General features: G+C 39.8%; 3 protein-coding genes, 2 long non-coding RNA genes and 1 pseudogene across 5 annotated transcripts; 4 read left to right on the top strand and 2 right to left on the bottom strand.

Annotated features, from left to right (window-relative positions):
* Nucleotides 1–5,279: 5,279 nt before the first annotated feature.
* LOC122042808 (ATP sulfurylase 1, chloroplastic-like) lies at nucleotides 5,280–8,612 on the top strand. The gene is made up of 5 exons (XM_042603121.1): nucleotides 5,280–5,917; nucleotides 7,261–7,666; nucleotides 7,764–8,024; nucleotides 8,096–8,182; nucleotides 8,270–8,612. The coding sequence occupies exons 1-5, from the start codon at nucleotides 5,385–5,387 to the stop codon at nucleotides 8,405–8,407; spliced, it is 1,425 nt and encodes a 474-aa protein (XP_042459055.1). The 5' UTR covers nucleotides 5,280–5,384; the 3' UTR covers nucleotides 8,408–8,612.
* Nucleotides 8,613–9,590: 978 nt separating this feature from the next.
* Nucleotides 9,591–10,385, bottom strand: LOC122044149. The gene has a single exon (XM_042604685.1). It carries the CDS (start codon nucleotides 10,383–10,385, stop codon nucleotides 9,591–9,593), a length of 795 nt encoding a protein of 264 aa, XP_042460619.1.
* Nucleotides 10,386–53,262: 42,877 nt separating this feature from the next.
* Nucleotides 53,263–53,442, top strand: LOC122044501 (annotated as a pseudogene).
* Nucleotides 53,443–59,511: 6,069 nt separating this feature from the next.
* On the top strand, nucleotides 59,512–61,269 carry LOC122040177. The gene is made up of 4 exons (XR_006128534.1): nucleotides 59,512–59,900; nucleotides 60,324–60,384; nucleotides 60,847–60,931; nucleotides 61,016–61,269. It is a non-coding gene; the product is annotated as an uncharacterized LOC122040177 (long non-coding RNA).
* An 834-nt stretch (nucleotides 61,270–62,103) lies between these two features.
* LOC122040176 lies at nucleotides 62,104–63,402 on the bottom strand. The gene is made up of 2 exons (XR_006128533.1): nucleotides 62,925–63,402; nucleotides 62,104–62,390 (listed from the first exon to the last, which is right to left on the bottom strand). It is a non-coding gene; the product is annotated as an uncharacterized LOC122040176 (long non-coding RNA).
* Nucleotides 63,403–64,193: 791 nt separating this feature from the next.
* On the top strand, nucleotides 64,194–67,267 carry LOC122044148 (zinc finger MYM-type protein 1-like). Its single transcript, XM_042604684.1, has 5 exons — nucleotides 64,194–64,253; nucleotides 64,359–64,433; nucleotides 64,776–65,019; nucleotides 65,233–66,608; nucleotides 66,707–67,267. The coding sequence occupies exons 1-5, from the start codon at nucleotides 64,194–64,196 to the stop codon at nucleotides 67,265–67,267; spliced, it is 2,316 nt and encodes a 771-aa protein (XP_042460618.1).
* Nucleotides 67,268–72,089: the final 4,822 nt, after the last annotated feature.

Here is a 72,089-nt window from a genome sequence, read left to right as displayed (position 1 = left end):
GAAGGCGCCTTCAATAGTCGTTAGCTGAAGATAAAGTTTTATCTTCAGCGGATAAAACTTATCTTATTGAATGTGCCTTGGACCATCTTGAAGGCACCTCCGAACAATAGATAAGTTTTTTCAGAGGCTATAAAAAGACTTTTGGAAATAGGAATTGAACAATAACTGAACTACAAATCCTGTATTCATTTTCCTAGTCTTTTATAAGCTTAAAAGTGTATAGGAGGCTATTTCGTCTTCAGCAAAGGAGTATTTTCTAGTGGAGTTTTGTTCAACGCCTTTGATTAACAATTACCTAGGTTGTAACTAAATAAATATACTATCCTCTTACTTTCCTTCTTTAATTATTCAGTTTTATTATTGTTTAATCGTGCTATTCTAATCAAAGATCGAGAAAGGGTTTGAATTTTATTTTGTAGGTAATTCACCCTGCTCTTGTCGGCCTCTGTTGCACCAACAATTGATATCAAAGGCCAACCGCCTCAGAAGGACTAACAGCCGATTGAAGCAACAAGACGATGATCGGACCAAGTATCTACCTGCTGAAGTTCGAGGGGGAGTTCACCATATGAAAAAAAGTGAATGGAGATATTTTTTAAAACCGACTTTGAAGTTTTATTAATAATCAAATACGATTTTGTAGCTCCAAAAGATCAAAAAGACTAAGAAAAAGAAGAGTATCTTTGGACAAAGAAAGAGCAAACGGACTTTGTGGCGAATAGACGAGCCAAATTCTACCTGCTAAGTGTGCTGTCATCTCAAGAAATCTGCAGGATCAACGCCTATGAATCAGCAAAGGAACTTTGAAAAATGTTCCTGGAACTACACGAAAGAATATCAGAAGCAAAGCTCGCGAGATGGGACCTTCTCCGAAACCAACTAACGAACTTCCAGCTGAAAGTAGAAGAGTCAGTAGCGCAACTGCATGCCAAACTAAAGCAGTTGATTACCGGACTCACACATCTCGAAGAAAAGGTAACAAACCAAGATTCTCTAAAGTATGCATTGAATGTTTTTCCGAGGACATCTGAATGGTCCTCAATAATCGACTCCTACCATATTTCTAAAGATCTAGTGGTAAGTACATTAGAAAGTTTATTTTCCACTTTAGAATTTTAGGAATTTAGATATGTAGAATTAAGGAAAGAGCTGAGTCATAATATTACCCTAAAAGCAAAAATGGACGACCCAGACTTCGAAGCGTCAATTGATGAAGATGAAGCAACGTTAATGGTAAGAAAGTTTAGTAAATTTATTAAAACTAATAAATTTAACAAGCCACAGACGAAAAAGCACTTTCGGAGCAAAACGAATGTGTGATGCTATAATTGCCAAGAAGAATACCACATCAAGGATGACTATCCTAAACTGAAGAAGAAGGAGAAAGACAAGGGCAGAAGACCAACAAAATAGAAGCACAAGAACTTGAAGGCGACATAGGACGAATCATCGTCATTAGAATCGGAACTAGAAGAGCACGCCGTATTAGTCCTGATGGCAGCCCATTAGAGAGACGCTGAAAGTTTCTCAGAAATGAGCATCGACGAAGAGGGATGTATATCAAAAGAAAACAGTGACGAAAGGGGAGCATCAAACCACAAGGTAAGTAAGGTACATGCGTTACCTCATGAAAAATCGTTTCAATTTATTAAAATGCTTTCCAAGAATATAGTAAAATTAGAAAAAGAAAATGTTAAGTTAAAGTTAAGCTTAGCAAATTCTTTCCTTTTTAGACATATATTATAACCTCAAACTGGAAAATGAAAAACTAAAAGCACACATAGATAAAATGGAAAATGATGCATGCTGAATTCACATCATTTTTGAAAAATTTTAAAATTAATTGGTACATTAGAAATCATAAGGGATTAATAAGGAAATTTTTTAGAAATTATGTATCACTAAAATTTCTAACGAATTAAGTAGGGAGGAATCTATATTGGATTCCGAAATCCTTTTTAGATTAAATTCCTTATTTTATTAATTTATTAGGGTAGAAATTATTTGTCTTAGAAAAATATTTTTTGAATAATCTTTTATTTAAATTTTTTGTTCAAGATTTCTAGACTAATAGGACAGTAGTATTTCTGTTGAGTTTTTTTTTAAAAATTTTATGATATAAAATAAAATTTTTATGGATTATTTTTTGAGAAGTTAATTTTTAATATTAAAAATTTAAGAAAAATAGAAATATGAAAACTTTGATTTTTATACTGTTAAATAATTATTTTATATATCCAGGAAAATTAGTAAAATTTTTAGAATTGAAAATATATTTTGAAGGACTTATGTTTAAAAACTAGGTTGCTCTACTTAAATATATTATTCCTATTAGATTAAATAATATATTTTTTGTATTTTTTTTACTGATGTAACTTATTTTATTTAAGTGCGATAATTTTTTTTAAGATGTTTCAAAACTGAAAAATAATTGTTAAATTTTTTTTTGTCAAAGTTGAAAACTAATTAGTAAAAATAGAATATTTTAAAAATTATTTCTAAAAAATATTAATCTGTTGGTAATTCTTGTTATATATTCTTATAAAAATTTTAAAAATTTTCTAATTATTTATTTTATTTTTTTCCTATTTTTTATGTGATCAAAAAGGGAGAAATAAGTATAAGTTCGGAGAGATAGGATAATTAAAAATTTATCCCTATGCTTATTTGTAAAATTATTGGTGTTATTACAAATTTTCTTCACTTAATTACTTATTTTATTATGTTTTTATTTAACCCTAACTTTAACTTGGGTTAATGCACATCAAAAAGGGAAAGATTTTAAGTATCCTGTGGTAGTTTGGATATGGTCAACTAAGTTAAGTTAGGTCATGTTTGTGTTTGATGCTTTGTGTTTAAGTGTCCATAAACTTAGGAGCACAAGAAGTCGAGCCGAAGACGCAGCTAGCTAGAAGAATGACACGAGAAGTGAGTCAATGAACTTGATGTATTCGAGGGACATAATGCTGTGGAAGAGTACACAGGTGTACGAGAAGGACGTACACGACGTTCGAGAGACGAGAAGCCAGGAGGAAGTCTGCTCGAGGAGAAGGTCAGAAGTATATTCAGGTGAGTTCAACTCTGGTTAATCGGAACATCACCTATGCGAATAAGATCAGTTTAGAAGCTGATCTGCCTCATGGAAGGCCCCTCCAAGAGGCTTGGAGGCGCCCTTGCGCCTTCGTATAGAAGGTTGATATACTTCATAGAAGGTGCCTTTAATAGCCGTAGCCGAAGATAAATTTTTTATCTTCAGTGGATAAAATTTATATTATTGGAGGCGTCTCCGAGCAACGGATAGATTTTTCCAGGAGTTATAAGAAGACTTCTGGAGCTAGGAATTGAACAACAATTGAACTATAAATTCTGTATTCATTTTCCTAGTCTTTTGTAAGTTTATAAGTATGTAAGAGGCTACTCTGTCTTCAGCAAAGGAATACTTTCTAGTGGAGTTTTGTTCAACGCCTTAAATTAACAACCACCTACGTTGTAACCAAGTAAATATACTATCCTCTTATTTTTTTTTTCTTTTAATTGTTTTGTTTTATTATTGTTTAATTTAATTGTGCTAATCTAATCATGTCAAAGATCGAGAAAGGCTTTGAATTTTATTTTGTAGGTAATTTACCTCCGTCTTATCGGCCTCCATTGTATCAACAAGGTCCATTGAGTAACATGGTTGACATCCACGAGTAATATGGTTAAGTCCAGTCGAATAATATGGTTAAGTTTTGCCGAGCAACATAGTTAAGTCCTACTAAGCAATATGATTAAGTCCCGCCGAGCAACTTGGTTAAGTCCTATCGAGTAATATGGATAAGATCAAGTAACACGTATGAGATCCACCGAGCAATATGATTAAGATCTACAAAGCAATTCTTTTAATTCCTTTCTCCTAATACGTGGCGATCAATAAATAGAGAAGTGAGTAGTGTATCACCAGTAGAGGTAATTCTTTTCTATTAAGTTTTCCTTTTTCTTCTTCCTCCTCTCTCTCTTTGATTGGTCACTGACTTGAACATCTTATGTTATCTCTAAGGGTGTTAGATCTTATGGGTGGTGATCTTGTCCGAAAATTGGGAAGAAGGTTAGCTAGAGATGTGACTCCTCTGTTGATCTTGCGAAGACTCTACTCTATCTGCAATACTAGAAACGTCAGTACCAGGCCAGGGGAGGGGTCTCTGACGTTGGCTCTCCGACGCTCAAGTTAGTCACCGGAACAGTAGAAGAAGGTGGAGCAACAGTGAAAACACAAGCGTGAATAATGCATAGCACATCCCTCTGCCGGTGCATGAACTCCTTTTATATAGTGCCACAGTAGGCGACGTGCACGCTCCTCAAGGTGTGGACACGTTTTTCCAATCGTCATATGAAGGACATGTCAGAAAAATGTCTTTGACACCATATCTTAACAAGGTATGTAAATCCCTGACATAACCGTAGAAACTTTCATCGTACGATTTGTCTGTTGACCATGTCATGTTGTCAGCGGCATTATTTCTGAAAGGGATATTATGAGATATGGGAGAGGCTCCATTGTTCGGCTGAGCGGGGTAGCTGTTCTGCCGAGACTTCCTGCCCGGTCAATCTCAGCTGTGCTTCTTTGTTACAGTTTGGTTCAACCGATTGTCTCTAACTTGACTGAACATGAGCTCCGGTCGATCCAGTACTCGCTTGATCAGTGCGTCATCTAATGTTCTCTCTATATGACCCGTCGCGGAGAGCGATCTATTCGCTAAACTTCTTGGCTGATTGGACTCTTCAAGCCCAATCGACATTTGAAGTTGATCTTCGTTCGATTCATTTTTGATGAGCACATTGATTTCTTAGGATTGATCATGTTGACTTTGACTTTTATGTCGACTGTTATCTTCATCCTTGACTGACACTTGATAAATCTTTTTTTATCATCGCATCATGTGGAGAAGTCGACTCAATTTTCTGAAGAGGAGCATGAGCCGACGGAAAAAAGAGATCATCTATGATGCAACCATCTAACTTATTTGATTTTGACCAAAGTCAACATTATATCTAAGCGTCAACAGAGGAACCATCGAAGAAGCATCAAAGAATAATCCAAAGCAAAATAAAATAACAATAAATAAATAGAAAAATACAAAAAGCAGGGAAAGCATTCGAAATCAAATTGATAACATGAAATTGCGCTTCCCTTGCCACATTCAACCGATGAATCTAGACTTAAATTTGTCCAGGATCATCCCGCCGACCCCCTCCACTAACTGCTCCACTATTTCATTTTAAACTATAAATAACACAGAAGATTAGACGCATCATTCCACCCCCAAATCCAAATCCAAATCCAAATCCAAGAACAAAAGGGGCATAAAAATCCGATTTTTATCGCCTTATTTTTTCCCTCCTCCATGGCTTCCATGGCTGCAGCCTTCGTCGTCAAATCCCTAACCCCCGCCTCAAATCCTGCCCACAATCTCATCCACCCGCCGCTCCTCCCAGGCAGCCTCCATATCCGCCGCCGCCTTCAGACGACCGCCGCCGCCCCCCTCCGCGCCACCTTCGCCCCCGCCACCGCATCATGCAGCTTGATCGAGCCGGACGGAGGGAGGCTGGTCGACCTGGTCGCGCCCGAGGGGCCGGCGCGGGACGCGCTCCGCCGGGAGGCGGCGCGGTGCCCGCAGATCAGGCTGTCGCGGATCGACCTGGAGTGGGTGCATGTGCTCAGCGAAGGGTGGGCGAGCCCCCTCGGCGGCTTCATGAGGGAAGCCGAGTTCCTCCAAACACTTCATTTTAATTGTCTCCGCCTCGGAGACGGCTCCGTCGTCAACATGTCGGTCCCGATCGTGCTGGCCATCGACGACGCGCAGAAAAGGGCCATTGGCGACCGGCGCAGGGTCGCGCTTGTCGATGCGCGGGACAGGCCTGTCGCCATCTTGAGCGAGTGAGTTCAACCTAATAACATCCTTCATTTGCTATATTTATTAGATTTATTTTGTCTTGTTCTGAACCGTAAAACGCATTTTTGTTCTTGATATTGGTAATCGCTCGATGATTAATTGCTACTAGTTGCTCGATGATTATTGGTAATTAAATTGCCACTCTGATATTTAATTAATCTGTTCTTGGAATTGAAAATAACTGTGCATGGTTCAATTAATGAATCGGGTAACACTAAACCAATAGATCACTGAAAGTTTCTTGCCTCTAGTTTACGTGTTCATGTGACTTTTTCTGGTCCTTTTGATTTCTGCAAAATCTAGAAAATTTAGTAATGCAGCAGTTGTTTCAGTTTGCTGTGTAACTATCCAGGTTCATCTTTGTTGATCATTTTGTCTGTGGTGCACTCGACTTTGCTATAGGTCAGCTCCAATGTTCCATAGTATAGATATGCTGACTAAAATGGTGTACTCATGGCCTTGTTATAGGTCAACTCTATAGTGTCCATAAGTTGACTAAAACAGAGACTCGTATTAGAGGAAACATGCTTTCGTTCATGTTTTAAAGGTTTATGATTAGGAAAGTACTTAGGATTTTGTGAAGATTTTTTTTTTTATCATGTTGTACTAGGCTAACTCTATATTATAGATCTTTTCTACAACATTTTCTAACCATGAGTTGATTTCTAGAGCTACATGTCTTTTACAGTTTCTTCTTAACTTAATGTTACTGAGGGGACTCTCCCGCCTCCTTCGTTTCATAAAAATACCCTAAATTATAGATTCATGTTGTAACATTTCTGACCTCGTGTTATTTGTGGACGTTGATGCATGATCCTTTGTAGTTTTCCATTAACTTAACATTAATATCTCTGTTTCCAAAGAATCTTAACTTATCATCACAAAAATGCATACTTATCTGAATTGCAATCTCAATTATGAGAATGCATTCACTCAAGGAGATTTTTGAATTTCTAGTCTTATTCAAAATTCGCTATGCAAATACCTTAGAAATCTTCAGCTTGTGAATGGCTAGCAACAATATGATGTTATCTAGATGACAGAAACTACTACCCATTTTCAGACTTCAAGCTTTGTTTCTAGGCTTCTTTATGTGTAACACTTCACAATTTTCTTAGCCGTGTATTTTCACCCTATTCAGCTAAATTTCAAAACATTTGGCATGTCTAGTGATGTTCTCATGTGAAATGATTCTTGTTGGTCCTCTGATAGATACATTTGTTGAGCATTGTGTTCTAACACACATCATGTACAGAGGAGAATAAACACTGTGAAGTTTACACCACTTTGGAATTTTGGGACCTTATTTTTTTGTCTTCTCATTTAGCATCGAAATCTACAAACATAACAAAGAAGAACGAATCGCGAGAACATGGGGTACCACAGCTCCTGGGCTGCCGTACGTCCAGGAAGCTATAGCAAAAGCTGGAAATTGGCTAATTGGTGGAGACTTGGAGGTTATGGAACGTATCAAGTATAACGATGGTCTTGATCAATATCGGCTATCACCTGGTGAACTCCGTGCAGAATTTGCTCGACGCAACGCAGATGCAGTATTTGCTTTCCAGCTGCGTAACCCTGTACACAATGGCCATGCCTTGCTCATGACCGACACTCGTAGACGCCTTCTTGAAATGGGCTATAAAAACCCTGTCCTCTTGCTTCATCCTCTGGGAGGCTACACAAAAGCAGATGATGTGCCACTTAGTTGGAGAATGAAGCAACATGAGAAGGTTAATTGATACTACACAACTTATGATATCGTTGATTATATTGTGTTAAGTTTGTCTGTTTTTTGCTCATATTCCTTTATGTTTTTTTCCTCTATAGGTTCTTGAGGATGGCGTGCTTAACCCGGAAACAACAGTGGTTGCTATATTCCCTTCTCCTATGCACTATGCTGGCCCAACTGAAGTTCAGTGGCATGCAAAATCTCGCATAAATGCCGGTGCAAATTTCTACATTGTTGGTCGAGATCCAGCAGGTATGAGTCATCCCGTGGAGAAGAGGGACCTTTATGATGCCGATCACGGGAAGAAAGTCCTAAGTATGGCTCCAGGTCTTCAAAAGCTAAACATTCTGCCATTCAAGGTATTTCACAGCGGAATTCAGAAATGTTGCGAAGATTACTTCTAAATCTTTTGCTCTCGATATGAATTCAGGTGGCGGCCTATGACAAAACACAGAAAAAAATGGCTTTCTTTGATCCATCAAGACCTGATGATTTCCTCTTCATATCTGGCACAAAGGTAAAAAAAAAAAATCAAACAAACAATTTGCTCGATATCATCTCCTACGCTACGGAATCATTACTAATGCCTCAAATTTGTCCATAGATGCGAACTCTCGCCAAGAACAGAGAGAACCCACCAGATGGTTTCATGTGCCCAGGCGGATGGAAAGTCTTAGTTGACTACTATGACAGTGTGGCTCCGCCCGAAGCCAACAAGCTGCGTGAGCCTGTTCCAGCCTGAACTGTTCCGCACGCGATGAACAATGGATTCTGAAACTGCTGTGTAAAATTTGTGGCTTGATTCCTCGTGTGCCAGACAATGAAGAAACTCAATGAAGCTCAGTGTGTTGTGCTATGTAATTTAGAAACTTGTAAACTTGTGTGCTAGGGTGGAGTATGATGACAATAAAACTATGTGCAGACAATGCCTGTTGTCAGATTTATCATATGCCCTTTAATTGCTTCGGCCTTATTTTATTTTATTTTATTTTTTTGTGTGAGAACATCCATTTGGCGATTCAATTTTAAACTAGTTAGTTTATTGAGTTACTCGAAAACGGAAAATTGAAGAGGATGGATCCGAAAAGAAGGCGCCAAACAGAAGGGCTGTTACGTCGGCACGCAGACAGCTGGCGACAGGTAGTTAGCAGCCCGAGCTGTTTCGATTAATAGGCAGAGCGCTAGTGTTAGGCTTACTTTCCAAGTTACACGTCACCTTGACTAATTGGCGATCCATATCCTGAATACCACAACCATTTCACCATCTTCATCCAAGTGGTGCTTGCTGGATAACACTCACTCCTTTTACTTTCGTATTTTTTCTCTTTCTTTATTTTTCTTTTTCTTTTCTGTGTTTTGGAGTCTTCGTATGTGTCCTTATCCCGTCACTTTTCCACTTTGTTTTCACCTCAATCTTCTCGCTAATTTCTGCTTTTCTAGACTTTTAGTCGAGTGTCAAGGCAAAATGCATCGAGCACCAATAATAAACCCCACAAAGCTTGGGGGCATGGGTTTGATCATGAACTCTTCACTTTCCAAAGATTCCAAGCTGTCTTGAGATTGAAAATAATATCCAAAACTGATAATTTAAAGTTCTATTGGTAATGTGTCGATCAAATTTAAATTCTAGAGTAAACTGGCAGATTCACAACGCCTACATTATAGTACGCTTGCCAAAATCTCTTTGAGGCGTCGAGCATCATCATAGAAAGGTGCAAAGCAACCTTAAAGATGGAGTCAATAGATAAGTCGACAGAGATTGCAATTATAGCTACCATTACTCACGCCACATCGATTACCAAGCACAAAACTAAAACAAAAACAGCAATCGCAACTCCTCCAGTCCAACTTTATCATCACAATTCACAACCAAGATTTTTTTTTTTTTAAGAAGAAAAAGGGTAGTAAAAAAAAGGCGGAATTAGTTAAAAAGGATGATGAGTTTTTGTAATGGAGTTCATATTAGCAAAGAAAGCAAGTAATTCTTGCCTGTTTGGAAGGACACATTTCCGGCTGCCGGCGTCGCCGTCTTTCCTGAAGTATATCCGGTGAGCGGTGACCATATCGACATCGGTGACCTTAGCGCCCTCCTTCTCTGCCTCCACCGGATCAGGGTTTCCCTTCTCCTTTCGCTTCGCGAGGAACACGAACCTCTCCTTCCTGTCGCTGTGGCTCCGCCCGACCACCAGGTCCCGGATCCGCCACCTGAGGGAGGAGGATCCGGCGGATCGGCTCTTTCTGCAGTGCGAAGACCCCGGACTCTTCGCCACCGACCTCGGCGCCCACACGCAGTAGCTTCCTGGCGGGATCCCCTCGAGTTCATGGGACAACTCCGCCTCCCGCTCTTCTATCAGGAGGCGGCCTAGGGTTCCCCGCGACGCCGGAGCCGGCCCGGTCGAGGGGGAGAAAAGGAGGGCTCGATCGAACACGGGGTAGATGGGGCGGATGAATCCGTTGGAAAAGATCTCGTCGGCGGTGACGTCCGGGGCGGCGTCGGAGTCCTCGACCACGAAGGAAAACTCCAAATCCCCGTCGTCCTCATCTGACTTATCGCTGCCATCGACGTCGACAGAAGTCGGTTGTTGTTGTTGTTTCGAGGAAGGACGGACGCCACCAAAGTCGGTTGCGGGCAGGACGCTCTCCTCCTCATCCTCCTCCGGCGAAGGCGTAGCTAGGGTTCCGCCACGTCTCTCGTCTTCTCCTTCGCCGTCTCCGTCCATCGTCTCTCTTCCAGGAGAGGAAGGAGTGAAGAGAACTAGAGAAGACAAGCGGCGGCGTTAATAAAGGCGGAAGCTCCCCGATTCGCTTCGGGCTCTGCTTCGACGCGGGTTCCGTCACGCGCAAACGGAGTGGCTGGAAGACACATAATACCCACAGGTCCACGTGTCTCAACGCCGAGCTGACACGTTGCTTCCCTAGAATAGTAGGCGACGGTAGCCTCATCGAAAAAAGTAAACGTAATTTCAATTTACTCTTTATGTTTTCATTGTATTTCATTTATAACCTCATCCGTGTATTTTGATTAAATTAAAGGGCATTTAAGGCAAAACCTTATAATTAAAAAAAGAATTAATCTATTGTTAAAATTATGAAAATATCAGAAGAAGACGACCAACACCATAGACTTTACCAAATTGATTTAACACTTTTATGATCGATAATTGTGGAAAAGTTCTCAGACAACTGTGTTTGCCCCTTTTCATTTGGTTGATGACTTGACAAATCAACTTTCTTTAGACAATTCTAAACTAGTCCGCTAGTGTCAAAATAGTCTTCTTTCTTTCTACTAGACTCCAACTTATAAAATAAATTATTTTAATTTGAAATTTGCACATGTTAATAAATTTAGATTTATTATTCAGTGGAGTTTAGATTGAACTCGCATCTCGCGTTGTTAATAGAATGTTTGCATTGGATGGATACACATTAGTATATGCCTATGAATGAGCTTGATCGATCGAGTTGGATTGACCTACAAAATCCTAGTAGGAATAAGACTCATGCTTGGAGTCCTTTTCAAGTTCTTAGAAAAGCAATCGATTTTTGACTAATTTCTTAAAATCTTCAAAATTGCACGTCAAAAGTGATGATTAAGTGATTAAGAAGGTTATTATTATTTTTATTATGTAGGCAAAAAAATCCAAATGGGACGTGATTGGTGACTTTAATGTTTCAATCTTATACAATAAATGAAGCTGCCAACTTGTTGGACGGCCGGCAGTCAAGGAACAACTCTCGCGGTATAATTCTTGGTATATATATATATATATATATATATATATATATATAACAGTATAAATAAGGATGTAATAGACTTTTAAATCATTTATTTTGCTGGATTCGCTTTTAAATTTGGTATGATAGTTTTAATAAAAAAGTATTATAATACAATGTCATTTGACTACTTTTATAATAAAAAATTATTATCATACTATTTTAGTCATTTCACTAATAATCTTAATCGACATCATCTTGTATTTGATCTCAATCATCGATATCATTCTGGATTTGACCTCATCACCGACACCATCTCCGATTCAACCTCCGTCATCGATCTCAGTCATCAATTTTGTCTATCCTTAGGGTTACCCAACATCAACCTCACCTCCTTATTCGTACTTGGATCAGACCCACATCTTATGTCGTCCATAGAAAACATGGGGAGGTATTTGACTGGAACAAATTGCAATTGTTTAGTGGGATATATATGCCAAGACTTTGCATGCGTTGCTTAACACTAGAAGAATTATTAACAACCGTGACTCCGTTGAAGAGAGAAACCGCGACAAAGTAGTGGTCGTGACAAAAGAAAACATCAATCAACTGGTCTCCAAGATGGTGCAAGAAGTGCTACAACGACACTCGTTCCTACAATTGCCACCAGTGGGAGACCCTCCTTCCTTAGCAGCTGTGCTCCCTGTTGGTTAATCCTAGGAAAACGTACCGATTCCACTGTACAAAAATTTTTGTACAAGTGTCGAATCTTTCCTTAAATAACCTATTGTGTTCTTTAGAAGTTAAATTAGGAATCGCAGACGGAACTTAACATCATTGATTCCAAATTTAACTTATCTGTTCTTAATGGTTTAGATTTGAATCGCAAGCGGAACTTAATACTATTGATTCAAATCTACCTAGATTATTAATTCCATAAATATTAATTTCCAAAATTGACTTCCAGGACTGCATGGCGAGGCACATGGCCTTCTTGGATATGGGAGCAACCACCACCGCCTAGGCAAAGCCTTTTAAGGAAAGTTAATATTTATTTACTTAAATAACTCTAGGTTAACCAAAAGGAACAATCGAAACACAAGTTCGAATAAGAAGAAAACACAAACTCGAAAAACTATTTCGAAAAACTAGATCTAATTGTCTCTTGTATTTAGAATTCTTACAAAGAGAAAAACTAGCATGATGCGGAAAATAATTGCTAATTATACCTTCTCTTTGTATGCTAATGACCTCGAGATCTTCTGCCGTATTCCTCACCTTGCCTTGGACGTCGTGTGGGCGACGATCTTCCAAGATGAACACCACCCAAAAGAGCTTCTCCTCTTCTTCTAAAATCCGGCCACCACCACCAAGGAGAGAGAGCAAAAGGGAAAAGAGAAGGGAGAGAAAAGAGGGTCGACCACTTGAGATCTCCAAGCCAAAGAATAAGAGTTGTGTCTCATGAAGCCCCTTTACCCCTTCTTTTATATTACTTGCCCAAGGCAAATAAGGAAATATTTTCCTTTTTTTTTTTTTTTTTCCTTTTCTTTCCTCTTGATTGAATCAATCACCAATCAATGGTTGTGATCAATCCTATTTGGTTTAGGATTGGGATTGGTTTAATCCTATTGGCCGGCCCTTGCTTGGGCACCAAGCAAGGTGGCCGGCCACAATTAAAAGGAAAGGAAAAATAAATTTTTTTTTTTTAAAAAAATTTACAAGAAGAAATCCTTTTATAAAATTTACAAACTCTCTTTCCTAAAGTATGAGTTAAAAAAGAAAAGTTTCTAAAAATTAAAACCATGTTTTAAAATTTAAAAACTCTCTTATAAAATTTCCTTTTTTAACATGATGATAGAAAATTTTAATTTTAAAATTTATCTCCCTTTTTCTTAAACTATGAGGATGGTTAAAAAAGGAAAGTTTTAAAACTTTAAAAACCCTCTATTAAAACATGTGGTCAAATTCAAATAAGGAAAAATTTGAAAATTAAAAACTCTCTTTTAAAACTTATAGTTTTCTATAAAGAGAAGATTTTTAAAAAATTCAAAACAACCCTCCTTGTTTGAATATTGTGGCCGGCCCCTTCATGCTTGGTCACCAAGCAAAGGGCCGACCCCTATAGAAGAGGTTGTGGCCGGCCCTTGCTTGGTCACCAAGCATTGGACCGACCCACTTCTTGGACACCAAGAAGAGACTTACATTTGGATGGACTTGAGGCTATAATGAGGCTACGACAGGGACCTAGAGGAGAAATTGGTTTTGGCCTTTCGATGAGCTTGAGTATCCCGTGCTCGCCCCGAACACACAACTCAAGTTCATCGATAATAACTCATTCCACTAGAGAGTTATTACCGCACTACCGCACCAATCCCAAATTACATTATGGGCTCCTTCTTATCATGAGTGTGTTAGTCTCCCTGTGTTTAAGATTACGAATGTCCACTAATTAAGTTACTGACAACTCACTTAATTAATATCTAGCTCCAAGAGTAGTACCACTCAACTTCATTGTCATGTCGGACTAGGTCCACCTGCAGGGTTTAACATGACAATCCTTATGAGCTCCTCTTGGGGACATTCTCAACCCAGATAACTAGTACACAGATTCCTTCTATAATCAACAACACACACTATAAGTAATATCATTTCCCAACTTATCGGGCATATTGATTTATCGAGCTAAACCTCACCCTTTCATAAATCAAAGAAATAAATATTAAATATATGTGCTTGTTATTATATTAGGATTAAGAGTACACACTTCCATAATAACTCAGGTTTAGTTCTTTTACTAAGTCAGTACAAAAAGAACTTACCTAAATGATCCTACTCAATATACTTAAAGTGTATCAGTGTAATTTATTAGTCAAGATAAACTAATACTTAATTACACTACGACTATACTGATAGTTTGTTCCTTTCTATCTTAGTCGCGAGCAACTGTTTATAATTTATAGAGAACCGACAACATGATCTTCTGAGTGTGACACCACACTCTATGTTGTCTACTATATAGATTAATTGAACAATTACATTTAATAAATAAATACAGATATTGACCAATGTGATTCTTTTATTTCAACAAATAAATGTTTACAAAAGCTAGGCTTTTAGTATACACTCTAACACTCCCTCCTCCTCCGGGCTTCGTGCCCCACCATTTGTGGAGGCTTCGTTGGCTATAGTTTAAACCAACGAGGGTGTTAAAAGAGATAAAAGAGAATTACCAGAATTGATCGGATTAAATCATTAAATCAAATTAAATTAGTATTAGGATTATTCTAATAATTCTATTATAATTATTAGAATAATTCTCAGAATTATTCTTAGAATAATTCTGTTATTTATTAATTAGTTAATTGACCAAATACTTTTTGAACATTATATATTGTATTGTTCTTCGGGTAAAAATCAATGAACAATAAATTTTCTTGCTCTTTCCTTGTTCTTCTTCTAACATGGTGATCCAGCGGTTAGAACAGGGGACCCCCATTCTGAAGGGTCAATGCCACGCTGGAGTCAAAAGGCCAAGTGGCCGACCGGAGAGGGAGAAGCCGACCTCCCGACCGGTCCAGGCAGACCGACCGGTGAATAGCCAAGGCAATAGGGGCCCCCACTGAAGTCGTAGTTCCGACGCTCAATGGAACAGTAGCAAGGAGCCGAGCGGAATCCCTAAGAGAAGGTGACATACTGCTAACGGGCCCTGCATAGTACCCTACCGAAAATATCCCCAGCAGATCGATGCATACGGCAGGCCGGCGAGAGGGGAATTCCGTCCGGCTGGCGCATAAAATGAGGGTCGTTCGGACGTCACTCCCCGTCCGGACGGACGTACCGACCTGTGGGGTAGGGAAGGGCAAGGACATCTTCTGACAGTTGTCAAGTCCTAGGGCTAGGCCATACTCTAAGTCTGACAGCTAGGTGTTCTATTGTCCCATCGAAGACATACTTAGACTGTAGCAGTATGGCGTCAGGTAAGTTTTCTGACAAACACATACCGAGGTATGGGCTGCAGACACGTAGGCACCTCAGTGGATGTGCAGGAGCTCTTTCACCGCTCTATATAAAGAGCCTCATACTTCGCCGGAGGTACGCGTTCAAGACCTTTGGAGCTACTTTTTCCACCACCTGCTTACCTGACTTGAGCGTCGGAGGGTCGCCGCCGGGAACCCCTTCCCGGCCCGACTTCTGTGCAAGTTCGCCGGAGCTTCGTGCCACCAGTCGAAGATCCACGTCAGCAGTCGGAAAGCGCCCCGTGCCCAGCGTCCGCTGATTCAGCATTCGGACAGGATCAATTTGGCGCCGTCTGTGGGAACGCTCCTGCATCCGACCGGAAACAATGGACGAGGCTGGACGACAACACATGGTGACGCTTTCGACGGAAGAACTCGACGCCCTAATCGAGATAAGGGCCGCCAAGCTTGTGGAGCAAAAGCAGAAAGCCACAGCCGAGCGGCCGGAGCAGCAAGCAACGTCAGCGTCTGGTGGTCGAGCGGAAGCACCGCTGGCCACCGTTGCATTTCATCGAGCCCTATTCTGCACCCCTGAAGCCGCAGCAGCTCATAGAGATCGTGGATCTTCTTCGGACGAAATGCCTAGAAGAAATGACAGAAAAGGGAAAGCCCCCCGAGCGGACGCATCGCCCGAGAGGATTAATCGCCAATTTTCGGAGGCTATTCTACGAGATCCTCTGCCGAAGCACTACGTGCCTCCGACGATCGGCGAGTATAATGGGACAACCGACCCAGACGATCATCTGGGTAAGTTTGATAACACAGCTACACTCCATCAATACACAGATGGAGTAAAGTGCCGAGTTTTTCTTACCACTCTCTCGGGATCAGCTCAACGATGGTTTCGGAGGCTGCCGGACGGATCCATCACAAGCTTCAAGGATTTCCGGACGGCCTTCCTCCACCACTTCGCAAGCAGTCGGCGCTATAAGAAAACCAGTGTTAGTCTGTTTGCCATCAAACAGGAGCCGAGAGAGCCGCTCAGAGCTTATATCCAGCAGTTTAATCAGGTAGCCATGGATATTCCAACGGTCACCTCAAAGACAATGATGAACGCATTTACACAAGGCCTCGTGGACGGGGACTTCTTCCGCTCGCTCGTTCGGAAGCCGCCTCGAGACTATGACCATATGCTACACCGAGCCAACGAGTACATCAACGTGTAGGAGGCCCAAGCGACTCGAAGAAAGGAAGCTCCGACTGATCGGGCTCCGCCTGCCGAGCGGAAGCCTCCCACCGCTCATCAACCGCCAAGAGGACCGAGGGCCGAAACAATCCGCTCCCCTCATGTGAGGTCCTATGTGCAAGAGGTAGCGGCCGCCCGACCCAAGCCAAAGAAGAAATGGACCCCGATGTTCTGCTCCTTCCACCGGACGGATACGCACAACACAAGGGATTGTCGAAGTCTTCCCTTCGTGGCTCATCCCGTGCCCTGGAATGGCGGCCGACGGTCTCCCTCAGTCGACAGGCGACAAAGAACTAATGAGGCCGATCAGGCGAGAGCTGATAGGCGACAGCAACAAACTCCCGATCGGCATCGTTCTCCAAGGCAGGAGAATCGCCGAGCGTCAAGAGAACGGTCCCGACCGTCCGCTCGGGAAGAAGAGAATAGAAGTAATATTTCCCGAGGCGAGATCAACATTATTGCTGGAGGGCCGACCGGAGGAGACTCCAACCGAGCAAGAAAGGCGAGCGTCCGACAGCTCCAAATCCATGCAGTCGGTTGCAGCCAAGAGCGGGCGAGCGGACCCGAAATTAGTTTCGGGCCCGGGGACTTGGAAGGAGTTGAAGTACCCCACGACGCCGCTCTCCTCATCAAAGCGGTAATAGTCAATTATACTATTCATCGCGTATTTGTCGACACAGGAAGCTCAGTGAACATCATATTCAAGAAGGCGTTTGATCAGCTACAAATTGATCAAGTCGAGCTGCTACCCATGACAACCCCCCTATACGGGTTTACGGGTAATGAAGTTCAGCCGGTCGGCCAGATCCGGCTGGCTATCTCGCTAGGAGAAGAGCCGCTCCGGAGGACGAGGACAGTAAACTTCGTGGTGGTCGACTCCCCTTCGTCCTACAACGTCATTTTGGGACGACCGGCGCTCAGCGAGTTCCGAGCGGCCGTCTCCACCTTCTATCAGAAGATCAAGTTCCCCGTGGAAGATAGAGTGGGTGAAGTACGGGGAGACCAACTAGCAGCTCGGCGATGCTACATTGAAATGGTCCGAGCAGAATCAAGTTCCGCTCGGAAATCACCACGGATCGAGGTGAATGCTATAACTGAAAAGCCTCCCTCTTTAGTTTATGAAGAAAAAGAGGAAGTGCAGATACACCCGACCCGATCGGAGGCCACGACCTTCATCGCGTCCGACCTGGAGGCCAATCAGAAAGAGGAGGTGATCCAATGCCTCCGAAGAAACCATGACGTCTTCGTCTGGTCGACACATGAGCTGCCCGGAATTTCGCCGAGCATAGCACAACACGAGTTACATGTCCGACCGGACGCTCGGCTGGTAAAGCAGAGAAAAAGAGATTTCAGCGCCGAGCAGAATGCCATCATCCGGACAGAGGTAGAAAAGCTTCTGGAAGCCGGCCATATACGCGAGGTGCAATTCCCGAGCTGGCTGGCGAACGTGGTATTAGTCTCCAAGCCGGGCAACAAATGGAGAGTATGCATATATTTCAGGGATCTCAACAAAGCTTGCCCGAAAGACTTTTATCCCCTGCCCCGAATAGATCAGCTGGTGGACTCTACGGCCGACTACGAATTAATATGCATGCTCGATGCTTACCAAGGCTATCATCAAGTGCCGCTCGCCCGTGAAGATCAAGAAAAAGTCAGCTTCGTGACGGCCGACAGCACCTATTGCTATAATGTGATGCCGTTTGGACTGAAGAATGCTGGGGCCGCATATCAACGCTTAATGAACAAAGTATTCAGAGAGCAGATCGGGCGAAATCTGGAAGTGTACGTGGATGACATTCTCATCAAGTCCGTCCGAGCGGCCGATCTCTTCAAAGACATGGAGGAAACCTTCCGAACGCTGCGCAAATATGGAGTCAAGCTAAATCCTCAGAAGTGCTTGTTCGGAGCAAAAGGAGGTCATTTCTTAGGTTACATAGTGACCGAGCGGGGTATTGAAGCAAATCCCAGCAAGGTGAAAGCTCTACAAGACATGTCGCCTCCAAGAAATACAAGGGAAGTGCAGCGTTTGACCGGTCTGATAACTGCTCTGTCCAGGTTCATCTCCAAAACTGCCGACCGGAGCCTTCCTTTCTTCAAAATCTTGCGCAAGGCCACTAAATTTCACTGGGACGAAGAATGCGACCGGACATTCGAGGATTTGAAGGCATATCTGAATTCCCTCCCGGTATTAGCCAAGCCGGCTACGGGTGAGCCACTTTGTATCTACCTATCTTCGACCGAGCAGGCAATCGGCTCGGCACTAGTGAGGGCAAGCGGAGAAGAGCCTGTGTATTTCCTTAGTCATATTTTAAAAGATGCTGAATCTCGCTACACTGGACTCGAAAAGCTGGCTTTTGCTTTGGTCCTCGCCGCTCGGCGCCTTCGTCCATATTTCCTGGCGCATACCATCATTGTCAAAACCAATAGCCCACTCGGGCGTGTGTTACTGAATCCAGAAGCATCCGGGCAGCTCATCAAATGGACGACGGAGTTAAGTGAGTTTGACATCCAATACCAGCCCCGCTCGGCAATCAAAGCGCAATCCTTGGCCGATTTCGTGACTGAGGTGCAAAGGCCGGAGCCGGAGGCTATGTGGAGAGTATATGTGGATGGGTCGTCCACTCGGCTCGGAAGCGGGATTGGAATATTGTTGCTCTCCCCTCAAGAAGAAAAGATGCATTTATCCGTCCGGCTGGATTATAAAGCGACCAACAATGAAGCAGAGTATGAGGCCCTCATAGCCGGCTTGCAGGCAGCTCGGCATGTTGGCACCGGTCGGGTAATACTTCATTCAGATTCGCAGTTGGCCGCGCAGCAGCTCTCTGGCACTTTTGAAATTAACAGCGCCCGGCTCAAGCTCTATGCTGAAGCGTTTGAGAAACTTAAAGCCAATTTTAGAGAAGTTATTGTCCAGAAGATACCCAGAGCAGAAAATCAAGCAGCCGATGAGTTAGCCAAACTCGCGAGCTCAATAACGTCAGTCGCCATTCAGCAGCCAATTGAAAAAGTACTGTTTGTGGCGCACGTTGACCGGATGAAAGGCCTCACGTTTCCAAGCGACTGGCGGACACCCATCATAGAGTTCCTCCGCTCGGGCGCCACACCATCCAATGAGAATGAAGCCCAGCTGCTAAGGAGGAGAGCTGGTCGGTTTACACTCATCGGAGATCAGCTTTACAAAAAGGCTTTCTCACGCCCGCTGTTGAAATCCGTGAGCTCGGAGGATTCGGCTTACATCCTCCAAGAAGTACATCAAGGATTGTGCGGAGGGCATCCGGGCGGACGATCACTAGCTAAGAAGATCCTGCTAGCTGGATACTTTTGGCCAACTTTACAAGCGGACGCCGCTCGGACCGTGTCGACGTGCCTTTCGTGCCAGAAGTACCATAACTTCTACCACCGACCGGCAGAGGAAATGAAGGCCGCCACTGTGTCTTGCCCGTTCGACCAATGGGGAATGGATATTGTGGGTCCGTTTCCTATGGCAACCGGACAGCGGAAATTTCTATTAGTGGCGGTTGATTATTTTTCCAAGTGGGTGGAGGCCGAGCCGCTAGCCAAGATCACCGAGCAGATGGTCAAGAAATTTATTTGGCAGAACATCATATGTCGGTTCGGCATCCCCCGTCGACTTATCTCCGATAATGGGCGGCAATTCACAGGAAAGTTGCTCGAAGATTGGTGCCAAAGCTATGACATCGAGCAACACTTCACGTCCGTGGCCTATCCCCAAAGTAACGGTCAAGCCGAGGTAGCCAATCGGGAAATTCTTCGCATTCTGCGCGCTCGGCTCGATCACTTGGGAGGAAGTTGGGTAGATGAAGTGTCGGGCGTCTTATGGGCCATCCGAACGACTCCAAAGGAAGGGACGGGCGTCACGCCTTTCCACTTGGTGTATGGCGGCGAAGCGGTCATCCCTGTTGAAGTCGGCGTCGAGTCCGCTCGGATCCAAAATTACGATGAGGACAACGCCGAGCGGAGGAACATGGAGCTAGATTTGGTCGAAGAAGAAAGAGCCAAGGCGTCCGTTTGGCTGATGGCGTACCGGCAGCGGATGAAGCAAAACTACAACCGCCGCGTAATCCCCAGATCATTCCAGGTCGGCGATCTTGTCTGGAAGGAAGTCAAGCCAGTCTGCGACGTTGGCAAGCTAGAGGCACCGTGGGCGGGCCCCTTCAAGGTTATTGAAAAGCTCCGCTCGGGTGCTTATTATTTGGAGGATGAAGACGGGCGTCAACTGGACCGGCCGTGGAGCGCGAATCATCTCCAGCCTTATCGGGCTGGGTGAAAGGTGCACTAATGTAACTTATTTTTGCATATATGTTGGTCGCCCGTACCCTTGTAATGCAGGAAGCGAAATTAATTCAAAGGATGGCCAATGGGTTTGCCGAGCGACTGTATGGAAGTTAGCCTTAAAAAAGGTCGTCGAGCTCCGACGTTAAAAATCGAGAGACGAGCCGGCATCTATAAACGTCCAAGCGGAAGATCATCGAGCTCCGACGTTAAAAATCGAGAGACGAGCCGGCGTCTATAAACGTCCGAGCGGAAGACCGTCGAGCTCTGACGTTAAAAATCGAGAGACGAGCCGACGTTTATAAACGTCCGAGCAGAAGACTGTCGAGCTCCGACGTTAAAAATCGAGAGACGAGCCGGCGTCTATAAACCCTCCGAGCGGAATCTCGTCGAGCTCCGACGTTAAAAATCGAGAGACGAGCCGGCGTCTATAAACGTCCGAGCGGAAGATCGTCAAGCTACGACGTTAAAAATCGAGAGACGAGCCGGCGTTTATAAACGTCCGAGCGGAAGACCGTCGAGCTCCGATGTTAAAAATCGAGAGACGAGCCGGTGTCTATAAACCCTCCGAGCGGAAGCTCGTCGAGCTCCGACGTTAAAAATCGAGAGACAAGCCGGCGTCTATAAACGTCCGAGCGGAAGACCGTCGAGCTCCGACGTTAAAAATCGAGAGACGAACCGGCGTCTATAAACGTCCGAGCAGAAGACCGTCGAGCTTCGACGTTAAAAATCGAGAGACGAGCCGGCGTCTATAAACCCTCTGAGCGGAAGCCCGTTGAGCTCCGACGTTAAATATCGAGAGACGAGCCGGCGTCTATAAACGTCCGAGCGGAAGACCGTCGAGCTCCGACGTTAAAAATCGAGAGACGAGCCGGCGTCTATAAACGTCCGAGCAGAAGACCATCGAGCTCCGACGTTAAAAATCGAGAGACGAGCCGACGTCTATCAACCCTCCGAGCGGAATCTCGTCGAGCTCCGACGTTAAATATCGAGAGACGAGCCGACGTCTATAAACGTCCGAGCGGAAGACCGTCGAGCTCCGACGTTAAAAATCGAGAGACGAGCCGGCGTCTATAAACGTCCGAGCGGATAACCATCCACGTGATACATTCTGGCGGTAAGAGTCGACCGACGACAGAGCCTGTCCTTGCAGGCCAACATATGGCCGAGCGGCTTGCTTAACGAAAATATATGAAAAACTCTATCAGGTAAGGTGCAAAGCAATAGATGGTTAATAGGAATTAAAGATGTGAGCACATGAACGAGTGACGTTCGCGCGCCGAGCGGCTGCGCAGTTTCATGGCGAAAGACTTTTTGAAGACAATCGGCTTGAGTCCATGTTAAAGTATGAAGCCGAGTGAAGGAGTTTTAAAGAACACTTTAGACATGACGAGAGGAAAATTTCTTGCCAAAACAAAAGTTGAAGGAACGAAAAAGATAATCTATTTATGCCGAGCACTGGGCAAACCAAAAAAGTTAACAGCAAAAAATAAAGTTTGGCCGAACGGCAAGGGTACAAAAAAGTTGATGAAAAACACTCCTCACGCGTCAAAATCAAAAAGGGCATCAGGGATAGCGCCCATCACAGTAGCCAGATCCTCTGGGGGAATGGTCAGCTCGGCGGGAAGGTGGCCTTTGGTCTTCAAGTGATCCACAGCCGCCTTGATCGCCTCTTCAAAGGTGAGGGAGATCTTATCAGTAAATTTCTCCCCAAAGGCATCTGAGCGGACGAATGCCTTCCTCACTTCCTCAGAGCGAGCCGACTCCCCCTCCTGATACTCTTTGAGAGCGGCCTGGGAAGCATCGTTGGCAGCATGGAGAGCCTTTAAGTCTTCATCAAATTTCAACAGATCGGCCGAGCGGCCCTCCTTCTCGGTGGTCAGAAGGGCATCCAGATCCTTGATGCGTTGCTCTAGCCCTCTGATCTCCACCTTCATTCGGTCCATGTCGTCGATGGCCTTGCGCTTCCGAGTAGTCGCCGTCTGGATTTCTTTATCCCGTTTTTTGACCACCGCTTTAAGCCGAGCAACCTCGGCCGCTAGATCGGAAGTGCGTTTCCGTTCGGCTTCTAAGAGCTTTTTGCTCTTCTCTAGAGTAGCCGTTGATTGCCCTTGGTTCGCCTCTGAGAGCTTGAGTTTTTTCATTTCTTCCTCCAGCTCGGCCAGTCGATTGCTGACAGCAATCTGCTCTGCCCAACTCTGCAAACGAAGGCAGTTAAGCTAAAGGTTAAAAGCTAAAACAAAAAATATCAATCAAGCAGAGAGGCATACCCCGGTCGCCTGCTGCAGGTTACTGTCCCCTAGCTGACTGGGGGACATAAGCGCGACGCGCACGCGCGCGTCCTCCCAAACTTTGGCGAGCGAACCGGTGAGGGTGATCTGCTGCTCGGGAGCCGATGGCCGATCGACGGCCAATAGATATTCCTCCGATGGAAATCTTAGTACGGTTTTAATCACCCTCGGGCCGCTCGAATCATCTTGAGAGGCAGCAGCCGGGCCAGAAGACTCGCCGATCGGACCCTGGTAGTCACCCAGTCGCCTAAGGCGACGTAAAGTTCGAGAGGTGGAAGGTTGAGCCTCAACGATGGTTGGCGGCAAGTCAAGTTGAGTTGGCGTATGCTCTGAGGAGACCGCCTCAAAAATCGCAGGAGCATCAGCGCTCCGTTCGGAAAGCTGCTCCCTTTGTGAAGGTTGTGGAGCAGCTTGCTCTAGCCGACGGCGCTTTCGAGTCACCAAAGGTGTCTCGTCGGCCGAACGGCCTTCCTCCTCGCCCTGGGCGGATGTTGTGATATTGATTGCGGCTTCGTCAGTAAAGGTGCGGGCAGCCGACGCCTCGGGAGCAACTTGAGTTCCCTCGCTCCCTTCAGTTGCAGAGCCGGTCGGAACCAAACCACGTTCGGCAACCTCTTTGTCCTTTACCGCCTCAATATTGGCGGCTTTCAACTTGAGATTTTCGGTTGCCTTAGCACGCCACATAATTTCAGCTGCAGAAACAGAGAACAAATCAGTTAGCACAAAAGAAAAAGGGGGGATAAGAATCGCTTACTCATGCTACAAGGCAGGTCGGCTTGGATGGGAGACAAGCCAAATATGTACATTACTCCAGGAAGGAGTAACTTGTCGATATCGTAACGTTGGCCAACCAGCTGGTTCGCCGCATGAAGATACGCCGGATGACTCTTGAATTTGCCGAGTCCCGGCTGAGTCGGCACCGCCGTCTGCCACTTCGTTCGAGGGGATATCATTCAACTCGAAAAGGACTATCACCCCGCTCAGCAACCTAATCGAGTTCGGGACTAATTGGCCGAGCGGGATGCGAAAGTGGTTGCATATTTGGATAATGAACGGATGGGGAGGAAAGCGCAGCCCGACCAAAAATTGATCACGGAAGAAGCAAATGGTGCTGGGCGACGGATCATTGGGCCGATCGGAAGGAGTGGCTACAACTATTTCGTGGTCGGCTGGAATTTTGTATGTTCGAATGAGACGCAGTGCGTCTTCTTCATTGAATTGGCTCTCCATAGTCGTGTACCAGAGACCAGGAGCGCCGACGGTAGGCGTAGAGGTACTCGCCATAGTTGAAACAGAAATGATAATCGACAGAAAAAACTAAAAGAAAATGCCGACAGAATGCAAAAGGAAGCAACATAGGAGGCGGGTAGCTAGAAAGGAAGGCTTACGGCTACAAGGAAGATCAAGGAAAGGAAGAAGATGGCGAGCGCACCAAACATGCGGTGAATAAGGATCGCCAGAATAGAAAGAGCAGTGTGAAGACGAAGGAGGATGAAGCAACAGTGCGGCGGAAAATGAGTCGGGGGCTTTATATTGTCGCCCGGGAGCAACCTCCACCGTCCGATCCAGGTCGTAAAAAACGAGGCCATCATCCAGCTGTCCATTTCAAACGACGGCTGTCCCATCGGAAGTGACGCCACCACCATACGCTGACAAACGCACGATCGCCACGTGTCAGCAGGATACTGGTGAGGGGCAGTAGGGGAGAGAATTGGGCATGGATTCCAAAAGAATACAAGGCACGGACAAGATACAGCCGAACGGAGGAGCATTCCTAAGCCTGGCCGAGCGGACTGATATGGCGGTCGGTACTCAGGCAGATCGGCAGTCCAGTCAGTCGGACTTTGCCTCCTTTGACTAGACTTGAAGGGGAGGCAAGTGATCCGGCGGTTAGAACAGGGGACCCCCATTCTGAGGGGTCAATGCCACGCTGGAGTCAAAAGGCCAAGTGGCCGACCGGAGAGGGAGGAGCCGACCTCCCGACCGGTCCAGGCAGACCGACCGGTGAATAGCCAAGGCAATAGGGGCCCCCACTGAAGTCGTAGTTCCGACGCTCAATGGAACAGTAGCAGGGAGCCGAGCGGAATCCCTAAGAGAAGGTGACATACTGCTAACGGGCCCTGCATAGTACCCTATCGGAAATATCCCTAGCAGATCGATGCATACGGCAGGCCGGCGAGAGGGGAATTCCGTCCGGCTGGCGCATAAAATGAGGGCCGTCCGGACGTCACTCCCCGTCCGGACGGACGTACCGGCCTGTGGGGTAGGGAAGGGCAAGGACATCTTCTGACAGCTGTCAAGTCCTAGGGCTAGGCCATACTCTAAGTCTGACAGCTAGGTATTCTATTGTCCCATCGAAGACGTGCTTGGACTGTAGCAGTATGGCGTCAGGTAAGTTTTCTGACAAACACATACCGAGGTATGGGCTGCAGACACGTAGGCGCCTCGGTGGATGTGCAGGAGCTCTTTCACCGCTCTATATAAAGAGCCTCATACTTCGCCGGAGGTACGCGTTCAAGACCTTTGGAGCTACTTTTTCCACCACCTGCTTACCTGACTTGAGCGTCGGAGGGTCGCCGCCGGGAACCCCTTCCCGGCCCGACTTCTGTGCAGGTTCGCCGGAGCTTCGTGCCACCAGTCGAAGATCCACGTCAGCAGTCAGAAAGCGCCCCGTGCCCAGCGTCCGCTAATTCAGCATTCGGACAAGATCACATGGTATCAGAACCATATCTTTTTTTATCTTCTCTCAATTTCTTAAGGCGGATATCCAATAAACGACGAACCCTTTTTAATTTTCCCCTCAGGCCTCTTCTCTCCTACATGTTTTGATTTTCTTGTTCTTCTCTGTTTTCCAGAGCAAACGAAAAATACTTGTTTTCTTCCATCGTCAACCCCTTTATTTTTCTCTTTCCTCTTCCTAATATCTATTTTTTTCTCTTCTGAAAAAAAACCTAAACACTTTTAAGTTTCCTTAACGATTCTTGTCTCTGTGGTTTTTCTCCCACTGCCACCACAACCCACTCTCATCCTTGCGCCGACCATTCTCCACCCTTCTTCTGCTGCCTCCGAGGGACCCTTTGGGAGTAGCAAGTTTTGTTGCCGAGACAGAGATATGGCAAATCCTTTCATGTCGTCGTCACCATGCTGACAGCACATCCATAGCCGCCTTCCTTTCCGTTGGAACACAATGGAGATAGCTGCGGTCGTTTCTTCCTCCCGCACGTTACACGCCGGTGCTGCTGCATCGCCAAACAAGCCGCGTGCTCTGTTGCCAGATATCAGCCAGCTGTTGCTTCTAGCCTCTCTTACTGTCGGTCGCAAGTCGCCCTCCTCGTCGCAGCAGCCGCTATCGCACACTGTTGTATCTCTCAGCCTGTGATCGTCGGCACCGGCGCCTGGCTACCGGTCGTCGTTGGTCCTCCCCTGTCGGCTCTTCAATCGATAGTTGTCAACCACGAGGTAGAAGCTCTTTCTTGTGACGCCGTCCAACAGCTGTCGCCAGATAAGTTATTTTTACTTTAGATGTCAAATACTCAACGACATCATGGAGGTCAAAAGTAAAGTTCAAACCGATGTAAGATTTGTCACATCATTGGTCATACTAGAAATCTATGTCCTAAAAGACTTGATTGGTCTCGGGTAAAATGTTAAATTTATCTCTAAAATAGACATTTTGATATTCAATGTCCTAGTCAATTTGACTCAAATTTCATTGATGGTCATACAACCTCAAGACAATCGTCTATTTCACAAGTATATCCTAAAGTCCTCTCATCTATGCCTACTTGTGGTAAAACCTCAGAGTTTTCATCTACTAATTGGTATATTGACATTGGAACGACTCATCATGTCACATCAGATTATAATATCTTTATAGACGTAATGTCATATTATGGCTCAGATACGATTCAAGTAGGTGATGGCTTAGATTTGCAAATTGCTAATCTTGGAAACACATATGTTCATTTATCTAATTGTACTTTTCGCATGCGCAATATCTTTCATGTTCCATCTATCACTAAAAATTTACTTTCTACACGTCAGTTTTGTTTTGATAACAATGTCATTTTTGAGTTTCATCATAATCATTATCTTATAAAAGATAAAGGAACAAATGCTATTGTATTTTATGGGAAAATCAAAAATGACCTCTATTATCTTCAGAGTTCTTCAATCAAAGCTTTTGTTAGTGAAAGCACAAATAAACTAGCTTGACTTGCTCGACTTGGTTATCCTTCCCTTTGTATTGTTCAGTCAATTATCAATAGGTATGGTTTACCTACTTCCATTACCTCCTCTCCATCTCATTCATGTAGGGCCTTTATGGAATCTAAAAGTCATAAGCTACCTTTTTCTTCATCTGATCATGTTTCTAATTTTCCCCTTAAAATAATCTATTCTGATGTTGGGGGCCCTGTACCTATTTTGTCTAATTAAGGTTTCTAATATTATGTTACCTTCATTGATCATTTTAGTAAATATACTTGGCTCTATCCTGTAAGAAGGAAATTTGATTTATTCAATATATTCTATAATTTTTAAATTCAAGTTGAACGATATTTTAATCGTAAAATACTCTCTTTTCATTCTGATTGGGGAGGTGAATATCAAGCTCTCCATCGTCATCTTGTCTCTTGTGGAATTATTCATCGAGTTTCTTGTCCTCACACTCCAAAATAAAATAGCTTTGCTGAGAGAAAATATAGACATATAGTTGAAACTCCCTGAGCTCTTCTTCATCATGCATCAGTTCCACGTAAATTTTGGGATGAAGTTGTTAACGTTGCCGTATATCTCATAAATCGACTTCCTACTCTATTGCTCAATCATAAGTGTCTGTTTGAAAAACTTTATAATCAAACTCCTGATTACAATTTCCTTCAAATTTTTGGTTGCCATGTTATCCATGGTTACACCCTAACTAAACACAAACTTGACTCTTGTTCATTACAATATGTTTTCCTTGGTTATAGCAATTCGCACTATAGTTATCGTTGCTTGCATATACCAACGAGATGAATTTATATTTCATGACATGTTACTTTTGATGAGTCTCTATTCCCTTTTTCAGTAGCTTCTTCAATCTCTCCTCCAGATACAAGTGACACCTTCTTAATGTTAGAGTGTATACTAAAAGCCTAGCTTTTGGTATAAACATTTATCTAGAAATAAGAATTACATTGGTCAAATGACTACATTTATGATAAATGTAGTTGTTCAATTAATTTATATTGTAGATAACATGGTGTGTGATGTCACACACAGAGGATCATGTTATCAGTACCTTATAAATTATAAACAGTAGCTCACGACCATAATGGAAAGGAACAAACCATTGGAAGGTCGTAGTGTAATTAGGTATTAGTTTATCTTAACTATATAATTACACTAGTACACTTAGAGTGTATTGAGTAGGACCATTAGAGGTCGTTTCTTTTATACTGACTTTATAAAGGAACAAAGACCTCAGTTATTATGGAAGTGTGTGCTCTTAATCGTAATATAATAACAAGCACATATATTTGATATTTATTTCTTTAATTTATCAATGGGTGAGATTTAGTTCGATGAATCAATAAGCCCGATAAGTTGGGAAATGATATCACTTATAGTGTATTGTTGATTATAGAAGGAAACTGTGTCCTAGTGATCTAGGTTGAGAATGTCCTCAAGAGGAGCTCATAAGGATTGTCATGTTAAACCCTGCAGGTGGACTTAGTCCGACATGACGATGAAGTTGAGTGGTACTACTCTTGGAGCTAGATATTAATTAAGTGAGTTGTCAGTAACTTACTTAATTAGTGGACATTTGTTATCTTAAACAGAGGGAGACTAACACACTCATAATAAGAAGGAGCCCAAAATATAATTTGGGATTGGTGCGGTAGTTCAATAATAGTTCTTTAGTGGAATGAATTATTATTGATGAAATTAAGTTGTGTGTTCGGGGCGAACACGAGATGCTTAATTTCATCGGGAGACCAAAACCAATTCCTCCTCTCGGTCCCTATCGTAGCCTCTAGTATATAGAGATTTATACCCACCGCATACTCACCTTCTTACCCATCCAATGGGGCCGGCCAAGCTAGCTTGGAACCCAAGCTAGGGCCGGCCAAGACCAAGTGGATGAGCCATGTAGGTGGCCGGCCAAAGCTTGGGTCCCAAGCTTAGGTGGCCGACCACTAGAATATTAAAAAGGATTTTTATTAAAATTATTTCTTATGTGGATATCATGATTTTAAAAGAGAGTTTAAAAATTAAAAATGTCCTTTTATAACTTTCTACAAAAGATTAAGAGAAGAGATTAATCTCTTTCCTTATTTGTAGTTTAAAAGGATGATTTTAATTTTTGGTAAAAACTTTCCTTATTTGTAAATCATGTACATGTTTAAAAGAGAGTTTAAAATTTGAAATCTTTCCTTATTTGTTGTTTAAAGGAGGATTTTAAATTTTAAGAAAACTTTTCTTTTTAACCATGTTCATGATTTAAAAGAGAGTTTAAAATTAAATATTCTCTTTTATAAGTTTCTACAAAAGATTAAGAAAAGATTTGATATCTTTCCTTATTTGTACATTAAAAGAGATTTTAATTTTTAGAGATAACTTTCTTTTTATCCATATGTTAAAAGAAAGATTTTAATTTATTAAATTTTCTTTTTATAAACCAATCATGAAGGGATAAAATTATTGGAGAAATTTTATAAATTTCCGGAAGCAAATAAGGAAGTTTTAATTGGTGTTTAAAATTTTATTTGCTTGGAAGTTTATTGTTGTGGCCGACCATTGAAATTTGAAAAGAAAAAATTGTTTTAATTAAATAAATTTTCCTTTTCATTGACAAAAGAATTAAGGAAGTTTTTATTAAATTTTCCTTATTTTCCAAGACCAAGGATTATAAAAGAGGGGGTAGAGGAGGCTTCAAGGCTAAGGACTCTATTCTATTTTTCTCCCTTTTTTCCTTAGTGCAGTGGCCGGCCCTTCCCTTTCTCTTCTCTCCTCTTGTTGTGGCCGAAATCTATCATCTCTTGGAGCTTGGAGGATGTGGCCGGATCAAGGAAGGAGAAGAAGGAGAGAAAGCGTGCATCCCTTAGAGCTTGGTTGGTGGAAAATTCTTCATCCTTTGAAAGTTCTTGTGCTTGGCCGAAACTTGAAGGAAGAAGGAAGAAGGTGCCTAGGTGGTTCTCATCTCGGAAGATCGTTGCCCACACAACGTCTGAGGTTAGAAGAGGAATACGGTAAAAGATCAAGAGGTCTTTCTAAAAGGTATAACTAGTAATTTTTCTTTCCGCAACATACTAGTTATTTTTGGAAATAATACTAAATACAAGAGGCATATGATTCTAGTGTTTCGAATTTGTTTTCGATATAGTGTTCTTTTGTTTTTCTTTTCATTGTGATTTGATTGTTCTTTTCGGTTGACCTAAAGTTATTTTAGGAAATTAAATATTAGCTTTCCTTAAAAGGTTTTGTCTAGTCGGTGGTCGTTGCTCCCATATCCAAGAAGGTCATGTGCCTCGCCACGTCAGTACTGGGAACCAATTTTGGAAATTAATATTTAATGGAATTAATAACTTAGGTGATTTGGATCAAACGTGTTAAGTTCCGCAGGAGATCCAAGTCAAAACCTAAAAGAACAAATAGATTAAGTTTTGGATCAAATGTGTTAAGTTCTGCAGGCGATCCAAAATTTAATTTAAAAGAACACATGGTAGCTAGGAAAAGGTTCAGACCTTTGTACAAAATTTTTGTACAGTGGAACCTCTAGGTTTTCCGAGTAGCAACCAACACTTAATGCCATCTAATATTGTCAGAAGTGATGACATCTTAGGTCCTGCTCTAGAGCTCTCTAATAACTCCTTTATACCATCAGAATCATCTCAAGTTGCTGCTCCAATCTTGGAAGCCTCGTCGGTCGAAGATAATATGCTCTCTAGTTCTAGATCCTCGGATAATGCTATTAGGGTCGATTTGTAGCTAGAGTGGGGGGGGGGGGGGTAAATAGCTCATCGCGTTTCATTTACTTGCTTCATTGTTGTTGATATGCAGTGAAAAGACTCGAAACAAGACTCATAACGCAAACACGAGGATTTACTTAGTATCCACCTCAAGAAGAGGTGACTAATCCAAGAATCCAACCCTTATTCACTCATTCACTATGAAAACACTCCTCGGTAACTACTGAAGGCAGAGAAGCCTTGTACAACACTCACAATATAACAAGAAGAAAAAGGAAGCAAATACAAGTAAAATCTTACAAGATTTACAACATGAAGCCAAAACCTTAACTTCTTCGTCTTGCTTAAATACACCTCTTGACTTGCTTGGAAATGTACCAACACTCCTCTCTAAGCCTTCAAGATCAGGTGTGTGTCGGTGAGCTCGGTGGAGAAGGTCGCGTGAGGTTGGGGATGAAGCTCGCGAAGAAATACAGAAGAAATCGCTCGCCAATGGCTTTATCCTGCACAACGGTCACAACTCAATCGATCGGCTGATTGATTGGAGAGGCTGAATCGATCGGCCAATCGATTCAGCCTTCTCCTGTGCTCTCACATCTATGCGAGAAAACTGGCCCCCAATCAATCGGCTGATCGATTGGGAAAGCTACTGTGCGAGCGATATAAGCTCCCAATCGATTGATTGATCGATTGGGTTGCCATTTATCGCAACACTGTGCCCAATCGATCAGCTGATTGACTAAGATTGGTCTAATTTGATCACTTGATCAAATTGACTAATCCTAGCTTGCCGAGTCAAGTCTAGGGCTCTCAAACCCAATTTTGGTCAACCGTGACCTACTAGGACTCCTCGTGCCTAGCATCCGATCAACTTGACCTGCTGGGACTTCTTCACCAAGTGTCCGTTCAATACTTTGACCCACTTGAACTTTTCTCCTCATGCCAAGCGTCTGGTAAACCTTGACCCACTTGGACTTACCTTCTCGTGCCAAGTGTCTAGTCCTCCATGACCCATTTGGACTTCCACCAGATGTCCGGTCACCCTTGACCTATCTGGATTTTCTCGTGCCAAGTATCCGGTCAATCCTTTGACCTACTTGGGCTTCCCAACACCAGGTGCCCGGTCAATCCTGACCATCTGGATCTCCACGTGCCTGACTTCACTTATTATGTCTTTCCATCTGTCTAGCTTCACTCACTAAGACTTTTCATCTTCTTGGCTCCACTCACTAGGACTTTCACCTAGCTTCACTCAATAGGATTTTCAACTGCCTGACTTTACTTACCAGGACTTTCCATCTGCCTAGCTTCACTCATCATGACTTTCACCTAGCTTCACTCACTAGAATTTTTCCACTGTCCGGTTTCACTCACTGGTACTTTAACTGCCTAGGTTCACTCATTATGTCTTTCACTTGGCTTCACTCACTAGGATTTTCCAATTGCCTAGCTTCACTTACTAGGTCTTTCACCTGGCTTCACTCACCAAGATTTTTCAACTGTATGACTTCACTCACTAGGACTTGTCTTTGCCTAACCTTCAGTTATGACTTTCTCAATCAAGTATCCGATCAACCCTTTGACCTACTTAACTCTTCTTCACATCTAACTGGCCAGTCCTTGACCAGAGGGGAATTGTATCAACAATCTCCCTAATCAGACGATTGCATCTGCAATCTCCATGTATTATCAAATATCGAAACCTAAACATCAAGACTCAAGTTTGAGCCAACTCAAACTTAGTCAACCAGGTCAACTTTGACCTAGGGATATTGTACCAACAATCTCCCCCTTTTTGATGTTTGACAATACCTTTAAGTTAGGCTAATCTCATAGCGTCAAATTTCCTTCATGCCAATGAATGAATGAGGATTTCCTTCATTCTCTCCCTTTCCTAGAGAACATTCTCCCCCAAACTTTCCTAGAGGGCAATGAAGGCCTAACTTAAACCTTACATTCTCCGCCTATTGGTACACATAAAAAACTCTCTCCCTGAAAAGTTACCCAACATTGTTCATAACCTCACATGTTGTTCACAACACCACAATGAAGGTCTCATACCCTTCATTGTCTTCAATGCTCACCCTTGAGTATTAACCACTTCACAATGCTCATCCTAGAACATTCATCGTTCTAACAACGAAGGTCTCATACCCTTCATTGTATCCAATGCTCCTCCTAGAGCATTCTTCTATCCAATAATAAAGATATCCGATCTTCCATTGTTTCCCTATGCTCGACCTTAAGCATTTTTCAAAACGAAGGTTTTACCACCTTCTATGGTTTTGGAAAAAGAAATTTTATGTCCTTAAAGAGTAATCCCCCCTAAAGACATGTTCCAGACTTCTGTCATTGCACCAACAATGACTTGGAGTTCCTAAATCTTTAGAAAATCCAAAAACTTGAAGTTTTGAGATTTAAAAGATTCAATATTGAAACTAACCTCATCCTAAACTTCAAACTAGTATTCCTTAACCATTTCTTCTTATTTTCATCATGAGAACTACCCTTAAATGTATATAAATATATTCCAAGGGGTTAGGAGTGGTTAATAATTAAGGCTAAAAATGACTTAAAGTGTTGAAATTAGGCTTTCCCAGTCAAAATCAATCTTTTCAATCGATTGGGTTGGGGCTCAATCGATTGACACTTGCTCAATTGATCCACTGATCGATTCAGTGATGTTATGTTCGTAGAAAAACTGCGTGAATCGATCCACTGATCGATCCAGCTAGGGTTGAATCGATCGGCTGATCGATTCAACGTGCTTCTCCTCGTGATAATACCTTTCTCAATCGATCGTCCGATCGATTGAGATACTCCAATCGATCGGGTGATCGATTGAAGCTTTGATTTCCTGAAAGTAAATTTCAGTGAAATTCAAAAATACCCTAAAAATTCTAAAAATTATGAAACTTTTTGTAGATATTATTTAGGGTATATACTATCAAGGAAAAATAGTTTTCTAAGAAAATACTTCCTATTTTCAAAGATTGACACAAACTTGAAATCTTGTGAAAACTTCAATGTTTCTTCTAAGTTTGTGTCTAACTTTTCAAAGATGATTACTATCAAAAGATAGCGTTCACCAAGATTTTCCAAAATATATTTAAAATGTTTTTCAAAGCTAATTTCCAACCATGTTCTTTGAGTTCAATGCACATGTCTTGTACATTAGCTTTTCCAATGATTGGAGTATACATAACTATGTGTTTTGATGAAATCAAAATTCAAATAGATGCACTAAATCAACATCTTGAGTCTTGTTCATCATCCTAACATCTACTTGTATTTAATGTGCACTAAAGCACATACAAGTCACCTTATAGTCTTTGTGTGATGTAGATTTTGGTTTTGCCCTAAACTAGGGATCATGTATATCTATCTAGGCATGTTAGAAATTTTGAACATCCACCTAGGATGTCACTTGTTAGTGAATGTCATTGTCCTTAATCACAAGGAAATTAAAATAATGCATTTATGACATACATGAAAAGGAATAATTTTCAAAAGAAAATACACCATAGCTACATGATGTATGTATGACATGATATGATATTTTTATTTGTTTTTCATAATATACATGAATGCAACATATGATGGCATGACATATGATAGGCAAACAATCATGGTAAATTAGCATAAATAAAATATACCTAGATAATCTATCTAAGTATCATTAATTATTGCTAAATTAAAATCTAATCCTAGATTGTCCATATTTTCTCAAGAAAATGTCAAACCTTAACTTGACATTTCTTTTGTCTTTCCCTATTTGTGTCAATTTAAATTATGTATAATTTCTCAAGGTTTGACATATTTTACTCTTCCAAAGAGTAATCACTTAAATTAAGAATTAAATTTGCCCTTAACTCCCTAAGAAAATATCAAAAATCCCAACTTGACATTTCTTATGCTTTTCTCAAGTGTGCCAATTTAAATTAAGTTCAATTCCTCAAATTTTGGCACATTTTACTCTTCCAAAGAGTAAACAATAATCCATTTCATTTTCAAAGATTAACAATAACCTTGAAAATGCTCTCCAAGTGTCAACTTTATCAAGGTTGGGTTAACCATCCTTCCCATTTGGAGTTGACACTCTCTAAACCCATCTAGGGTATAGAGAATATGCTCCTCGGAACCCAAAATCTATTGGTGCTCCTTGGATGCTCTAGATACTCACTAGGGATAACTTCCTTAGATACCTTCCTAATGACCTTTCTAGGCTTACTAGGAGCCTTGGTCACTTTCTCTAGGTCAACTCTAGGGATAGCTTCCCTTGTGACCTTCTTGGTGACTTTCTTTGACTTTTTAGAAGTCTTAGTCACATTGGTCTTGGCAAAAATACTTCTAGGGATAGTTTTCCTTGTATCTTTAACTTGACCCCTAGACTTAGGATTGATTCCATAAGTAATTGGAACCCTATGGTATGAAGCGACATCCTTCTTAGCTTTAGGTTTGTATCCCAAATCTATATGACTATAGGATGACTCTTGTTTATCTAAACCAAGGTTTTTGGTTCTTGGGCCCTCATGTTACATTTGTGATTTTTCTAAGGGTCCTCTCCAATTTATCAAGTATTGACCTCAAGACTTGATTTTCTTTCTATAACTTCTCAACCTTAGAATTTTCACTAAAGCCTTGATTTTTTTTTTCTTAGGCATATATTTTAAACCCTTAGAATTATTGCTTAATTTGTTATCTACCTTCATAACCCTAAGCGTGACGGTCTTAGCATGATATGCTATATGATTTCCCTTAATTCTATCATGCTTCATATTTTCATGATAAATAACATTAAAATGATATAAATTATTTCTAGCATATTTTTTATCATGGGTCAAAGGAATAGATTCAATAAATGATACTTTGGATTTTACCTTGGATGCTCCCCCTTGACTTGTGCTTCCTCCTTTGACTTTGGTCGGTTTCTCCCCTTAGGACATTGACTCCTATAATGTTTTCTTTGATTGCAAGAGAAGCACACAATGTGCTCCTTGCCCTTACGTTCCATGGGACTGACTCTCTTGGGCTTCTCCTTGCCCTTGGGTGCCACTTGGCCCTTCTTCTTGGCCAATTTTGGACACTTGCTCTTATAGTGTCTTCTTTCCCTACACTTAAAGCAAATAATATGATTTTTATTATTTAAACTTGAAATTGTTATACCTTTGCATGTAGGGGTGGCACATGATCCTCCAGTTGATTTGTCTTGATTTGTGGAGGTGGCACACTGGCACTATCTTCTTCTTCTTTTTCTTCTTCATTTGACCCGGAAGTGAAAATCTCTTCTTGTTCCAGTGTCAATACATGACTCTCCCCCTCAATTCTAGAGGTGGAGGCCTCTTCATCTTCATCCTCTTGCACATGAAACAAAGAGTTTGCTTCCTTTTTGTTCTTTTGGTTGCACTCCTTTGAGGATGAAGCTTCTTGGACTTCTTTTTCGAAAGTTGAGCATCTCTCAACTTTGAAGTCCTCTTCCTCTTGGTCTTGCTCCAATGAGTCGCCCTCTTTGGGTTTCTCTTGGTTTGGTGCAGTGAAGGGTTCTTCATGAAGCTTGGCCAATTTGCTCCATAGTTCATTTGCATGCTTTTATTCTCCAATTTTACAAATGATTGTGTTTGACAATAGACTAACCAATAATATGGTTACCTTATCATTCGCCTCGCACCTTTAAATTTGCTCCTTGCTCCATTTACTTTTCTTGAAAATTTTGCCCTTTGAATCTGTTGGAACTTCAAAGCCTTCCATTAGAGCAAACCATTGCTCTATCTCCATCATGAAGAAATTTTTTATTCTTGATTTTCAAGAATCGAAGCTTGTCATTGTGAATGGTGGAGGCACCCTTGTGTCGTATCCAAGTCTATCTTGGAACTCCATTTGAAGTTGAGCTCTTTTGAAGTCATTAACTTTGATGATCTTGCTTCAACTTCTTCTCCCTCTATCTTGTTGCCCTTTTCGATGATGATTCCGATGAAGAGTGACCTCGCTTTGATACCACTTGTTAGGGTCGATTTATCGCTAAAGGAGGAGGGTTGAATAGCTCATCACGTTTCGTTTGCTTACTTCATTGTTGTTGATATGCAGCGGAAAGACTCGAAACAAGACTCACAATGCTAACACGAGGATTTACTTGGTATCCACCTCAAGAAGAGGTGACTAATCCAAGGATCCGACCCTCACTCACTCATCCATTATGAAAACACTCATTCTCGGTAACTACCGAAGGCGGAGAAGCCTTGTACAACGCTCACAATACAACAAGAAGAAAAAGGGAAGCAAATACGAGTAAAATCTTATATGATTTACAACATGAAGTTGAAACCCTAGCTTCTTCTTCTTGCTTGAATACACCTCTTGACTTGCTTGGAAGTGTACCAACACTCCTCTCCAAGCCTTCAAGATTTGGTGTGTGTCGGTGAGCTCGGAGAAGGTCGCGTAAAGTTAGGAATGAAGTTCACGAAGAACTACTGAAGAAATCGCTTGCCAACGGCTTTATCCTGAGCAACGGTCACAACCCAATCGATCAGCTGATTGATTGGGGAGGTTGAATCGACCGACTGATCAATTCAGCCTTCTTCTGTGCTCTCACATCTGCACGAAAAAATTGGCCCCTAATCGATTAACCAATCAATAGGGGAGCCCAATCGATCGGCTGATCGATTGGGCTGCCATTTGTCGTAGCACTGTGGCCAATTGATCAGATGATCGATTGGGCTTGGTCTAATTTGATCACTTGATCAAATAGACTAACCCTAGCTTGCCTGAGTCAAGTCTAGGGCTTCCAAACCCAACATTCGGTCAACCGCGACTTGCTGGGACTTCTCGTGCCTAGAATCCGGTCAACCTTGACCTGCTGGGACTTCTTCACCAAGTGTTCGGTCAATACTTTAACCTACTTGAACTTTTCTCCTCGTGCCAAGTGTCCGGTCAACCTTAACCCACTTGGACTTACCGTCTTATGCCAAGTATCCGGTCTTCCATGACCCACTTGGACTTCCACCAGATGTCCGGTCACCCTTGACCCATCTTGATTTCCTCATGCTAAGTATCTGGTCAATCCTTTGACCTACTTGGGCTTCCCAACACCATGTGTCCGGTCAGTCTTGACCCACCTAGATCTCCATGTGCCTGGCTTCACTCACCAAGTCTTTTCATCCGCCTAGCTTCACTCATTAGGATTTTCATCTGTCTAACTTCACTCACCAGGACTTTCACCTAGCTTCACTCACTAGGATTTTCATCTGCCTGGCTTCACTCACCAGGACTTTCACCTAACTTCACTCACTAGAATTTTTCCACTGCCCAACTTCACTCACCAGGACTTTCACCTGCCTAACTTCACTCACTAGGTCTTTCACCTGGCTTTACTCACTAAGATTTTTTAACTGCCTAGCTTTACTCACTAGATCTTTCACCTGACTTAACTTACCAGGATTTTCTAACTGTCTAGCTTCACTCACCAAAACTTGCTTTTACCTAACCTCCAGTTAGGGCTTTCCCAGTCAAGTGTCCGGTCAATTCTTTGACCTACTTGACTCTTCTTCACATCTAACAGGTCAATCCTTGACCAGAGAGGAATTGTATCAACAATCTCTCCAATCGGATGATTACATCTGTAATCTCCATGTATTGTCAAACATCGAAATTCAAACATCAAGACTCAAGTTTGAGCCAACTCAAGCTTAGTTAACTAGGTCAACCTTGACCTACGAATATTACACCAACAAATGCATGTCTGTCATCTACATCACCATGTCAGTCTACTTCCTCGTCGCCATCAACAAGTGATTTAGATGATAATGCTCCTCGTCGCATGCTTCCCGTTAGTGACATTTATGAACGTTGCCCACCAAATGCAATTCGTTATCCCCTTCCACGAGCTCTAGTGGTCTCCTCAAAATCTATTGAACCAACTTATTTTACAAACTTAAGGATTTTCTAGATCAAAGACTGACTCGTCTCTATTTCACAAATATAATGATGGATCTATGATATTTTTTCTTATTTATGTGGATGACATTCTAATAACCGACAATGATCACAAGGGTATCACAACTTTATTAAGTCTTCTCAATCAAGAATTTCCTACTCGAGATTTGTGTATTGCTCTTTTTTTCTCTTGGTATTGAGCTTATTCCACATGAGGATGACTATCTTCTCTCTCAGAGCAAATACATTATTGAACTTCTTCAAAGAGCCAAAATGGATGGAGCATGTCCGGTCTCTACACCAATTGCTATAAACAACTCTCCAACTTTATCCTCTCTTGAATTGTCTGATCCACAAATTTATCGAAGTATTGTTGGAGCCTTACAATATGTCACTATCACATGCCCTGATATTACTTTTGTAGTAAATCGTGCTTGTCAATTTATGCATACTTCAACTAAACAAAATTAGGATAATGTAAAAAGAATACTTCGTTATCTCAAAGGTACTATTCTACATGGTCTTCTATTATCTTGTTAATCGTCTCGAGATTTACATGCATATAGTGATGCGAATTGGGCAAGTTCTCCTGAAAATAAATGCTCTACTAGTGGATATGTAATATTTCTTGGACGAAATCGTATCTCATGGAATTCTAAAAAGCAACCTACGGTATCTCGTTCAAACACTGAGGTAGAATATAAAGCTATAGCAAATACAACGTCATAAATTATTTGGCTTCAATCACTTCTCTCTAAACTTCATCTTGCATCAAATATTGCATAAAAAATTTGGTGCGACAATATTAGAGCAACATATCTCAAAGCAAATCCAATCTTTCATGCTCGTAGAAAACATGTGGAAATTGATTTTCATTTTATTTGTGAACGTGTGGTAACTCAACAGTTATCCATCTCTTATATTTCTGTTGAAGATCAAATCACTGATATCTTTACTAAACCATTATCCAGACAACATTTCAACAAGTTAGCAAGAAAACTCAATGTTAAAGACCTCCTGATAAGTTTGTCGGGGGTTAAAAGAGATAAAAGAGAATTACCAGAATTGACCAGATCAAATCACCAAATTAAATAAATTAGTATTATGATTATTCTAATAATTCTGTTATAATTATTAGAATAATTCTGTTATTTATTAATTAGTCAATTGACCAAGTATTTTTTGAACATTATATATTGTATTGTCCTTAGGGCAAACATCAATGAACAATAAGATTTATTATTACTCTCATGTTATTTCTTTCTCTCTTCCTATTTTTTTCTCTTTAATAGGTGTAGCCCTTTCGAATAAAGATTTGCATGAGTCGCGAGTGGGGAAGACGTCTCCTCGCAACTGCAAAAAAAAAGACACCTACCTCCAAGGAAGGAGATGTTTAAGGAACACCCTTCTCTAGAGGAGACCTCGAACAAGAGTTGCCTCATCATTTTTGACAGTCACAACTGGCGAATACATTGGGTTGTTAGATCCAGAAGATCATCTATGCCACTTCGAGAATGCTTTCCTACTATATTAATACGTGGATGTTGTTAAGTGTCGAGTCTTCCTGACTACCTTGTTAGATTTGGCCCAACTGTGGTTCAATCGACTCCTAGCCTCATCTATCAATTACTTTGATGACTTTAAGGTTGCTTTCTTACACCAATTTGCTAGTAGTAAAAGGTATCAAAAGATATCTCTTAACCTGTTCACCATGAAGCAAAAGTTTTAGAAGAAAGTTAAACCTATGAGAGATGTTGGTAAACTAGAGTCGTGCTGGGACCAACCTTACCGAGTCATTCACTGACTCGACTGTGAGTCTTATTACTTAGATGATCCTCAAGGAAAAGAATTTAAGCAACCTTGGAATGTAATGTATCTAACGCCTTATCGTGTATGATAAACCAAGGACACCCATTCAGTATTTTTTTTTTCTTTTTTTGTCATTCATCTTTATAAATATTCAGACTCTATCAAGTAAAATTGAAGTCTTTCGTTTGTAGGATGGTGTGATTAATAGAAAGGGGGGGGGTATCGATCCTTCTTTTTCTCTTTTTATTGTTCATTTGTTCATATTTTCTATAGAGTTAGTACTTATAGTGGAATATAATAAATAATTTTAAGAAAAAATACTCGTACATTTACTTGGTTTCCAATCTCTCTTGTTTAGTACATCTAAGGTCTAAGTACGGGAGATGCTTGTCCACTAGATCTTATATTTTTCGGAACTTTTCTGGAAGCCGATAAACCACTTACATATTATTATCAACCACAAATAGATAAATAGTAAAGCATAAATATATATAAAATATAAAAAATATTGGAGCTCCATTTGGAAGTATCGAGCACAACACACCTCTCTCGGAGCTTCCCTTGTCTTAAAGCTTTACAGCATGTTTTCCTCAAGCACAAAGTTAAAGATTAGTAGAAGAATTGTCGTTATGAATGCTTTGTTTGTTATTCCTTATAAAAACTTATTTTGGGCATCTGGAAGGTCTTCCGAGCACCCCCAATAGTGCGTCTATCCGATCTGAGTTAGTTGTTGCTTATCCATCTCCGGGTGTTTGGAATCCTTCCAGGTGCCTAGACTAAGGTTGAGCAATCAGTTTAAACCGAATCGATTAACCTGAAAACCAAACCGACCAAACTTTTTCCGAGCCAACAGAACAGACCAACCTTTTTTGAAAGAATCGAACTGATAAAACATTGGTTAATTAGATTTTGACCTAAATAACTTTTTTTTTTTTTTTGGGGGAATTATGAAACCTTTATCCTCACTTAGAAATGTATGTGAGAACTTAGAACAATTGTTCAAGAAGTTTAGGAATGCTAACAAAATTTCAGATTATTCATAGTTATAATTATTTCTAGGTAATTATGAGCTCCATTGATATATTACATAAGTTTTAAATTTTAATCATTTTATTTTTAGAATAATAAATGTAGCTCCGCGGTTCAATAAATTATCAAAAAAAAAAAATCAAAATCAAAATAGCTCCCCTATATTCATAGAATTAATTTATGTGCATTTACAAATTTAACTCAAGAAAATACCTAAAACTATTTACATTTTTACATATCACAAAATTAAATAACATTCTTACAATAAACCATAAATGATCTACAAGTTCCAAGTTCCAAATGTCACTACATTTTCAAAGTTCACAATTAGGAGATTACAAGTTTTGCCAAATGCCAATTAAAATTTAAGAGATGATACATATAATTTAACTTCTACATAAATTACATTGTGAAGATTAAAGATCACATTGCAATCTTGATTCTAATTGCATGATATGACAAATCTTGATTTTTACACGACGTGGCAATGTGGAGATTTTGTTTGGTCCTTAAAACCTTGACGTGTGATGTACTTAGCTTGTTGATCAAGAGCTGAAAATTTGATAATTACTATCTAAACAAGATAATTAATTTAAATAAAATATAATATTTAAAACACACCATTGATTATTGTATCATTATTATCCATGTATCAGTGTTGTAGAAGAAGATGAGTCCATAATCTTTGAGAATTCTGACAAAAAAATTATAAGTTAAATAAATAAATATTTTTAAATTTACAATTATAAATAAAATCTAACTATATTTTTCTTAAAAAGAAAAACTTACCACTTTCAAGATTTTCCACATCCTCTAAACTTTCTTCAAAGTCAATTGATTGCAAACTTAACGAAAGTCAATTTTGAGTACAAATAAAACTTTCTAATACCCTAGGAGCTAATCAACTCCTACAACAATCAAGTACCTTACTACCAATACTGAAAGCGGATTCTGAAGGAATTGTTGATATTAGAATAACTAATACATCATGAGCAATTTGAACAAGTATAAGAAATTTGTGATAGTTTTGCTTCCACCATCCCAAAATGTCAAAAGTATTACAATACTCTTCAAATATTTCATTAAGATACTTGTCTAATTTTGACATATTACTGTCACAAAAAAATTGTGCCTTTTATTTCTTATATTTGTCAATGATTGATTGTCTTTTCAATTCTATTTGACTCATATTTTTTGGAGCATTGTTATTATCAGATTCTGAAATAGATAAAACTCTTGAAGTATTACATTGAGGCTCCATTTTTTCTTTATAATTCTTGTACAAAGCAAATAAAGTGTCCTTTATTATCTTTCCTACTCTTGCACCCTTCTCATCTTCATATAATTCAATCAACATAAATTCTACAAAATCTAATTTATGCCTTTGATCAAGCACCACTACAATATAAAGCAACATATTCATCTTCTTAGGATCTCCCCAATATTTGTCAACTTTACTTTTCATTTTAATTCCCATTGAATACATGTGAAGATCATTACTTTCTTGCCACTCCTTCAAGATGGTATGAATAGAACTAATCTCATGTGCAAAAGTGTTAGATATCACATACAAAGATCCTGAAACTTTTAATGTTAGATCATAACAAGTCTAGCTAGCATTATTCCAATCAACACTTGTTGGCTTCCCATCAAAAGTTTTCAATTCTCTTTTAGATTTACCATTTGATTCAAGTATCATATCTCCATTTTCATTTAAAATAGCATGTCAATCTGTATATTAAAGGTCTAATTTAAAACATGGATCTTGTTTACAAATCTATCAAAAGCTCTTTCAAATTTTTGAGCAGTATTCAACATCAAGAAAGTTGAGTCCCATCTGGTCGGTACAACTAAACATAATGAGTTCTTGCTTTTAATTTTTTCAATCTCTACATATTTTTTGAACTTGTTTAATCTAGAGGGAAGTTGCTTAACATATTTAATTACATTCCTAACCCTCATCACAGATTGATTTATATCTTTTAAGCCATCAGTAACAATCAAATTGATTATATGAGCTACATATCTCTTATGAACATATTCTCCCTTCAAAATAGTGGAATCCCAATTAATTATCATTTTTCTAAAACTATTGATAACAATATCATTTGGACTTGCATTATCAACTATAATAGTGAAAATTTTGTTGATTCCCCAATCCCTCAAGAAATTTTCAATGGATAAACTAATTGTCTTACCTTTATGACTTGTAATTGGACAAAAAATGAGAATCCTTTTTTGTAAATTCCAATTTGTATTGATAAAATGAGCTATTAAACACATATAATTGATTTTTTGAATTGATGTCCATGTATCAGTGGTCCAAGAAACTCTTTGTGTTGAATCATGCAACAAGCTTTTCAATATTTCCCTTTCAACTGTATATAATTCAATACAATCACGTGCAACTGTCCATCTTGAAGGAATTTGAAACATTGGATATACCATGGCCATAAATGCTTTAAATCCTTCTCTTTCTATATTTTTTAAATCCTTCTCTTTCTACAAATTTGAAAGGGAGTTCATCCATTATTATCATTCTAGCTAATGTTTTTTTAGATGCATCTTGATCAAATTTACAAGAAGTCAAACACACCTCACCCTCTCTTGAACCTTGTCGTAAACTTAGTTGTGCTTGAGTTGTTTGAACAACATGAGGGTGTTTTTTACATGAGCTAATATGAGATCTCAAGCTCATTGTTCTATTTTTGTATGGATCATAAAAAAAAATTCTTTCTCACAATATTTACATTTGGCTTTAATCTTTGATTCATCATTAGTAAACATTGTGAAATGATCTCATACTTCACTTCTTGGTTTTATTACTTTTTACTTGATTATCTTTCCTTTAGAATCTATATTTTTTTTTGTTATCACTGAAGAATCGATATTAGATTGTGGTACTGAACAACTATTATCAACCTCCATATTTCAGTGCAAATATGGATAAAACAAGTAAAAACCATGAATGTCAATAACATATTAGGGCGATCATAGGAAAACAAAGCGATAACAGTAGCCACAGAGCAATAATCTATTAGGGTAATAATTGTAAAAATAGAGCAATAATACACAAATAGAGCAATAACCTAGTAGGCCAATCATAGTAAAAACCATGAAGGCAACCCATAATACGTGAGAGACTACTGAACTAAGCACATCATTTATAAATAACTTGATGTTTGAGTGCAAATGGATGTGACCTGAAATTGAAAGATGGCCAATGAGGTGAGGATGGAGAGACCAACAAGGAGGATTGAATGTCGTCCGAGTCTCTAAGTTGTTGCACTTCGGGGCATGAGGACAAAAAGCCTCACCGATGGTGAGATTGACGGGAGGAGGGGATGGCAGACGGATTTGTGGAGTAGCTGTGTGATGGGGGAGGGTCGGCTGAGGACGATGGAGATGGGAGTCACGGCGTTAGCGAGAGGTGAGGAGCGAATGAAATTAGGGTTTACCAGTTTAGTTTAGAATTTAAGTTCTGGTTTGGTTCGGTTCATTGATAATATATCTATTTAATCAGTTTAATGAAATTTCGATTTTCAAAATCGAAACCCAACATATTAAATCAATATAATTGATATTTCTTTTAAAAATATTGCTAAATTAACTTAACCGAACTTTTAATTTCGAATTAGTCGATTAATTTAGTTTAACTGAATTTTTATTTATCCCTAAATGCATGATACATTGTATGGACTATCTAAGCTGGTCTTTTTTTGGCCCAAAAAGGTCTTGTTGAGCCCACTCATCATTGAATTCAAGAGAGAGAAGTTTTTGCTATTGCGTTTTTGACAAGGGAACAAAATCACTTCCTCTTAATTCATGTTCCATTTTCAAATGATATTAGATTAAAAAATTTTAATTCGGTCTTATAAAATTTTTCATCAATTATAATTGATAAATCGAGAAGGTTCACAGTTAATAATCCATCATCCCAATGTTGTTAGATTAATTATCCATTAAAAAAAATTAATTTAATATTTTACTAAAATTATGACCAGATTCTTTAGATATCTGATAAATTAAAAGATGATCCATCATTGTATCATTGCCTGAGCCATTTAATCAATAAATTTATCTTTTTGTGTTTGCCACACGATGGAATCATGCTTCCACAGTTAATTAGATATTCATCAATCAATTTTAAACTACGCGGAATTAATTTTTATGATGCATTTTAGAATTAATTTCCTCGATAGGAAAAAATCATGAAACGTTGGCTGTGGAGTGATATATCGTTTGTACTTTAGTGGTCGGTGTTGGTTATATGTATCCTTCTCATTCGTCCACGTATTCTTCTACAGCACTTCGTCCCTCGGACGTATCGAGCCCGTCGACTTTCTCCCGTGCCATCCTTCACACTAGCTGCGTCTTTTGCTCGACTTCCTGTGCTCCTAAGCTCCTGTACACTTAGACACAAGGTTAAATATAGCAGAATCTAACTTAACTTATTTGATTACATCAAAATAATCTTGGGGTATCAACACTTTTTGCTTGATTATCTTTCCTTTAGAATCTATATTTTTTTATTATCACTGAAGAATCGATATCAGATTGTGATACTGAATAACTATTATCAACCTCCATATTTGAGTGCAAATATAGATAAAACAAGTAAAAATCATGAATGTCAATAACATATTAGGGCAAACACAAGAAAACAAAACAATAACAGTAGCCATATAGCAATAACATATTAGGGCAATAACTGTAAAAATAGAGCAATAATAGCAAAAATAGAGCAATAACCTAGTAGGAAAATCATAGTAAAAACCATGAAGGCAACCCTGAGAGGCTACTAAGCTAAGCACATCATTTATAAACAACTTGATGTTTGAGTGCAAATGGATGTGACTTGAAATTGACAGATGGCCAATGAGGCGAGGATGGAGAGACTAACAAGGAGGATTGTGTTAGAGTGTATACTAAAAGCCTAGCTTTTGGTATAAACATTTATCTAGAAATAAGAATCACATTGGTCAAATGTCTACATTTATGATAAATGTAGTTGTTCAATTAATTTATATTGTAGATAACATGGTGTGTGGTGTCACACACAGATGATCATGTTATCAGTACCTTATAAATTATAAACAGTAGCTCACGACCATAATGGAAAGGAACAAACCATTGGAAGGTCGTAGTGTAATTAAGTATCAGTTTATCTTGACTGTATAATTACACTAGTACACTCAGAGTATATTGAGTAGGACCATTTGAGGTCGTTTCTTTTATACTGACTTTATAAAGAAACAAAGACCTCGATTATTATGGAAGTGTGTGCTTTTAATCCTAATATAATAACAAGCACATATATTTGATATTTATTTCTTTAATTTATCAATGGGTGAGATTTAGTTCGATAAATCAATAAGCCCGATAAGTTGGGAAATGGTATCACTTATAGTGTGTGTTGTTAATTATAAAAGGAAACTGTGTCCTAGAGATACTAGGTTGATAATGTCCTCAAGAGGAGCTCATAAGGATTGTCATGTTAAACCCTGCAGGTGGACTTAGTCCGACATGACGATGAAGTTGAGTGGTACTACTCTTGGAGCTAGATATTAATTAAGTGAGTTGTCAGTAACTTACTTAATTAGTGGACATTTGTTATCTTAAACACAGGGAAACTAACACACTCATAATAAGAAGGAGTCCAAAATGTAATTTGGGATTGGTGCGGTAGTTCAATAATAGTTCTTTAGTGGAATGAATTATTATTGATGAAATTAAGTTGTGTGTTCGGGGCGAACACGGGATGCTTAATTTCATCGGGAGACCAAAACCAATTCCTCCTCTCGGTCCCTATCGTAGCCTCTAGTATATAGAGATTTATACCCACCGCATACCCACCTTCTTACCCATCCAATGGGGCCGGCCAAGCTAGCTTGGAACCCAAGCTAGGGCCGGCCAAGACCAAGTGGATGAGCCATGTAGGTGGCCGGCCAAAGCTTGGGTCCCAAGCTTAGGTGGCCGGCCACTAGAATATTAAAAAGGATTTTTATTAAAATTATTTCTTATGTGGATATCATGATTTTAAAAGAGAGTTTAAAAATTAAAAATTTCCTTTTATAGCTTTCTACAAAAGATTAAGAGAAGAGATTAATCTCTTTCCTTATTTGTAGTTAAAAGGAAAATTTTAATTTTTGATAAAACTTTCCTTTTTTGAAATCATCTACATGTTTAAAAGAGAGTTTAAAATTTGAAATCTTTCCTTATTTGTTGATTAAAGGAGGATTTTAAATTTTAAGAAAACTTTTCTTTTTAATCATGTTCATGATTTAAAAGAGAGTTTAAAATTAAATATTCTCTTTTATAAGTTTCTACAAAAGATTAAGAAAAGATTTGATATCTTTCCTTATTTGTAGATTAAAAGAGATTTTAATTTTTAGAGATAACTTTCTTTTTATCCACATGTTTAAAAGAAAGATTTTAATTTATTAAATTTCCTTTTTATAAACCAATCATGAAGGGATTAAATTATTGGAGAAATTTTATAAATTTCCGAAAACAAATTAGGAAGTTTTAATTCTTGTTTTAATTAAAACTTTCCTTGATTTGGGGCTTGAGGTGGCCGGCCATTGTATTTGAAAAAGAAAAATATTTTTAATTAAATAATTTTTCCTTTTCAATGAAAAAAAAAATTAAGAAAATTTTTATTAAATTTTCCTTATTTGCCAAGACCAAGGATTATAAAAGAGGGGTAGAGAAGGCTTCAAGGTTAATGATCTCTATTCTTTTTCTTCCTCTCCTCTTTGGTTTTGGTGGCCGGCCCTATTACTCTTCTCTCCTCTTGTTGGCCGAAACTTATCACTTGGTGGAGCTTTTGTTTGTGGTCGGATCAAGGAAGGAGAAGAAGGAGAAAAAGCAAGCCTCGTTTCTAGTATCCCTTGGAGCATGGTGGTGGTGGCCGAACCTCTTCATCCTAGAAGAAGTTTTGATGGCCGAAACTTACAAGGAAGAAGAAGGTGCTTGGTGGTTCTCATCTAGGAAGATCGTTGCCCACACAACGTCCGAGGTTAGAAGAGGAATGCGGTAGAAGATCAAGAGGTCTTTCTAAAAGGTATAACTAGTAATTTTTGTTTCCGCATCATACTAGTTATTTTTGGAAATAATACTAAATACAAGAGGCATACGATTCTAGAGTTTCGAATTTGTTTTCGATATAGTGTTCTTTTGTTTTTCTTTCCCTTGTGATTTGATTGTTCTTTTCGGTTAACCTAAAGTTATTTTAGGAAATTAAATATTATCTTTCCATAAAAGGTTTTGTCTAGTCGGTGGTGGTTGCTCCGATATCCAAGAAGGCCATGTGCCTCGCCACGTCAGTACTGGGAACCAATTATGGAAATTAATATTTAATGGAATTAATAACTTAAGGTGATTTGGGTCGAACGTGTTAAGTTCCGTAGGAGACCCAAGTCAAAACCTAAAAGAACGAATAGATTAAGTTTTGGATCAAACGTGTTAAGTTCCGCAGACGATCCAAAATTTAATTTAAAAGAACACATAGTAGCTAGGAAAAGGTTCAGACCTTTGTACAAAATTTTTGTACAGTGGAACCTTTAGATTTTCCGAGTAGCAACCAATAGATTGAACGTCGTCTGAGTCTCTAAGTTGTTGCAACACTTCGAGGCATGAGGACAAAAAGCCTCACTGATGATGAGAGTGACGAGAGGAGGGGATGGCAGACAGATTTGTGAAGTAGCTGTGTTGGCAGGAGAGGGAGGGTCGATTGAGGATGACAGAGATGGGAGTCGCAGCAAATGGGAGTTATGGCGTTAGCTAGAGGTGAGGAGCAAATGAATTTAGGGTTTACCAATTTGGTTTAAGATTTAAGTTCTAGTTTAATTCGGTTCATTGATAATATATCTATTTAATTGGTTTAATGAAATTTTGATTTTCAAAATCGAAACCCAACATATTAAACTAATATAATGGATATTTCTTTTTAAAAAATTGAACTTCTAAATTAATCGAATCGAACTCAATCGATTTAGTCGATTAATTTAATTTAACTGAGTTTTTATTTATCCCTAAATGCATGATATATGGACTATCTCAGCTGGTCTTTTTTTTTCGCCCAAAAAAGCCTTGTTGAGCCCACTCATCGTTGAATTCAAGAGAGAAATTTTTGCTATTGCGTTTTCGAAAAGGGAACAAAATCACTTCCTCTTAATTCATTTTCCATTTCCAAATGATGCGTCAGAAACAAATTTTAATTGGTATAAGATATTTCATTTAAGTTGATTAATTTTAGTGGTGATCAATTTGGTCAGGATAAATTGAGAAGTGTCATCTGTTGGTGCAGTAAGCATCCGATGATCGAACCTCAGTTTTGATAATGACAAAAGGATTCAAAGTTAAGATTCCTTGTTATCTAACGTGGTTAAATAAGGTTTCAGGAAAGTCCTAACTGCGGTTAGGCAAGGGAAAATCCTAAGAGGGGGTAACCTTAGGTCCTAGGGGTGGTAACCCTAGGTGAAGGAAAATCTTAAGGGGGGGGGGTAACCTTAGGTCCTAGGGGGCGGTAACTCTAGGTGGAGGAAAACCCTAAGGGGCGGCAACCTTAGGTCCTAGGGGGCGGTAACCCTAGGTGGAGGAAAACCCTAAAGGGCGGCAACCTTAGGTCCTAGGAGGTGGTAACCCTAGGTGGAGAAAAACCCTAGGGGGCGGTAACCCTAGGCGGAAAGTCCAGTCGGTTTGGAGGACCGGACTGACATCAGGTAATCTCTCCTGAGGGGAGTAGGTGAGGACGCGTTTCCCGTAGAGGGAACAATAGGCGTAGGGTCGACCTAGGGTTTTCGGTTGGAAATCCGAAGTCAGACCCGGACAGTCCGGAGACTGTCATAAACATTCTTTTATTATTCATACTGTTATTTTGTGCTAATTTTGTGTTGCAGGATATTGTTTGGGACTAACAAGTCTTGCAGGTACAAAACAAGGTAGTTTTCCCTCGGATGAACAGTGTCCGAGGCGCCTCCATGGAGCTTGGAGGCGCCTCGGGTGCAAAGGATGAGCTGGCTGTGAAGCACCATTGGAGGCGCCTTGAAGAAGGCAGAAGGCGCCTTGGAAGGCGCCTTGAGTGAGGTTTAAGGCGTCTTGAATGGATGAAGTTCGACCAGATCAGATTTGATCCACGCGGAAGACCAGACAGCATGGAGGCGCCTTGAACAGCCTTCAAGGCGCCTTGAACAGCCTTCAAGGCGCCTTGAACACCCTTTATAAGGGGGTTTCGACCAGCACTTCACAACAACGAATATCAAGTGATCTCTCATCAACGTGCTGCTCCAAAAGACACTCCGAAGTGCTGCTACAAGTGTCCGACGACCCGAAGCTTCAGATTTAGCATTTCTTGTTGTCGGTATAATACTTATAGCTTTTAATTGTACTCATAATTGTAATCTTTTAACGAGCTTATAGTTGTTGCCCACCGGAAGCGATCAAGGATCGCGGGCCTTCGAGTAGGAGTCGTCACAGGCTCCGAACGAAGTAAATCTCTGTGTCCTTCTGTTTGTGTTTGTTTGTTTTTAATTCCGCTGCTTTAATTACTCTAACGCTGTTTTCAATTTCGATACGTACAAAATAGCCACGAGCGCTATTCACCCCCTCTCTAGCGCGTCTCGATCCAACAATTGGTATCAGAGCGGGGTCGCTTTGAACTGGTGCAACCACCATTCAAGCATTTTTCGTGGCTTTGTCGTTTGTATAGGGTAAAAATAAAACCTTACGCCTTTCATTTTTTCCCTCCAAAATTATTTTTGAAAAATTCATTTTCATCCTTTCATAGTTTATGAGTATTGATAAAATATTGAATTTGGCAAAATTTGAAATAATATTTTTTAAATATTTTTTAATAATATTTTATTATTTTTTCTCGAAACTGGTGAACTTCTATTTCTACCCTTCCATACCGCACTGCTAATCCAGGATCAAGTTCTGGTACATTTTTTTTTGCTATTTTTTGTGTGCAAGGTTCTTTTAAAATGGCATTCCAAGAAGGATTCTGCACCATCCGACCGCCGCTCTTTTCTCGCGAGGACTTTGGATACTGGAAGAACCGGATGGAATACCACCACAAGACGCAAGTCGAGATGTGATCCATCATCTAGACCGGACTCGAACTTCCACGTGACGACACCGGAGAACTTATCTCATGCATCAACTGGGATTCTAGCACAATGAAAAAAGTTGAAGCCGATGCCAAAGCAACCTGCATGCTACAATGTGGCTTAACCAATGAAGAACTAAACCGCATCGGCCCCTTCGCAAGTGCAAAAGAGTTGTGGCAAAAGTTGATGAAACTACACGAGGGCACTTCCGACGCTCAAGTAAGTAAGCATAATTTAATAAATGATTTATTTGAATTAGATGAGCAGAATAATACTACTTCAGCCGAGGAAGGTATTACGATGGTTGCAGGTACAAGTAAGACAGAGGAAAAGATATGGTCTGAGTCACTGGCGTACAAATAATACTACTTCTTATTATATTTTATAAGAAATATAATTTATATTATTATAAAATGATAAAAATGACCGTCACTGCCGGTTGGCGGCGAGTAGCGACGAGCGGAGACTGACTAGGGGTATATTCGATATTCAAATTTTGATTAACAATGACCTCTAATGCAATCGAATTACATAGTATTTATTTTGTAATTCAATTACAAAACTTCACTATCTTTTACAGATTATATTACATTACAAATTTAAAATTAAACCAAACAAAATAATTAATCTTATAATATAATCTTAATTATATTATAAGATAAATTACACCTCACCAAATATAACCTAAATCCCCAATTGCATCCAAGGCAGCCTCCTAGACTACAAAAATCCAATCCATACATAAAGACATGATGGAACATCCAAAGCTAGACTGCAAACTCATATGTATATATATATATCAATAAAACTTTTCTTGATCGGTTAAAATTGATCAATAAAAAAAAATAAAATAACAATTAAAATATATACTAATAGGATTATAATAATTTATTATCGACACAGGGGTTTATGAAGAAGATAAGAAGAGATCATCGTTATTTTTTATTCTTTTTTTAAAACAAAGAAAATTTTAATTAATATTCGAGGATTATCCTTTGTATAGCCAAATATATCATATTATTTTATTAAAAATATAGACTATTTACTAATTAATTTTGATGAAGTCTAAAGTAAAATTATGTCAATGTAATTTTTTCTTTTCACATTGAAAATAATTTTAAAACTTATTAGTAACTTTCTCTGATTATTTTTTATATAAATAATATGCACTATCATGGTTCTCTTTAGTCCCACATCTTAAGATTGGTAAACCGTGAGCGGAGAAGTTTCTATAATTACCTTGGGCCGGTGACATTAAAAAACATACATTTCTCGATCTTTTGGTTAAGATCAAATATAATATATGTTCTTATCAGTTTAATATCTGATATAAAATAAAAAATTAAATTAAACTTTTATCAGGAAGAGCCCGTTAGTAATTTACTATTGGGATTCTTGAGCGTTGTCCTCGTGTTACACTATAGTCATCCTAACGTTACACTACTACCCTTACCAAGTCCAATTTATGGGTTTGAGACACTAAGTTAAGCGTATTCACATATATTATATTACACATGCAATACGTGTGTGTGATGATTAAATTCTTAAACGGACTTAAAATATAAAAATACAAAAAAAATAAAAGAGAGAAATTATAAAAAAAATACTTAAATTATCAAAAATACCTTAAATACCAAAAGAATGAAATTACTACTACTACTAATAATAATAATCTTAGTATCCTCCTGTATTAGTCACCCTACGTTGAGAGATCTCATCCTAGAGTTTAGGGTAGTCTTAGATGATAACCCAGAAGGAAGATCATTTAACACCAAATCAATAAAATCTATTAGCATTTGCTAGAGTTTAACCTCTTTATCAAAATCAATTGAATCTCCATTAGGGATGTAAATGAGCCGAACTGAGCAGAACAATATTAAGCTCGAGCTCAGCTTGCTTAAGTCATATTCGAGCTTGAGCTCGAATCAAACTTTTATCACAAGGCTCGAGCTCGGCTCATTTTGGAATTACTAAGCTCACGAACAGTTCGAGCTCGACTCGTTATTAGCTCGATTATCATAATTAACGAGCCTAACTCGTTAAGCGAGCTCGAGCTCATTTTCGAGCTAGTTTTAGAACTCATTTTTGGGCTCATTTTAAAGCTTGTTTTGCAGGCTTGAAAACTCATTTGAATAAATATTCAACAAACCTAACAACTAAAATAATATAAACTCAACACATCATTGAACATTCCAAACTACTACATTAAACTTCCAAACTCAACACACCATTGAACATGTTCATGATCTCTTTAATCAAGCCGAGCTCAAGTCTGAGTTCACGAGCTTATAAACGAACATGTTCTCGAGCCCTTTAAACGAGTCGAGTTCGAGATCGAGTTCATGAGCCTATAAACGAACATGTTCTCGAGCCCTTAAAACGAGTCGAGCTCAAGCCCGAGCTCGCAAACCTATAAACGAACATGTTAGTGGATTAAGGATGGACTTATTAGTTAACTGGATTTGAACATAGTTACCTATTCAAATTAAGATTAGGTTTTAGGTTTAGCTAATTGTTCTATATGTGATTAGCTAAACTATATATCATATGATTTGCAGGACGTTGATTTGAGACGAGCGTCTCGAGATGGGATTATTTAGCACGAACAACAAATAAAGGCGGGTACTTCCACTTTGTTTCTCTTTAATACTTTGACTTGAGTGCATGAACGATATTCGGATAGTTGCTGTATTTACCTTGACTCCACTCATGTTTTTCCTATGCTTGATACTTATCCACTCGATCTTTGTGATAATCAAATCTGTATCTATACAGTCTCTCGTTGTTATATATATATATATATATATATATATATATATATATATATATATATATATATATATATATATAGCAGATACTAGATACCATGTTTACCTATTGTGATTGTTGTTTACTCATGTATCTTATTGAGCATGCTGGCTTCATGTAGCATACCTGATTTTTATTTATATATGTTATGACTATTGTATCTTACACATCATGTCATTGCATGCATGCAGGCGACCACATCTCCCTTGTGGGTGAGTGAGTTATCGGGCCGCGTCGCACACTTGACCACTCATGAGTAGTGGTAGCTAGAGAAGATGTCGCTTGTCCTACCGTGCCGCACTTAACCACTCATGGGTAGTGGTAGCTGAAGTTGTGAGCAGTAGGGACCCCCTTCGCTTTTTCGCTAGATAGCTACTCAGCACCTGTCCACTCGGTCACTCGAGAGTAGTGGTGACCTTTGAGTAGTACAGTTGTTATTGATTTGACCTCTCGATCATACATGGGTCGTGGTACAGAAAGGTGGGCGGGGTGACCATCCGTGCATATGTTGTTATTATTATATCTATTAATGTTGTTGCTTACTTATGCTTTGTTGCTTATTTATGTTGTTGTTGCTTACTTATGTTGCTGTTGTTTAATTATGTTGCTCTTGCTTACTTATGTTGTGGTATTAGTATATCCAAATGATAGATATGCTTACATATGTTGAGTTACATACCTATGGTATGTGTGTAAACACTGACTTACTTATTGGTAATATGTATATACCTCACATGTTACCCTTGTAGTTATGAGCAGTACTGTAGCATATCCTTACTACTCCTGACCTTCTATTTCTAGCCTAGGATATGATTTTAGGTATGGATATTTACTATGATATCATGGTAGTATCTACGATTTTTCATATGAGACTATATACCTTTGTATATCTAGTTCTATATTATACTCATACACTATCTGTCTATTACCCGCTGAGTCCTAGCACTCACCACCCCATGAACTGATTGATTTCGCTAGGTAGCAAGTAAAGGATTTATGGAGTCGACTGGAGATCCTGACCGCCAGTTCCATGTCACATCGAGCGATTTCTTCAGTTATTGCTTTCATTCGTTTTATTGATTTTGGACTTATTTATGTATATGTATCTTTGTATGGAATTCAACTTTGTGTTTTCTTGTATTTGGTTTGATGTTATCGTGTCAAGCCGGGCTCGCAGTTAGTTGTTTTGTTGGTTTTACGTTCGTTATTTTGTGACTTCCGCTGTGTTATATTCTAGTCGTGTGGGTTATTTATCAACTACGTGGTTGTGTTTATTTTCAGCCGTGTGGGTTGCTTATAAATTGCGTGATTGTGTTTATATCCAACCGTGTGGGCTGTTATTTGCTTGTAAGTAGCCATGTATATATGCTTCATATTGTCACAGTTACAAGAGAGATGTTGTCTGTTTATCGGACAGGGATTCTTCTGGGGCGTGACAATAACAACAAGGGTTGACACTATAGAAGTAGGGACTCTAGACTCCTCCACAATCGTAGAGGACTCAACCGTTATAGAGGGACGAGGCGGTGACAATTCTGAGGATCCAACGGTCGCATCCTTTGAGGCCCACAAGCCTTCCATAGTCGTCAGGTCCCACTTGAAATTCTTGTTAACTGAGGCGCTCAATATGATTTGATATGCAACGACAAGAAAAACAAGCCTAGCCCAACCCAATAGAGTAATGACTCATTCTCCACCAACATGTTAACATCAAACTTCAAGCCACCCAAGATCTCGATTGCCAGCAAGTACATCCACTCCAGTCTGCACTATCCAAGTGACACTGAGTCGGGAGATTGACTTGCTAGGCGGTTAGCCAGGTGTACGGCTGAGGTATCTTAACAAAGAAAGAGCGACCCTTCCACCCCTTGTGCGAGGTCAAGTACTCACCGAGGAAGTTGCACCCAGCCTTGCCATAAAGTAGATGACCTCGAACTCTCCTCATATGGGATAAAAGAAATAGTGGAAGATAATAGGGTCGAGTGGAACTTGGTACAATCGAAAAATAATAATTGCACTGCATATCAAACAATAGAAATTGGGGGCAAATTGGGATAACAATGTATGGAAATAGGTGATGAGATCTTGAAGAAAAGAGGGCATGGGAAACCTAAGGCAACCTGCTAGCTAGCCATGAAAGCAGGTGATGTTGTCCCCAGGGCGTAGCACAGCTGAGGGCACATGGTTTCGTGGCCGAGAGGTCCAGGATTCGATCCTCGGAATGTCATTGCCTGGGGTTAGCATCCCGGCTATGCACTTTCAGCTGTGTACCTGTATTTACCTCTTTCCATATCCGTGGAATCGACTCTAGGGGGGCCGCTGATGTGACGGTTCCACATTTTTTATGAAAGCAGGTGATGTAACTTGGTGGCGGCTCATGTGTCCGATGCTCCAATGTCAGAATCATAATATTGTGATTAGAGAAGATGCTCAAATATAGCCGAAGAGATGCTCTTGTTTCTCTAGTATATATGGTTGGTTGAGCCTCATACTAGAGGTCTGATGGGTCGGCGACAGCCATAGGTTCAAATAGAAAAGCAAGGAGAGAATGAAAGGACCATTAATAGAAGGGAAAATAATGACTAACTTAATATGTCACCAAAAGTTGAAAAAAGACAAAGACAAAGATAAAGACACTGGTTTTGGTAGAAGTGAATGGAAGCAACATCGTTTTTCGATGACCTAATGTATGTTGATAGCCGCACAGTAGGGTTGTTGCATCGATTTGCTAAGCCATTGGATGGTGGGAAAAGAGTGACGAGATCTCATCACAGTCATCAGATTGCTCAACCGAACTGTGATGATCATGACAACGGTGGATCAAGGGTCGTGTCAACCATAACGAGCCTTCACAATTAATGTATAAAGGTGCTCTTGAGGCTTGGGACAAATACCATTTGTCAACCATTAATGCGGCAGAACAACACGTTAATCATAAAGGGAATATACGATCTCGCATATCACATTCATTAAATGTGACGTCTTACCTTTCTGACAATCAAAATCCGGCCACTTATCCCAACAAAACACTAACATCTTGGCTCAGCATTCTGAACAATAAGTTTGATAGGCTGATGACAACTCAGCATAGTTTATTCAGTCGGACTATGCCTTATTCAACTAAACTAAGTATCACATGACTATATTTTTTATAGTGGGCATTTAAGGTATAAGAGCATAGGGTGACATTCCATACAAAAGGTGGGATTTGGAATAGATCAGAGAAGAAGACATAGCATGCTTTAATAAATCTAGTACACTTGGAGTAGATGAAAATAGATCTAGCACACTTGGAGTAGACTGAGATGAGGGCGGAGATGACAAAGGGAGTAGAGTGGGGGCAATCTCAAATTTATTTTCATTAATCTCAAATAGATTTTATTTTCATCTAAAAAATCTATCTCTAATTTATGTAAATTTAATTTTTTTCCAATTTTTTATTTAATTTTAAATAATTTTTTACAAAAATTATAGGATTTTAAATTCTATTTGTAATTCATATTTATTTTTATTTTTAAAATTTTATTTATAATTTTGTCTTAAATTCATTTCAAATTCCTTATATATATTTTTTAAATATTATATTTTATTAAAATAAAATAGATTAATAATTCTCTAACAAATTCATTTCTAATTTACTTAAATATGAAAGAGATTATAATTCTGTCTCACATATATATTTCTAAAGTCATATTTTCTTACCGTGTTAACTCAATATACTCATATTTCTAAGGAATACAGTTTGCATTGGATAAGTTAGCTATGACGACTCGGTCTCAATCACTCATATCTTCTCTTATTCCACCTCAGTTGTCGATATATTATCGTTGGCTTAGTTTTAGTGGTTGACATCATCTCAGACTTGGCCTCATCCATTGACATCATCTCAGACTTAGCCTCAACTATCGATATCATCCATGACTCGACATCAGTCACCGACACCATCCGCTACTCGACCTCCATCACCGACCTCAGCTTAGATACAGCTTCAGTCTACCGAAAAACGTGGACAATGGCCACGAACATTTTAAGCGACGTGGGCAACGACTATGAACATGGACAATGGTTGCAAATATTATGGAGAACGTGTACATTTATGACCTTTTGAAAGGTCGCCCACTCCAACTAGATCAGGCACGCACGAAAAAATAAATCATACTTCTCAGCAGCCAATTCAACCATCTTAATAAACTCTAACTTAATAGTTGGAGTAGCCTGTCAAAATTTATTTTAGGTGTCATGCTAATCTTCTGTTATCCCAGGTGTCCTAATCTTCTAGAAAATTGAAGAGTGAAAAGTAAAATTAAAAAAAGAGTTTTTTACAATGGAGAAATTTTATCACATACTTCATTAAAATATTTTAGAAGAAAGAGAAACGTAATTCATCAATTTATAATTTTAAAGTCAATATTGATCATTTTAAAATTGAAAAAAATAACGGATAACATATTATATTCTTTTCCATTCATAAAATTATACAACATAATAAAAAAATGATATATGTATTTTTTCTAAACTCATAAAATTAAATCATGTATCAATCATTAACTTATATTTTTTTTATTTATAAAATTATATTATATATATATATATATATACAGAATCGATCTGCTGCGGTGAGAGTCCTGCGGTTTTCGTGCGGCACGCTTATGTGGCGAGTTCCATGTCATCCGTGTGAGAAGTTATAAGCAGAATCGCGTCAAACTTCTCCTCGCGCGATTCTTCACCACGAAACCTAGCCACTCCTCCCTCTCCGAATCGCCGAACGCGCCTCCCTCTCCGAATCACCGAAGCGCTCCTCTCGCCGCAAATGCGCCTCTCTCTTGTTGAAGCTACGGGACAAGACGTGCGACTCTCTCTCGCAGCGAGCCCTTTTCTACCGTGAGCTCTCCCTCGTCGTGAGCTCTCCAAATCGCCCATCACCCATCCCTCTCGCGCCGAAGCTAGGATCTACGACTCTCTCTCTAGCCAAAGCTCCCCTCTCGCCGCAAGCACGCCTCTCTCGCTCTGAGCTCTCCTGCGGCGAGCTCTCTCTCGCTAGATCTAGGGTTTCTCACTCTGCAACCTCTCTTCGCGGACAAACTCCTTCACTGGTAAAAGCTCGTATACTCAGGCGAAAAATGATGTTTCTTTAGAGTGACCTCAGTTGCAACTTTGAGATTTACCTTCCGGCTTTTATATTTTCTAGCCTCATCTAAACCTTCCGGCTTTTATATTTTCTTGTAAAACAGATCTTGCAATTTTTCTTCTGAACATCAAATTCAAGTGGCCCTGCAGCCTCTTCGATCTGTAATTTATTAACTTTTAGATGTTTGAACATAGCCTTATGCATTATTTTACTGTTTCTTTCCTGAGAATTTGCTTCTGTTTATTAGAATCGCTTCTGTTTTATATCGAAAGAAAAGGAAGATGAATTTCACTAGTTTTCTGGAAATGTGTTTCATTTAGTCTACTCATTTTATTGAATATGCTTTGTGATAAATAAAGTACCATTTACAATAGTCTAATGAATGTAGAATTACTTCAACCATGGAAGGAAGCTCCTCTGGAGGGAGGGAGTCAACTTTAACTTTGATGGTGAGGAATATTTGTGGGTGTTATCTTACGAACTTTGCATTTACATCTGTTAAGAACCCAATGCAGGCTTTTGTATCTCATTTTTCTCCTATTTTAAGTTATTTACTAGTTCGATCAAATTGATCTATTACGTTGAATGAGTGATTCCAGCCATTGAATTTTGACTTGGTTCACAGAACATGGCGCTTCATTCTCCTCGATGTGTAATTTAAATTCTTTAGACATCCATAGCATATTCTTTGTGTGTGAGTGCAACATGAAATTTTGCTTAGCTCATTTTTAAAATCAGTTCTCAAAAGCTTGTGTTTGAACTGCTTAATGTTGGAAAATTTTGGCAGTTTAAATTTATAAGAATTTGCAAATTTTGAATTTTGATAATTTACTAGCATCAATTATCTCAAACAAACAGATTATTATGAGATAATAGTGGAAATACATTAACGTGAGATTTGTTTCATGGAGAATAATCGCGAGGAGAGGTTTGACGTGTTTCTGCATTCGCGGCGTTATCAACTTCTCACGTGGATAGTCCACTGGGATGCAGATGGTACCTGTTATATTTTAGTCAATTCTTTTACTTTTGTAGAGTAATGTTTATCCTCAATTTTATATCTGAACTATGTTAATGTAGGTGGGAAGCCACTGGAGCTCAATAGGATTCTTAGACCTGGAGGTTTCTTTCTTTGGTCTACAACACATGTTTACTGCTAATGAGAGGGACCAAAGCATCTAGAAGTGTAGTGACATTTGTCAATTTCTTTAAATTTCATGATTTCCTTTGTCATCAGCAAGACTACGTGGCTTTCGGGAGCTAGACTATCTTAAATTTTTATTTAGCACCCTTTTAAATTTTTTTCTGGATCCGCTATTGACATTGACTACTCGACGCAAACTTGGTTTGTAAATGGTTAAATGTTGTAATTCTAGATGTAAATTTGGTTTGTTAATTTATATCATTAAACACTGTTGAATAATGTTAGTGTTGTAATTGTGGTATGATAATGGTGTTGTAGCTTTCAATATATTTGAGGATCTTGTCAGTTTGATCCTCTTCAATTTCAACATGTAGCTATAATGAGTCTCTAATGTTGTTCTTGGATTGTCCACTTATTGCTTTTACTTTGTAGTAGCAACTGTGTCTCAGCACTGCATCAGTTATCAGTATTGATCTCCATAATCCATATGCAAATGCATCTGATCCAAGATATGACATGTGGAACTTGCGTGGGAGAGTGGATCATTCCTTGCTCCAGTTCAAGTTTCTGAGACATTTGAATTTGAGCTATAACAACTTCAATGACCTTCATATACCACGCTTCATTGGCTTCCTAAAGAGATTGTAGTACCTAAACCTCTCAAATGTAGGCTTTGCCGGCACTAGAAAAATGAGGAAAATCGAACTATTTTTGCCTTTAGTTGTTAGACAATAATTACTCATGGAATGAGAGAGAGAGAGAGAGAGAGAGAGAGAGAGAGAGAGAGAGAGAGAGAGAGAGAAAGAAAGAAAAGGAGACTCCTTGAGAAGCTCCACAGCAGAGAGGTGAAGCAAATTTATGATATTTTAACTAATTAATACAAAATTCAATAAAGTTCTTTCACTGAAACAACAACAGCAAAGTCTACTAATATGCACAGGGAGATCACTTGTAGGAAACAATGAAGCAAGCAACTAGTATATAATTTGACACGAGAATGAACAACTACACGAGGTCAACATACTGTCGTTACAAGAGATAAAGAGACAGAATTAAGAAAATGAAACTATCATTACAAGTTTAAGCAACTGGCTGTTTAGAAACAAATTACAACACCCGAAGCCAATAAACAAATAGTTACAGTCCAATACCTGACCCCAGAACATACAACATAAGAAAAAAAAAAACAAAATAGTAGAATTAATTCAGCCTTTGCTCTTTCCCCTGCAGCTCCAAGTGCCACATGCAATGGATAAAAGTGGTCTGGCCATGGATGTGCCATTCTAGCATTTGGTGCCTTCTTCATCATATCTATACAAATATAAAGAACATAAGATTTTCAGTGCAACCCTAGATTTGTTGTCAAAACAATAATAATAAAAACTACACGAAACAAATCTCACGTTAATGCATTTCCACTATTATCTCATAATAATCTGTTTGTTTGAGATAATTGATGCTAGTAAATTATCAAAATTCAAAATTTGAAAATTCTTATAAATTTAAACTGTCAAAATTTTCCAACATTAAGCAGTTCAACCACAAGCTTTTGAGAACTGATTTTAAAAATGAGCTAAGCAAAATTTCATGTTGCACTCACACACAAAGAATATGCTATGGATGTCTAAAGAATTTAAATTACATGTCGAGGAGAATGAAGCGCCATGTTCTGTGAACCAAGTCAAAATTCAATGGCTGGAATCACTCATTCAACGTAATAGATCAATTTGATCGAACTAGTAAATAACTTAAAATAGGAGAAAAATGAGAGACAAAAGCCTGCATTGGGTTCTTGACAGATGTAAATGCAAAGTTCGTAAGATAACACCCACAAATATTCCTCACCATCAAAGTTAAAGTTGACTCCCTCCCTCCAGAGGAGCTTCCTTCCATGGTTGAAGTAATTCTACATTCATTAGACTATTGTAAATGGTACTCTATTTATCACAAAGCATATTCAATAAAGTGAGTAGACTAAATGAAACACATTTCCAGAAAACTAGTGAAATTCATCTTCCTTTTCTGCCGATATAAAACAGAAGCGATTCTGATAAACAGAAGCAAATTCTCAGGAAAGAAACAGTAAAATAATGCATAAGGCTATGTTCAAACATCTAAAAGTTAATAAATTACAGATCGAAGAGGCTGCAGGGCCACTTGAATTTGATGTTCAGAAGAAAAATTGCAAGATCTGTTTTACAAGAAAATATAAAAGCCGGAAGGTTTAGATGAGGCTAGAAAATATAAAAGCCGGAAGGTAAATCTCAAAGTTGCAACTGAGGTCACTCTAAAGAAACATCATTTTTCGCCTGAGTATACGAGCTTTTACCAGTGAAGGAGTTTGTCCGCGAAGAGAGGTTGCAGAGTGAGAAACCCTAGATCTAGCGAGAGAGAGCTCGCCGCAGGAGAGCTCAGAGCGAGAGAGGCGTGCTTGAGGTGAGAGGGGCGCTTTGGCTAGAGAGAGAGTCGTAGATCCTAGCTTCGGCGCGAGAGGGATGGGTGATGGGCGATTTGGAGAGCTCACGGCGAGGGAGAGCTCACGGTTGAAAAGGGCTCGCTGTGAGAGAGAGTCGTACGTCTGGTCCCGTAGCTTCAGCGAGAGAGAGGCGCATTTGCGGCGAGAGGGGTGCTTCGGCGATTCGGAGAGGGAGGCGCGTTCGGCGATTCGGAGAGGGAGGAGTGGCTAGGTTTCGTGGTGAAGAATCGCGCGAGGAGAAGTTTGACGCGATTCTGCTTATAACTTCTCACGCGGGTGACGTGGAACTCGCCACATAAGCGTGCCGCACGAAAACCGCAGGACTCTCACCGCAACAGATCGATTCTGATATATATATATATATATATATATACAGGGGCGGATCTAGGCGAGGGCTGGAGGGGGCTGAAGCCCTCGCTAAAATTTACTGGAGAAAGAGGTAAAGGGGAGTCTGGCATGAGAAGTTTGGTCTTCGGCGTGTTCGGCGTGATCGGCGTCCGAGTTCCGACAGCCACATGACGAAAATAGAAGCAACGACATTTTCATCTTTCTTTTTTTTTTTTTAATTTTTTTAAATAAAATTTAAAGACTTCACTTGGCAGCCCAAGCCCAAATAACCAATAGGTTTTTTTGCAGCGATGGCGGACGAGTCGGCGGTAGCGCCGCTTCGCATGGTTAACTTCGTATCGGAAGAGCAGGTTATTTTTCGCTCAACCCCTCAATCGAAGCCCTCATCTTTTGCCTATCCTCCCTGCACATCTTCGTAAAGCTAACCCTATGTTCGGTGCTTTGATCCGCTGCAGTTGATTCAGTTGAAGAGGACAAGAGGCGAACGTGTCGAAGACGGAACCGCCTCCAGGGACAGGCCTTTGTACGAGGTTAGTGTATTCCTTAGCTTTTCCTCTGCTACTTTGTTGTTCACCTGCTGAGTTAGGAATGAGCCTCTATATTCTCTTGATATGAAATTGTTGATGAACAAATCAGATCCTATGTTTCATCGATATCTACCCTTTTTTTTTTTTTTTGTTCCTTTGTATGTATACATCAGCTTCTAGTAGTCAATTGCGATTTCTGCCCTTTTTTTTTTTACCATTCTTATTTTTTTACTTTTTTATGTTAATTTAAATTAGGGGTTTAGGGTTTAAATTAATTGTGATTTGTGAATATTAATTTAATTACATCATATGCATGACTTTATTTTTAATTATTTATTTATGTAGATTATGGAGAGGTTTTTTAAACCTAAACGTTTTCGTGAGAGTTCTTCCAATGATCCTAATATTAGTGAAGTTGTGGAAATTCAATCTCATGTGGAATTAAATGTAAATGATATTGTTAGTGATCCTGGATTACGAAAATCAATTGAAGAGTTTGATATTTCTATTCAAGATCAAGTCCGAAGAGAGTACTTGACTAGGGGGCCCTGCCAACCAATTGGGCATATGTATCCAAAAAGAACTTTTGGTAATCAAGAAAGGAGTTTCCAAGATAGTTGGTATAAAATATATACATGGCTAGAATATAGCATATCAAAAGATGCGGCGTTTTGCTTATGGTGTTATCTTTTTAAACCATCAAATAAAGGAGGTCGATATAAAGAGGATGCCTTTGTAAAAACGGGATTCATTAATTGGAAAAATGCTTTAGAAAGATTTAATTTGCATAATGGTGCTGTAGATAGTTGTCACAATCATGCTAGAGTACAGTTTGAATCTTTTCAAGATCAAAGACATAGTGTTTCAAATATATTACGAGCACATGGGCGAGATATAGAGGTTTCTTATCGCACCCGTTTAACAGCAATGTTGGATGTTACACGATTTCTTTTGAAGCAGGGACTGTCTTTCCGTGGACATGATGAGTCAAGTAATTCTTTAAATAGAGGAAACTTTCTTGAATTGCTTCAATGGTACAGTCAACGAAATGAGGAAGTTTCAAAGGTTGTTAATCAAAATGCTCCCGGAAATAATCAAATGATTTCTCCAACAATTCAAAAAGACCTTACGCATGCTTGTGCTTCTGAGATCACACTTTCCATAATCAAAGATATTGGAAACAATGTTTTCTCCTTAATGGTTGATGAATCTCGAGACATTTCAGTGAAGGAGCAAATGGGAGTTGTTTTGAGATATGTGAACAAAAGAGGACAGGTGATTGAACGATTCCTTGCAATTGTACATGTATCTGACACTAGCTCTCGTTCTTTGAAGGATGCTATCGATGCTTTATTTGTGAAACATGGATTATCATTATCTAGACTGAGAGGTCAAGGATATGATGGAGCTTCAAATATGCGGGGTGAATTCAATGGGTTGAAATATCTCATTTTGCAAGAAAATCCATATGCAAGGTATATTCATTGTTTTTCTCATAAATTACAATTAGTTATTGTTGCTGTTGCCAAGAGTAATCTCAATGCGAGTGGTTTTTTTAACTATGTCACTATGATTGTCAATACAACGGGAGCATCATGTAAAAGGAGAGATCAACTTAGGCAAATTGAACATGATAGGATTGTTGCAATGTTGGAGGGTGGAGACATTAGTACGGGCAGTGGCAAAAATCAAGAAATTAATTTAGTAAGGCCAGGAGACACTCGTTGGGGATCACACTACTTGACATTGGGTCGTCTATTATCTATGTGGCCTTCAGTGATACAAGTGTTGGAGAATATTTGTGATGATTCTAGTTCTTTTGATAGTAGAGGAGTTGCCAAAAGTTTGATTCAGAAAATGGAGAATTATGAGTTTGTTTTCATGTTGCACTTGATGAAGATGATATTGGGAATGACACATGAGTTGTCACTTGTGTTACAACAAAAGGATCAAAATATTGTCCAAGCCATAAGTTTGATTGAAAGTGTGAAAGGTCAATTTCAAATATTTAGGGAAGAAGGATGGCATATAATTATAGATAAAGTCAACACATTTTGTGAGTTTAATGATATCCCAGTGTCGGAGATGAAAGACAATTGTTTGATTAGTGGTCGTAGTAGACGTCGAAAGCAAGTCATCACCAATTTGCATTATTATCGTGTGGAGATTTTCTATCAGGTATTATTTCTAAAAAAAAAGAAAATTTATTATAATTATATTCATCAATAAGATTTTTTTTACTTATTAATTATTATTCTTGCAAATTACAATGTCAGGTTGTTGATTTAGTTATACAAGAGATGAATACTCGTTTTTCAGAAGTTAGCACAGAATTGCTTAGTTGTATAGCATGTCTTCATCCAAGGAATTCTTTTTCTGAATTCAATGTTCAGAAACTCGTTCGACTTTGTGATTTATATCCTGAGGACTTCTCAACAAATGATTGTATAGTTATTGAACAACAACTTCAGAATTTCATTCATAATATACGACAGGATCCAAATTTTTCTGGAATTGAAGATTTAGGAAGTTTTGCTCAGAAAATTGTTGAAACTCTAAAAAATCAAGCTTATCCATTGGTTTATCGTCTGATTGAGATGACATTAGTTTTACCAGTTGCGACTGCTTCTGTTGAAAGAGTATTTTCTGCAATGAAGATGATAAAGACTGATTTACGTAACAGAATGGGAGACGAGTGGATGAATGACAGTCTAGTCGTATACATCGAGAAAGATATCTTTTCAACAATTGAAAATGAGCAAATATTGCAGCGTTTTCAAAACATGAAAAGCCGCAGGATGCAGTTGCCTCCTCTTTCTTATCCAACGACCACCTAATATGTCACCAAGTGTTAACCAATACTTCAATAAATAATAGTCTAATTGTAATTTATTAATTTAGTATTTTATCTTTTTATGATGTCAAATTGAACTTTTTGTTATTAAATATATTTATTATGTTTAAAAAAAATATTTTATTAGCCCTCGTTAAAATTTATCTCTGGATCCGTCCCTGTATATATATATATATGTATATATATATATATATATATATATATATATATATATATATAAAAGATAAATAAATAATGAAAGAAAACGATTTCTTCACCCTCACTCTCTCCGATATCCAAGAATAAGTTTCCATTATAAACTTGTTTTTCCCCATCTTCAACCATATGTTAGAGCTATCATCATCTTCGTTGACGATCTCGAAAAACGGACATGTCTCCTTGACCGACTATTTAATTATCCAAGTTAGTTGAATAGATCCGAACTACCGATTCACATGCAGTCGCTATTATCGAGCGATCGAAGACTTTCTTTATTAGATTTTTTTTTGTCAGAACGTAGAAAAGCAAACAGATAAAAAAGAAATTTTCTTTTTTTTTTATAATTAAGAGCAATGACTATTGATATGACTAACAATGCGATAGATGTAATATTGTTCTGAATTTTGCTCAATTAGAAAGAGAAGAAGAGCGTTAATAACTACTGATACTGTTTAGAATCTGAGTCGGATGAATCATCGGATGAGATGATAAAAATGTTATTCGAGTCGTGATGTCTCGGAAGAGATGTGTTGAGATAACTTCTGTGTTGACCGAGTCTTCAGAAGTTCTCTGGTCAACGCTACCCTGCAGCCAGCGATCGGGTCCCCCCGGTCCCTGGTACCCCGAGTCTCGAGACAGATCTAACGAATATATGAGTAACATGCTACTAATATAATAATGAAGTAAATGAGGGGTGAATACGGAGAATGTACCCTGACCCAGGGGGGCCCCTCGGATGGGACCCTGGTCGAGTTGTCGTGACCCGGAAGAGTAGATGACTCTGATCAGGCTGGAGAGCTGGATCTGACAACGCGGAGCCGGATGCGGCCCGAAACCAGAAGACGAGCTACAGGTCGGGATAAAACACCGGCATGCAGGCCGGGAGGTACTAACGACACGCAGGCCGGGACACAAAATCAACACACAGACGGAGAAACAAGATCGGCACATAGGCCGGGATACAAAACGGTACGTAGGCCGAGACCCGAGATCGGCACGCAGGCCGGGAAACGAAATCGACACGCAGGTCGGGATACAAAACGACACGAAGGCTAGAACATAAAACATCACGCAGGTCAAATAGTAGTAACGACACGCAGTCTGGACATGACACATCAAAATAACACACACTAACAATGAGGGCTCGAAGACCCGATCCGCAATAAGGACTCGAAGCACTAAGGTAGCGCACAACCATGGAAGTTAAAAGGCCCAACCGACGCTGAAAGCGTACGACTTTGATGGGTCCATACCGGTAACAAAGGTTTCACACCCGATCATTGATAGAGGTCGATAGCAAGGCTGGCTCAACAGGGGAAAGGCCTGCTGGCGTCCGCTGGAAGCGGCTGCGAATACCGGAGCGACAAGGGAGCAAGAGACGACGTGCGTAGCAATGACCTGATTGGCAGTGAGGATTGCGAGCGGCTGGTGGCAGTGGCCGGAATGTTGCCTGTAGCTGGCCGGCGAAAGCAATGGCGCTGGAGATAGCAGCATCTCACGGGGAAGAGAGGGGGAGAGGTGGCGTCGATGTTGCCGACACGGAGAGGGAGAAGGGACTGCCGGCGAATGAGCTGCTCGCTGGGGCTACCCACTAGAAGACGTGAAGGCGGTAGCGCCGCCATCGGGAGAAGAGAGAAGAAGAAGATGCGGCATCGTCGTGTGAGTTCGTGCAGCGGCAGTGTCACGAGGAGGATGAGGGGAAAGTAGATGGCGGCGAACCGCTCGGTGGCCGCGTCGCGAGGCGAAGGAGGAGAGGAGCGCCGGTGACGGGAAAGAAGGAGGAGGAGTTGGCGGCATTGGCTCCGGCGAAGGGTGTGAGGAGGCAGAAGAGGAGGTGCGGCCGGAGGTGAGGGAGAGTAGAGGAGGAGAGGAGGGGAGCGGCCGGCGGCTCCCGTCGATGTTGGTCGAGGAGTGTCCACTCCCTGGTGGCGCCCTCCCCCAAACCACGAATCCCCCCTTTAGCTTGATGAACAGTGGCACCTTAAACCCTCAAAACTCTCCACAAATGAAAAGACCAAATTGCCCCTCCTTCTCCCTTTAATTCTTTCACTGCCCTATACCCATATCCGTATCATAAGCCTCCCACTCAAATCTAGTCGAAGGAGGCGCAAGTCCGACTGACTAGACCAATTCCAAAACAGAATCATTACCGAACGCGAAATCAGATCACTAGGCTTGTCTTATCACATTGAACGAGTAGCTGTGGCGATGCCGAGCAAGTGACTCAAATAATATTGAGCGAGCAACGAAAAATAGTGTCGAATATATGTCGAGCACACAACCAAGAAAAATAAAGATCGAGCGACAGTAAATCGTGATTGGGACATCGAAGAATGCCGACCAGCTGGATCAAAGTATGTTGACCTGGCAATTGAAAATTGCTGAGCGAGTCGTAAGTCGATGGGCGAGCGATATCAAACGCACGACAAAGAAAATGTTATGCGAGCGACCGTAAATCGCGACCGGGTAAATAAAGAAAATGTTGGACGAGCAAAGCCATGAACGTGACCGAGCGAGTGTCAACCGAGCGACAATAAATCGCGACCGGACAATAGAGAAAATGATGGATGAGCAGAGTTGTGAGCGTGACTGAGAAAAATACAGGCCGAGCATCAATGAATCACGACCAGGCAATCGAGAGAATGATGGATGAGCAGAGCCGTGAGCATGATCGAGAAAAATACTGACCGAGCATCAATAAATCACAACCGAGCAATAGAGAGACTGATAGCACTACAACAAATTTGTTAAAAGACAACACTATAAAGACAACGGTTTTTGAGGGAACTGTTGTTAATTTGACAAAAGACAACGGTTTTTGACAAAACCGTTGTCTTTTAGATCTAAAGAAAAACAAAAGACAACGGTTTTTGTAAAAACCGTTGTCGTTGAGCGAATTGTTTTCTAATCAACAACGCATTTTACAACGGTTTTCTATAACCGTTGTTTTTAAGCGCATTTTTTAGAGGATACGACTACAATTTTGTAAACCGTTGTAAACCTAATTCTTTTGTTCCATTGCCCTGGTTTAATGTCTTCCCCTCTCCGAAATATATTTTGGCACGTGTTTTCCCTCCCCTTAGTATTCGGGAACCCTAGGCAACTGTGTCTTTCTCCTCTCCTCATCCCGCGATCTCTTCACGTTCCCTCTCCTCACACAATCTCCTCTTCCCGATCTCCTCACACAATCTTCTCCACTCCTCACACGTTTTTGCCTTCCACCCCTTTGCACGAACCCCTCTCCTCAAAACTCCTTTCTGGGTAAACCTCTCTCGCTGAACATCTCTAACGAACCCCTCTCCTTGAACCTCTCCTTCGAACTCCTCTCAGACTAACCCTCTTCCGCTGAACTTCTGAACAAGCCGCCTTCGTTCCCTTTTCAAATGGGGTGAATCCACAGTTACACTGATATAACTCAGGTACGGCTGGAAAAACTCTTTCATCTTTTTAGAAGGGTTTATAGTATTTTTTCATCTTCTTAGAAGGGTTTAGAAAAAGACCATTGTGATGCATTGTTATATGGAGTTTGTAAACAACATACCAAAAAGGTTTTTTTTCCCTACTTTGGTAAAGTATATCATAGTAGTTGTTTCACTTATGTGAATTGAACAAATTATCTTGATACCAATCAATGGAGATGGACCTTGTAAAGTCTCCATGAATGTCTTCAGAATTTTATAGGCAAGTATGCATTTTCAGTTTTAGGGGTAGATCAGGAACTCATGTGAGTCCCTTGATTTGGTTAGTTGTGGACCATGTGCAGCAACTAAAACAGGGAGACATCTGGTACCTGTAGTGATAATGGAAAGCTAAAAGACACAATTTGGAAATCAAAATATATCAGAAACATCATGCTACCAGGAGTAATATTTGAACACAAGTTATTTTTTTTTAAAACAAGAGAAGCTCAACTAAAAATGAGATGAGGAAAACGAATATACTAGTGATGCATTTAAACACGCTACTTCTGGTTTTAAATTTCCCAATTTAAAACAAGAGCTTGCACTACTTCTTGTTCAAGTTTTCCTTAGGTAAGAAGTTGTCCGAAAATTAATAAGAAATCACAATACGTTTGATATGATGCCAATAAAGAAGGAAAACATGGTTCCATATAACTTGTCAATCCATACAAGCATGATCTGCAACTAGAAGTTTTTTTTGCTAAATCATGTTATCCTGGTCTCTTCTTTTACAATTCTTCTAGCTTGTCTCTCTTCAAAGTATACTTCTCTTATCTCTACTACATGCTTAATGTTTAAAATAATTGATTCATAGTTGTCACATTTAATATTAATTTAGCTGTATTTACCTTAATAATTAAATGAAATTTAATATATATATTCCAGCATAATTCACTAGATTAATTTTGTGTTGTTTGTAGCATTGCTAATTTAATGTTATTCTTACAATTGTTTTGAAGGATTTGACTCATTATTAGCTGCTTAGTTGTACGAGTAATGGATAAAGATTGGATGTCAAAGAATAGGCTATCACATGAATATGAGGTTGGGGTAGAGTCTTTCTTGCACTTTGCAACGCAAAACGCTATAGATCCGAATGCAATACCTTGCCCATGTGCAAGATGTGGTAATCTAAAGACGAAAGAT

Source organism: Zingiber officinale, chromosome 2A (genome assembly GCF_018446385.1).
Source record: "Zingiber officinale cultivar Zhangliang chromosome 2A, Zo_v1.1, whole genome shotgun sequence".
NCBI classification, from domain to species: domain Eukaryota; kingdom Viridiplantae; phylum Streptophyta; class Magnoliopsida; order Zingiberales; family Zingiberaceae; genus Zingiber; species Zingiber officinale.
This window is presented reverse-complemented; position numbering and strand designations above follow the sequence as displayed.

Bases quoted from the DNA above. Each gene is read 5' to 3' on its own strand.
- LOC122044149 (XM_042604685.1), bottom strand. From the start codon at position 10,385: ATGGACGGAGACGGCGAAGGAGAAGACGAGAGACGTGGCGGAACCCTA.
- LOC122042808 (XM_042603121.1), top strand. From the start codon at position 5,385: ATGGCTTCCATGGCTGCAGCCTTCGTCGTCAAATCCCTAACCCCCGCC. The intron at 7,667-7,763 runs GTTAATTGATAC...TTTCCTCTATAG, and splicing joins GAATGAAGCAACATGAGAAG to GTTCTTGAGGATGGCGTGCT. The intron at 8,025-8,095 runs GTATTTCACAGC...ATATGAATTCAG, and splicing joins TAAACATTCTGCCATTCAAG to GTGGCGGCCTATGACAAAAC.
- LOC122044148 (XM_042604684.1), top strand. From the start codon at position 64,194: ATGGCGGACGAGTCGGCGGTAGCGCCGCTTCGCATGGTTAACTTCGTA. The intron at 65,020-65,232 runs GTAATCAAGAAA...ATGGTGCTGTAG, and splicing joins GTATCCAAAAAGAACTTTTG to ATAGTTGTCACAATCATGCT. The intron at 66,609-66,706 runs GTATTATTTCTA...TTACAATGTCAG, and splicing joins GTGTGGAGATTTTCTATCAG to GTTGTTGATTTAGTTATACA.